A 68,820-nucleotide genomic window follows, 5' to 3' on the forward strand; every position below is an offset into this window, starting at 1 on the left:
GTCACCTCCCAATCAAGTATTTCCTCGGACTACTCTCCCTTTTATTAGCGGAGGAAAAGGAGGCATCGCACGGGATCTGAACCCAGACTGCCTGGCTCGAGAGTCTGTGTTCACAGCCTCGCAGGCGCTCCGCGGCACCTCTATTTCCAGCCACGCTGTGACACGCAGTTCCCCACCGGCTTCCTCTCACGATGCGCTGACAGCACCTCGCCTCGTGTGAGCACGGGGCGTTTTCCCTTCCTGCCTCAGGCTTGTGCGGTGCCCGGCACGGGCTGCTGGCGGGAGCAGGCTCTGTGTGAGGACCTGGGGAGGGAAGGTGGGCCAACCTCAATCCGTGGGGCCTGGGAACCGACTGGGGAATGTTCCTGCCAGCCTGCCATCTGGCTGTCAAGTCCGAGGGTCCTTCTATACACAGCTCAGGAGTGACCCGACACCCACAGCAGTGACCTGACGATGCACTGTTGGCTCTTCTGCTCTTCCCCCCACCCACGCTCGTATTGGTCCCTCATTTTTGCTCCCTAGGATCGCCCCCAGAATAATCTCCCTGCACACATGTTCTTGCAATGGTTCTGCTTTGAGGGGCCCCGGGGCTAAGATGGTTGGCACTAGGCTAACCCTGAGAGCAACATGACAGGGTGGCAGACGGAGCTGGGCCACTTGGTGAGAAGCAGCAGGGACCCCCTCCGGCCGCCTCTGGCATGCTGAGCCTCACAGTTATTGACTGTCACCTGTGGTGCGCTGGGATGACATGTGGGTCGAAGGGGAAGCTTGGGGTGATGTGGAACCTCTAGCCTCTGAAGGATTTGGGGCAATGGTCATTGTAAGGATCATGGGGTTGGCTGGCTTCGGTTCACTGGTTCAGAAGCCTTAAACAAAGAAAGAACTCTCTCCTCCCGCAGCCAAACGGTACCCTGTGCTGGGATCCAGGTGCAGGATGGAACTGGGGGGAGGCAGGGCTGCAGAGGGGCCTGAATGCACAGCTCTTCTAGGCGAAGTCGGAGCCCTGCTGGGGACAGGATGGCGCCCCGAGATGGCGCCACTCTGATAGATGATTCTGAGAATCTGGGAGACCCAGATTCCACTGACACTTTGAGCACTGAGCTCCTATAACTCCGCAAAGCACTCCTTGGCCAGGTAGGGCAGGGGCCAAGGCTGGGCTGCCTCCCGGAAAGGCCACCATGTCTTCGCTCACCACCCCACCTGTCCCCGGCTCAGGCTCGGGGCCTGACTGAGAAACCCCAGCCACTGAGGGGCCCGTGTGTGTCCTCGAGCAGAACGCCAGGCCCTGCAGCTTGTCTCATGTCAAATGAGCATGGGATGAATCGAGTCCCGAGCGGAAACACAAGTTGGTGAAGTGGGGGCTCGGCTCGGGCTTGGGCTCAGCCAGACCTGGTTCTAACCCAAACGATCAGTAACAAAGCCACCCTTTGATGTCTCGCTAAGTGCCAGGCTTGTTCCGAGCCCTGCAGATCTGCAGGATCACAAGATCACAAGTGGAAACAGGTGGCAGGGCTGAGACGGCACTCGCGTCCCCGCCCTCGGCACCTGCTTGTTTTGAGACTGTGACGGCCTCCGCAGAAGGATGTCCAAGGTTCAGAGGAGACCGGTTTGGCCTGGTGGGAAGACCCAGGTCAGTTCCCCAGGGTGCTGACCAGGCAATCAAAAGATCGGAACCATCGTGGGTGGTGGTGAGGTCATCATAAGCAGCTATAATGAGGGCTCTGTCTTGGAAGCAAGTTTTCAGAAACGGCTCAAGACAGCACAGCTCAGAGCAAGCATGCGCTCTGGCCACCGCCCCATACTCAGTCAGAGGGCAGTCCTCACGTCCACAGCCCCCACGCTACAGAGCATGGGGCCGACCACTCCGGTCTCAGCCCCTCCTCTTTTTTTTTTTTTTAATTTCTTTATTGATTAAGGTGTCACATATTTGTCCTCATCCCCCCATTCCCATCCCACACCCCTCCCCACGGATGCCCCAACCCCCTGTTGAACTTAACCATTGGTTAGGCTCATATGCATGCACACAAGTCCTTTGGTTGATCTCTCCCCCCTCCCCCCACCCTCCCCTACCCTCCCTCTGAGGCCCGACAGTCTGATCGATGCCTCCTTGTTTCTGGGTCTGTTCTTGTTCCTCAGTCTATGTTGTTCATCATTTCCCCTAGATGAGCGAGATCATGTGTCACTAGAGATATACTTATAAGAACTGAATGTGAGACGAGCAATAATAGTTATGCTGACAGGCAAATGAATCAGTCTGTAGTGAGTTTCTTTCTGGACCAACAGTTCTTTTGAGACCCAATTTCAATGTCCACCAGTTCCTTATGTGTACATGTCGGCACTGACCCCTCAGCTCTGGATGGTGGACAAATGGTGGTAACGGAGGTCCAACTCCCTCTGGTTTGGTCTCGGCTGGACCCAGGGACACGGCTTCACCCGGACTCAGGGGCACGTGGCCTCACCCGGACCCAGGGGGCACGTGGCCTCACCCAGACCCGGGACCCAGCCTCACCCGGATCCAGGGGCACACGGCCTCACCCGGACCCGGGATCCAGCTTCACCCGTACCCAGGGGCGCGAGGCCTCACCCAGACCCAGGGGCGCATGGCCTCTCCCAGACCCAGGGGTGCATGGCCTCACCCGGACCAAGGGGCGCGTGGCCTCTCCCAGATCAGCCCCTCCTCTATGATGCAGGAGCCCTGTAGGGTAGGGGTCCTCCACACAGGGGCGGGGGGCAGGGGGTGGGGGCGGGGTTCTGGCCTGGATGGAGGTAAGGCTGTAGTGCTTGGACTCCAGGTTTTGAGTCATAGACACCCACTCAAGCCGGGTTCAGCAGAGAGGGAGGACTTCTTCGTGAGGCCCGATGGTGTCTTCCAGATTGTTCACCCTGAACTGGCAGGAAGGGCCAGGCCTGGAGAGACTGAGCTGAGCTGGGAGCTGTCAGGGCCATCTCTCGCTCCTCATCGAGGCTCCCCTCTGCCAGCTGGCTTCCTTCCTCTCTCTCTTTGCCAAGCAGAGCCTTCCATTCTTCGGAGGCCGTGGCTACCCTGAGTAACTGTGGCCACTCTTCTGGCTTCAGCCCAGCCACGTGGACAGTCCGACTGACTGGCTGTGTCCTTTCCTCTCCTTTCCTTCCCAAGTCCAACTGTTTGGGAGAGAGAACTGATTGGCCCAGACTGGGTCACGTGTCCAGCCTGCATCTAATCACCCATAGCTAGGGTGCAGTATGCGGTGCAATCTCGCATTCCCCCTCCCAGTGGTGGGGTGCGAGGGGGGGGGTTGCTGCAGATAGAAGGGTCTTTGGCACATAGGCTGTGCAGACCTCCCTGAAAGTGGCCGCAGGTAGGGACCTACCTCTGTATCCACCTCCTGCCTTCTCCTTTCGTCACCCCACTCCGGCCAAATGCCCACAGAGAACATTTTTAACATGTACAACTGGTTCTAGGTCTCAAGCAATCTGTCAGTCATCAGCTAAAGCTTTCTCCCATCAAACTGGAGTTAATGATAGTTGCATCCTTATCGTTATCATTATCGATCACTTACTGAGGGCTTCCTATAGTCTACGCACTGGGCATAGCCCTTTACACATTTATTTTTTTTCCATTTAATGTTCACAACACCGTGAAGCAGATGCCGTTATCACCCTTCCTTTACAGATTGAGAAACTGAGGCACTGACAGGTGAAGCCGCCCGCCGGTGTCACCCTGGAGTGGCAGAGCTGGTACTGGAGCGCTCTTTCGGGGGGTGTAACTCTGGGCTGGAGGCTGCAGGACATGGAGCTCTGGGGGTTCGGTTGAGAGAGAAGCCTCCCACAAACAAGAAACTCAGGGCCAGGACTCAGGCATGGCTGGAAGGGATCACAGGAGAAGGAGGAATCCTGAACAGGCCATTTGGAAAGACAAAACAAGACAGCACGCCCAAGTCCCATCCTAGTGCCTGGCTCAAGACACACATTCCTTCCCCCCACCCCCCATCCCACCCCTTTGCAAGTCTCCCTCGTGTCAAACTAGCGCTTCTAACATAAATGACGCACTGGTCCAAGAAAAGCACCACTTGTGAACTTGAATGCACAGGCGTGAGCTGAGAAAGCATAAAGCATTTTCCCTCTCCCGCCAGTGAGCGAGCACCAAGGCTTCAGGGTAAACCGGTCCAGGGCTGGGTGGGGGTCCTGGGGGGGATCATGCTGGATTCGGCTTCTGAGAGTCTCCTCCCTGGGGTGCAGATCATGGGGCAGAGGCAGCCAGCTCTGGCTATGGAGCTGGGCCGTGGAGCACTTTGCCAAGGAGATCCTTTGGTCTGGTTGACCAAGAACAGGTCAGAATGTTCTGGGTGGCAGGGCAGGGACAGCATTCCTCTCCCAAAGACTGAGCCCCAGACCTGAGCCCCACTCACACTTTTTTTTTTTTTTTTTTTTTTGCTTTTAAACAAACCACCAAGCAATGAGTAGTTATGTTCCAGGCATTGTGCCAAGCAGGTTACATGGATCCCAGCCACTGCCACTTGTACAGCCTTGGGAAAACTAGCTAACCCTCTGAGCTTGTCTCCTCGTCTGTGAAATGGGTTTAATAATATGCCTGGCTCATAGGGTTATATGAGGATTAAATGCGTTAATACAGTAGCCATCTTCGTGAATGCTGGCCAGATTTCAGCATTATTTGCATGTATTCATCCGTTTGACCTTCACAATGACCCTGGAAGGTAGGAACAATTGTCCTCTTCTAGGATGGGCCCACTGATGCGTTTGTAGTGGGTGCAGCAGCCTGGGTGAAGTGGGGAGCTGGGGCAGGTGATTTGCAAAGGCCCCTCAGCCAGGAAGGGGCAGAGGCAGGGTTTGAATGTTGAGGTAGGAACCTAAACCAGCATTATTAGCACAAAGAGCACTTCCCCGGTGGGTGGTCACTGACCCACGCTCTACCGCTCCCTCGGCCTGAGGGGTTCTGGCCTGGCCCTCTGTCCATGCAGAGTGCTGGGGGCTCTCCACCCTGGCTTCCTTTCCCCAAAGCCACCCTGAGCCGAGTCAGCCGGGGGCATGGGACCCATCAGCCCTTGTGGATTCTGGGTGGTCTCACCGACGTCAGGGACACGTTCCCCATTGGCTCCCACAGACTTCCTCTCCAGGGCCCTCTGGTGCCACTGGGCACACAGCGAGCCTCTGGCAAACGTCAGGAGCTGCCGGAGCATTTGGTGACTTTGCTCATTTTATTAATAAATGCGCAGTGATGCCAACTCATGGAAACTGCTGCCTGGGAACAGGAGTGCGAACGTGCTCTGGGGAGTTCTCTGGCTGGATCATAGCAACGGGATCTATGGCGGGGAGGGAGGCAGGCAGCCGGATGGTCCAATTTAGGGCATCCTGGGGCATCCAAGGACCTCTGGGTTTGTGAAGACCTTTTTGGGAAAAGGAGAGTTGGGAGGAACCGGATGGGAAAAGCCTGGTGCCCTGACCCTGCAGCCAGAGGACTTTGAGCTGCTTGGGCTGGAGGCCTTGCTCGGCCCAGCAGCAGGCTGTCCCACAGACACATCTCCCCCCAGGGGCGACTGGACCCTGCGTGCACGGTATGGAGCAGGGGAGGCAGATGGCAGCAGTACAGCTCCTGCTGAGGATCTTAACCCCAAAGCCAGGAGAAAGGCAGGGAGGCATCTGGGCCAGATGCTGGGCTGTGCGGGAAGGAGCCTCCATCACACTCGGGAAGGGCAGGGCCCGAGCCTGGCACACAGCGGACGTCAGTGTGCACGGCTAGCCTTGCAGCCCCTTTCCAGGATGCCGTAAAGAGAAATGCCCAGGAACGATGTGCCCAGTAAGGACAGGCCAGGAAAGTGGGCCGCTGTAGAAGTGGCTGGCAGGAAACCTGGCAGGGGCAGCCTCCAGGCCTCCAGGCCTCCAGGCCTCCAGGCCTCCAGGCTTCAGCGCAGGCACAGAAATGCGCCTCTCCAGACAGGAGGTGTGTTCTCTTCTATTACTGGCCGGTGAATAAATAATCGGGAAGCCTTGCCAGGATCTGCCGTTTACCCTTTAAGGGAATGAACTTGGGGAGTTAAAAAAAAAAAAAAAAAAAAGCCTCCCAGACAAGAGCCTGGGCTGGGAGAAGTGTTTGTCCTAGTCGTTGTCATGGAATGAGCTGGACGCATGGCGTGGTGCGGACAGGAACCTGGGGATTCCCAGGAGAGGGTCTCCGCATCCCCAGTAGGCCGGGCGCCGGGGCCTGGGCACCACCCGGACAGCCACCTCCTGCAGGAAGCCCGCCCATGCGGCCCAATCCTGGGCTCCTCCCGTCACAGCCTGGGGTGCTCCACCGGGTTTGCTCATGCCCTTAACCCAACGAAAAGGTTGATCACACGTATTCAACACAGGCATTCATTTATAAACAGAAATGGTGTGCCACCGCACTAACACATCATGAATGTTAATGGAACACGCACAGAAATTAATGGGAAATTAAATTAGATTACAATAAAACAGTCTTTTCAAAGGTTTTAATAATTGTGAATGGCTTCTTGCCATCATTAGCTAACATCTCAAAGCAAAAAATCTCTACTTATGCTTGGGCTCATTAGCATTAATAGTGGATATAAACTCATTGCAAATCGTCTTCTCACTTCCGTTTGAAATTTGGGGACCACTTTCTTGTTAGAGCCAATGATGTTGTTATTACCTTTTCCTCACCGGGGCTGTGCCGGAGGGAAGGGCCCACACAGTGCCCAGTTCTGGATTCCAGGGCTTGTGTTATGTTCGTTGTTTTTTTACTTGTCTTCCTCCTTTCTTTTTAGGTCCTTTGTCCATCTGGTGAGAAATCAGTTGAAGGGCGTTATTACCTATACATCTGCCGGAGACTAAGCTCACACGGAAAGAAAAATTCTTCAAAATGCTAACAGCAAGGACGAGGGCCGTGCTGCGAGCTTCTCTGTGTGGTCCGAGTCGACCCTTCCCCGAGGGACAACTCACATAAAGACCCAATGGAGACGTCGGTGTCCATCTGTAAATACCAGTAACACTTAATTCTTCTTCTTTTGTGAGGCGACACAGGGGACAGAGAAATAACCCCACGTAGGAGACCCGCCTCAAGCACTTCACCTTCCCCATCACCTCCTGACCAATCTCTATTACAAACAGTTGCAGCAGGAGCTTGTGGGAAAAATGTAGATTTGATCAAGTCACTGCCCCTCCCTTGCATCCATGGATCTTTGGGAAAAAGTAAAACTTCTTTGCAGGTCTTGCTGCTTCTCAAACTTCCTCTGCGCCTGAACCCTCCCTCCTCCTGCCCCACACTGTACCCGCCATGGGGGCCTCTTTGAGTTCCTTGGCCCAGTCTCATACCTCCACCCAGTACGACATGTGGCCGGCTCCCTCTCATCCTTCAGGTTCCAGTTCTAATGTCACGCCTTAGAGAGGCCAGGGTCAGCCTCTTATCTATAGAATATTACTACCCCCCCCCCCCCCATTCTCTCTCTCAAGGCTCCTTTATGACCTTTAAGGCAAGAAGGTCTCTGTATAAATCTATGGACTCTGCTGTCTCCTCCATCAGATGATAAGTTTGGGGACCACCAGGGAGCAGGCACGACTGCTTCTTTCACTGCGGTATGCCAGGGTCCAGATGTTTTGGGGATATAGAGGTTCCCAATAAATAAATGAATAACGGAATGAATGAGTCAGGTTTTAGAGCATCTACAAATGTTTTCCTGCATTGGGCTTGTCTCTTGGCCACAGCTAGAAGCTACTGGTTATGGGGAACTCCCCCCCCGTCCCCGCCCCTGCCCCGGCCTTGAACCTCTCCAGCTTTCCTTACACCAGGGAGGCCCTGTCCCAGGGGTTCAGAGAAGCCTGGAGTGGTTTCCTGGGTGGAAGAGGCGATGAAGAGTGAGGTGCCCAACTCTACTCCTTTGAGAGCTGAGAACCTTGAGTGTTAGAGAAGGGTAGGGATGTACCTAATGACACACACCGCCCGGCTGGTGTGGTTCAGTGGTTGAGCGTCAACCCATGCACCAAGAGGTCGCAGGTTTGATTCCTGGTCAGGGCACATGCCTGGGTTTCGGGCTTGATCCCCAGTAGGAGGCATGCAGGAGGCAGCTGATGGATGTTTCTCTCATGAGTGTTTCTATCTCTCACCCTTCCTCTCTCTCTAAAAAATCAATTAAAAAAAAAAAAAAAGACACACAGCAAGGTCAGGACAGAGCATACTGCCAGGAACACAGGTGAAAAGGAGAATCGGGGTTCTCTTGACTAAGAGAACTGAGGCCTCCTGAGAAATGTGTGGCTGTTGGGGGCAGCAGTGCTGTCGCCTGGGCTGGGCCTCGTGAGGGGCAAGGGCTGAGGCTGACTTCACCCTCTCTGGACACTGGAGCTTGTGCTCATGGGGCCATCTTGGGACCCTCCTGGATGTCCCCACAAGCTGGTCAGGGAGGCCCAGATGAGGCTCAGAGGCCGATCCAAGCTCACACAGGGAGGAAACGGTGGAGCCTGGATTCATACCTGGTGTCGCCTGCACAAGCGGCCACCTCCCCTCCTCCCCCCACTCCCCACCCCTGTCCCCTCAGGCCCCTTCAGGTCAGGCCCAGAAGCAGTTGTGAGGCAATTTGCAGACCTTGATCCCCCGTGATAAGCTGACACCCAGGGGAGGGACAATCACCAGCCTCACCCTGGTGTCAACAGGTGTGGCTGCTCCCCAGCACCAACCACCAGGCACCAACCACCAGGCACCAACCACCAATGGGGCTTTGCTCACTGCCTGCCTCTGAAAGGAGCGGAAAGCTGATCCTCTGGGAAAGCCTGGAGAGAAAGCAGGAGAAAATATCTCCTTTCAAGAGAGGGACCCAAAGGGACCGTTGTCCTACCAGATTCCTTGACAGCCTCAGTGAAATGAACCTCTTTTTTTTTTTTTTTTTAAATGAAGCTCTTTTAATAGCTTTTTAAAGGAAACAGAAGCACAGGGGAATGGCTGGGGTAGGAAGTGCTGGGGGCCATTTCTAATCATCCTTCTCTCTTTGGGTCTCGGCTATCATGAAAGGATTGGCCTTGAGAACAAACAAACGGTGGTGGACGGTGGACTGACGGTGGGCTCCCAGGATGGGCTGGAATGTTCCCAAAGGTGGGGGCAGCCTGGGGCCTGACTGCAGGGGAGGGTAGGAGCGAGGAGGAAGGAGGCTGTTGGAGGGAAGCGGGTGTGGTAGAGAGAGCCTCAAACCAGGAATCAGGACACCTGGGTTCCAGGCCCAGCTGTGCCGCTGACTTGTTGCATGATGTGGCCCCTTCCCAGGCCACAGTTTCCCCATCAGTGAAACTGGTAGGAGAGGGTTAGACCAATAAGCTCTGAGCTCTCCTGGGCCTGATGTGTGGGAGAGCCCCCCTCCCCCACTGAGCCACCTCCTTGCTCTCGCTGAGGACGGAGGTGCCACTCGGATTCTCAGGCCGCTGGCAGCTTGCTGCTGGGCCTGCTAATCCCCCTTCAACCCGCTGCTGCCTGACTACTGTTGCCATGAGTGGCTCATGGGGCCTCCTCTTCCAGGAAGAGAGGACTTTGTGACTTGGCAGGGGAAGGAGGCAGGCCTGGCCTCTGCCTGCCCCCGTCACCCGCCAGCAGCCCCCAGGCCATCTGTTCTTCAAGCTGGATCCCAACAGAGAGGCCATTCAGCGCTGTGCCTGTGTCTGCCCCCCTTCCCGGCCCTTGCCTGAGCAGATGGCCCACCCGCCACCTCTCCACAGAGCTCGGGAGCCCTGAGGCCCAGCTGCACTTGGGGGGGGGGGCGGCGGGGTCTGCCTTTCTCTGGCAGAAGTGCTCAGCCCCCGATTCCAGGCCCTGGGCCCCTGCCTCACTGGGCCTCTGTTGCCAGGCCTGGGGTTCCACCTACCTCCCCACTGCCCAGCCAGCCCCACCCCTGCTGGCCTCAACCTCAGATACCACCAGGCCTGGCCCCTCGGTCCACACAGGAGGCACCAGCATCTGCCTAAGGCCACACAGCTCCTCAGAGGATCAGCCAGCCTGGGACTGAGTCTCTGAGAGTTCACTGCCTCACAGACCGCAGGAGCATCAGGGTCACGGCGGGGGCCGGAGGCGGGGGCGGGCGGGGCAGGGGAGGAGGTAGGAATGCCTCTCCCGGGGCCCCGGCCCCACAGATTCGGACCCAGGAGGCCTGAGGTCTGCAAAGGGCCCTATTAACCTGCGTTCTTGACGAACTCGGGTCCAAGAGATTTCCAGAAGGTCTCATAGGCACTGCCACCCTGCCTGTGGTCTCTGTTTCTTCCTAGCCTGAACGGCAGTGGAACACCTGGTTCAGGGGCGGGACCGGAGCCATCGTCCCCTTTTCAAGAGTGAAGATATTGAAGCCCCAAAAGGCACCGTTTCACAAAGTAGATTTCACACAGCCACGTCCTGCCAACGCCTGGCCTGGACGCTTCTGGCTTCCTAGTGAATGGCTTTTGGGCAACAGTCCTCTGCCAGGTCCCGGGGAAGAGCAGGGCTGGCCCATACACACTCCCACCGCCCACCCCCTCTCCCCTCCCCGTTAAAACACTCCGCAGCCCCAAGGCCTGCAAAGAAGATGGGGTCTCCACGCGCCCCAGTGCACTCCTAAGCAAGACAGCACGGAACTAAAACGAGTGTAAGGAAACCCCAGGATGGCAATAGCACTCTGATGTTTGATGAGGTTTTTTACATTAAATTCCTTATAACCACCTCCTTTCATCATTTTTTTTTTTTTTTTGGTGGCCTGCTATGTGATACCTGAGCAATACCCCCACTTCCTCAAGCTCACTGTCTCAGGTGCCCCTGCCAGTGTGGGGTCTGGGTGAGGGGCTGGCTGTCCATGGAGAGCTGCCCTCTCATCCCTGACCTGGTCCCTCCCCAGCTCCCTCATTTCCACCCAGTTTTCTTCCCCATCAGCTGGGCTGCACCCGCCAGGGGCGCCTGGCATCTCAGAAGGCCCTGGCAGGCAGACTCGGGTTGATGGGGACTGCATGCCTCTGTCTGCGTGATCATCTGCTCCGCTCCCTGCGGGGGCTGTGGGCCAGGCCAGGCTCCCTCCCCATGCCTCGGAGGAAGTGGCCCTCACTAACCTCTTTAGAGAGGAGAGAGACCCCAGAGAAGGGCAGCCCACCCAAGACGCAGCCCAGAGCTGCTCTCTCCACACAACCCACTGGTGCGACAAGATGGGGCTGGAGAATGGAGGAGCTGGGAGGGACTTCAGGGCTAAGAAAGCTGTGCTGTGTGCCCTTGACTAGGTCATTTAACCTCTCTGAACCTCATAAGGTAAAACGGCCAATATTCTAATCTGGCCTAACACCATTATCCAGAGTTGAAAGGAAACAGCACGTGCATGCACACACACACACACACACACACACACACACACACACACAGCGTTTGGCATAGAGACACTGTCCTTACTGTCACTATGACCTAGTTTGACATCAGAAGAGCGAGCCCTGGAACGGAAGTCAGGGCACCTGCGTTCTCATTTGGGCTCTGCCACTAATGGGTGGGGGTTTTGAGCAATTCCCCCGACCCTCTTTGGCCTCAGTTTCCCCATCTGTAAAACAGGAGTGTGGGACCAGATGACTTCTCTAGCTCCTTCCAAGGCTGACTTTCCCTCACTCCCTCACTTTCCACAGCTCCTATTCATCCCCAACCGCCTCCCCCCCAACCCGCTCAGTTAAACGTCACCATTTCTAGGAAGCCTTTCCCACGATCCCTAAGCTGTGAGCCTCTCTGGGCAACCCCCCCCCCCCCGCCCACCGCTACCCCACTCCATTCCTCCCACTGTCCCCCCATCCTTTCCCCCCCCACCCTCTGCAGGAAAAACATGTCCCAGGCTGTGCGCTGTGCTGCTGCCTTAACCTCTGACGGCGGCCCCGGGGAGAAGCAGGGGGTTAAGGTGACACTTTGCCAGCTCCCTTGGGCTGGTATTATTCCCTCCATTTTACAGACAGAGACACGGAGGGCCTGGGCATGAAACACCCCCTGCGACACAACTCGGGGAGCCTGGGAGAGCCAGGGCCCCAGCCTGATTTCTGCAGTGACTCAGCGCTCCGACAATCAGCACGGCCGTGATTACTCCTTAAATTGGTTATTTCTCACTGTTGACTCTGCTGTGTGGGCCTCTTTTCTCTCCCTTTGCTTTTCAGTTTGCATTCACCGGGCTGGGGGAAGGGACTGAGTGTAAAGTGTAAAACAAAGCAGAAGGAGAAGGAAGAAGAGGAGGAGGGTGGGGGTGGGGGCTGGGCAAAGGAGAGGGGCCAGGATGGCTGAGGTTTCTCACTGTCTCTGGGGCTGCTCTGGACCTTGGTGGGGGCTGGGGGCGGGGAAAGTAGGAGTGGGGGCAGAGGTGACAGGAGGTGAGTGGGGGTAATTCCCAGGGTAGATGCACCCACGGGAGGTTCTGATTAGGCTTCTTGTGCTTGGGCCTGGAGCTGTGTGAGTGTAGGAGGGGGCAGCTCTCACAGTCTCCCCGCATCCCCACACTCTTCAGACACCTACGAGGTGCCCGCACTGTGCTAGGCACAAGATACAGCGGGGAACAGACTCAGAACCTAGCTGTCAAATCCACGGCTGAGCTGCTGGGGTCGCTTGGGGGTCTGTGGCACCCACTCTTAGGTGAGGTATGAGGGGTGCAGGTGGGGGTCGGGAAAGGTGTGCAGAGTGAGTGAGCTGAGATCGGAGAAGCATGAGCCAGTGCTGGCAGCTGAAGACCGCGCAGGGCCCCAGCGGAGGGAACAGCACACAGGACGGAGGGATGCGCCAGAGGGCAACTAGGAGTAGCATCTGCTAGACGTGAGTCTCCATCAGCTTCTCTGATGCAACAATGGGTTCCAGCCATCAGTCACTCGTCTCCTACGCGTATATACGTGCGCAGGCAGGCTTTCATTCCTTCATCCCTTTGAGCTGGAACGATATAAAAATCTTGACGGATGAAGTGTAAGAGCTGTGATGGCAAAAAAAACCAAGATGGCGGCATAGGTGAAACACCTAACCTGCAGCCGGGCACAACAATTTCAAAGGCACAACTAGAGGTCAGAACGGACATCGTCCAGAACCACAGGAGAGCTGGCGGACTGAAATGCCCACAGCTGGGGGGAAGGAGAAGGCCACGGGGACAATCGGGGGAGCCGTAAAAGCCTGAGGTATGGAGAAACTGGCGGAGACACGAGCGCGCGCGCCTGCGGGGAGGATGGAGCCGGAGAGGAAGGGGCGGCTGACGGCCTGGCTGGCGTTCACTGGCAGGAAGGAGATAAAGGCTCCGGAGTGCGCTAAGCGCCGGCTCCGACTGCACTGAGCGCCAGTTCCGGGCGAAACCCTGGGAAGCCAGGCGCAGGCTGGGGGAATGAATCTGGGCTGTGGGGCGCAGGCACAGAGGAGCGGGGGAAGGCAGAGCTCCAGAGGCGCGCACGGGAAGGGGCGCAAAGGACGGACTGTTGCCTGCGCCACTGAACTGCCCTAGCGGGAAGGAGACATAAGCTCAGGACCGTGCTGAACCCCAGTTCCGACTGCACTGAACCCCAGTTCCGGGCGAAACCCTGGGAAGCCAGGCGCACGCTGGGGGAATGAATTTGGGCTGTGGTGGCGGAGGCACAGAGAAGCGGCGGCTCCAGACGCGCGCACTGGAAGGTGCGCAGAGGACGGACTTTTGCCTGCGCCACTGGGTGGCCCTGCTGGGAAGGAGACAGGGACGCCAGACTGCGCTGAGACCCAGTTCCAACTACACTGAAACCCAGTTCCAGGCGAGAATCTGGGAGTCCAGATTCATAAGGGGAGGGACTGGACTGTTTGGCAGTGGGCGAAACTCCAGGGCGCGTTTCTCTCAGAGGTGTTTGCAAGGAATACAGAGGGACACAGACACAGGAGCCTCATAGGGCGGGGCTGACAGGAAGCCAAGGTTGTAGGCTCCACCCTGTAGCTCCGCCCCAGCCAAGCTGAGCAGAAGCTTTTTCCTGCTGAGTGCCTCAGGTAGTGGCTGACCCACACCACATTGGAGACCCAGAAACGAGGGCATCTAGTGGTTGGTGGGAGATGACACCAGATTTCAATCACTTGCATAAGGGAGGCATTCTAGAGGCAGACTCAGTGAGCGCCAAGGCATTGCTGCATCAAGACCCGGCCCACAAACATGTCTCCTGCACAGCAACTCTTCCTATATAGACAAAGAGGGTCCTCACGGCCAATTGGCCTGGAGGACAATTCCTCCCAGTGACACCAACAACAATCAAGACTTAACTGAACAAAGGAGGACCAAGATGGAGACATAGGGCGGCAGCCTGATCGTTGCCTACCACAACAATATTGAGACTACGACGGGAGAGCAGAGCAGACACCAGCCAGAAAGACCGGGGGGCTGGCTGAGCAGATGCTCTACAACTAGAATAAAAGAGAGGGGTACGCAGGATGATGCTGATGCCAGTGACCCAAAGTCCACACTTTAAGAACTATGGCTCAGGCGACACAATGGTGGCCTGGAACGTGCTCAGCGCAGTTCCCCCGGCAGTCTCCGGCTGAGGGGACGGCTCCACTCGCTGCCGAGCACGGACAGACGAGCCCCTGGGAGACATGGGGAGGGAGACTCCGTGCTTGCTGACCTCCGAGTCCTTCAAGAATCTCAATGCCCCGAAGTGGCCAGGTGCGCACGCTCAGCGACTGGCCACCGTTGCAGACCCAAGGGCCGACGCAGCGACACCGGACCAGCCCACCGCCGGGCACCGGGCACACCAGAGCCTTGCCGAGCCCGCCGCCCAACGAGTTCTGCGGCAGCCACCCTGGAGCTCTGAGAAAATGACCGAAGGAATTGCTGAGAGGGAATTGACCAACAGGAATTGGGATCAAGAAGACGAAACCCCGCTGAGACCCGAGTCCAGGCGAGCCTGCGAGCCTCTGGGCTCAGATGTGGTCACACGCCTCTGGGTCTAGGTGAGGCCTCACGCCCTTGGGTTTGGGTGAGGCCACGCGCCCCTGGGTCCAGGTGAAGCTGGATTCCAGGTTCGGGTGAGGCCATGTGCCCCTGGGTCCGGGCGAATCTGAACCCTGGGTCCGGGTGAGGCCGTGGGCCCCTGGATCCGGGTAAGGCTGGGTCCCGAGTACGGGTGAGGCCGTGAGCCCCTGGATCCGGGTGAGACCACGCGACCAGGGGTCTGAGAGAGGTAACGCGCCCCTGGGTCCGGGTGGCTTCGTGCACCTAGGTCCAGGTGAGGCCACGTGCCCCTGGGTCTGAGAGAGGCCACGCACCCCTAGGTCTGGGCGAGACCATGTGTCCCTGGATCCGGGTGGGGCCTCGTGCACCTAGGCCCGGGTGGGGCCGCGTGCCCCTGGGTCTGGGGGAGGCCAGGCGTCCCTGGGTCCGGGTGAGACCGTGTGTCCCTGGATCCGGGTGAGGCCTCGTGCGCCTAGGCCCGGGTGAGGCCACGTGCCCCTGGGTCTGGGGGAGGCCAGGTGTCACTGGGTCCGGGTGAGACCGTGTGTCCCTGGATCCGGGTGAGGCCTCGTGCGCCTAGGCCCGGGTGAGGCCACGTGCCCCTGGGTCTGGGGGAGGCCAGGCGTCCCTGGGTCCGGGTGAGACCGTGTGTCCCTGGATCCGGGTGAGACCTCGTGCACCTAGGCATGGGTGAGGTCACGTGCCCCGGGGTCTGAGAGGCCAAGCGTCCCTGGGTCCGGGTGAGACCATGTGTCCCTGGATCCGGGTGAGGACGCGTGCACCTAGACCCGGGTGAGCCCAAGTGGCCCTGGGTCTGGGAGAGGCCTAGCGTCCCTGGGTCCGGGTGCGACCATGTGTCCCTGGATCCGGGTGAGGCCTCGTGCACCTAGGCCCGGGTGAGCCCAAGTGGCCCTGGGTCTGGGTGAGGCCAAGCGTCCCTGGGTCCGGGTGAGACCAAGTGTCCCTGGATCCGGGTGAGGCCTCGTGCACCTAGACCCGGGTGAGCCCAAGTGGCCCTGGGTCTGGGAGAGGCCAAGCATCCCTGGGTCCGGGTGAGACCATGCGTCCCTGGATCCGGGTGAGGCCTCGTGCACCTAGGCCCGGGTGAGGCCACGTGCCCCTGGGTCTGGGAGAGGCTAAGCGTCCCTGGGTCCGGGTGAGACCATGCGTCCCTGGATCCGGGTGAGGCCTCGTGCACCTAGGCCCGGGTGAGCCCAAGTGGCCCTGGGTCTGGGAGAGGCCAAGCGTCCCTGGGTCCGGGTGAGACCATGTGTCCCAGGATCCGGGTGAGGCCTCATGCACCTAGGCCCGGGTGAGCCCAAGTGGCCCTGGGTCTGGGAGAGGCCAAGCGTCCCTGGGTCCGGGTGAGACCATGTGTCCCTGGATCCGGGTGAGGCCTCGTGCACCTAGGCCCGGGTGAGCCCAAGTGGCCCTGGGTCTGGGAGAGGCCAAGCGTCCCTGGGTCCGGGTGAGACCATGTGTCCCTGGATCCGGGTGAGGCCTCGTGCACCTAGGCCCGGGTGAGCCCAAGTGGCCCTGGGTCTGGGAGAGGCCAAGCGTCCCTGGATCCGGGTGAGACCATGTGTCCCTGGATCCGGGAGAGGCCTTGTGCACCTAGGCCCGGGTGAGCCCAAGTGGCCCTGGGTCTGGGAGAGGCCAAGCGTCCCTGGGTCCGGGTGAGACCATGTGTCCCTGGATCCGGGTGAGGCCTCGTGCACCTAGGCCCGGGTGAGGCCACGTGCCCCTGGGTCTGGGAGAGGCCAAGCGTCCCTGGGTCCGGGTGAGACCATGCGTCCCTGGATCTGGATGAGGCCTCGTGCACCTAGGCCCGGGTGAGCCCAAGTGGCCCTGGGTCTGGGAGAGGCCAAGCGTCCCTGGGTCCGGGTGAGACCATGTGTCCCTGGATCCGGGTGAGGCCTCGTACACCTAGGCCCGGGTGAGCCCAAGTGGCCCTGGGTCTGGGAGAGGCCAAGCGTCCCTGGGTCCGGGTGCGACCATGTGTCCCTGGATCCGGATGAGGCCTCGTGCACCTAGGCCCGGGTGAGGCCACGTGCCCCTGGGTCTGGGAGAGGCTAAGCGTCCCTGGGTCCGGGTGAGACCATGCGTCCCTGGATCCGGATGAGGCCTCGTGCACCTACGCCCGGGTGAGCCCAAGTGGCCCTGGGTCTGGGAGAGGCCAAGCGTCCCTGGGTCCGGGAGAGACCATGTGTCCCTGGAACCAGGTGAGGCCTTGTGCAACTAAGCCCGGGTGAGGCCACGTGCCCCTGGGTCTGGGAGAGGCCAAGCGTCCCTGGGTACGGGTGAAGCCAGATCCTGGGTCCGGGTGAGGCCGTGCGCCCCTGGATCCATCCGGGTGAGGCTGGGTCCCAGGCCCGGGTGAGACCACGCGCCCCTTGGGTATGGGTGAGGCCACGTGCCCCTTAGTCCGGGTGACGCCGTGCCCCTGGGTTCGGCCGAGACCAAACCAGAGGGAGTCGGACCTCCATTACCACCATTTGTCCACCATCCAGAGCTGAGGGGTCAGTGCTGACATGTACACATAAGGAACTACTGGACATTGAAATTGGGTCTCAAAAGAACTGTTGGTCCAGGGGGAAGCTCGCTACAGATTGATTCATTTGCCTGTCAGCATAACTATTATTGCTCGTCTCACATTCAGTTCTTATTAGTATATATCTAGTGACATATGATCTCGCTCATCTAGGGGAAATGATGAACAACATAGACTGAGGAACAAGAACAGAACCAGAAGCAAGGAGGCATCGATCGGACTATCGGGCCTCAGAGGGAGGATAGGGGAGGGTAGGGGGAGGGTGGGGGGGAGGGGGAGAGTTCAACCAAAGGACCTGTATGCATGCATATAAGCCTATCCAACGGTTAAGTTCAACAGGGGATTGGGGCATGCGTGGGGAGAGGGGTGGGCTGGGAATGGGGGGATGAGGACAAATATGTGACACCTTAATCAATAAAGAAATTTAAAAAATAAAAAATAAAAAAAATAAATAAAAAAAAAAAAGAAAATGAAAAAAAAAAAAAAAAAATAAGAGCTGTGATGGCCTTTACCCTGGGGCTGTAGTTACTGCCTCACAGGCCACATCCTGTGCCCATCCTCCCATAGTAAGCCCGGGGCTCTGCACTACACTGTCATCCATTAGTAGTAATTATCCCCACCCCCTCCCCCTGTAATACGGGTAGAGTAAGATGCTGGGGATACAATGGTGAGTGAGATCAATGAGGTTCGCATCTTCAAGAAGGGTATATTCCAGAAGAGGCAGGTAAACGGGAACATTTAAACATGTACTAGGAAAGGAAATCTTAGAAGGTGACACATGCTATACAAGGGCAGCGAGGCAGGGTGAAGCAGGTGAGTGACAGGGGTCTACTGTGACGTGTGGTCTGGGAAGGCTCTCCAAGGTGACCTTTCCGTTGACATCAACAGCTAGAGAGAGGCAGTGAGGGCCTGAGGGAGAGCATTCCAGGCAGAGGAAACAGCATGTGCCAAGGGCCCAAGGTGAAAACAAGTTCAGCTGCTGGAACTAGGAAGGCAGACGGGGTGTGGCTGGAAAGAAAGGTCTAAGAGGAAGAAGGGGCCAGGGAATGCAGGGCTATGCTGGCTACGGTAACTATATATATATATATATTTATATTGATTTCAGAGGGCAAGGGAGAGGGAGAGAGAGAGAGAGAAAGGTCAATGATGAGAGAGAATCATTGATCGGCTGCCTCCTGCACACACCTCCCCTCTCCCACTGGGTATCAAGCTCACAACTCTGGCATGTGCCCTGATTGGGAATCAAACCGTGACCTCCTGGTTCATAGGTTGATGTTGACGCTCAACCACTGAGCTACGCCGGCCGGGCAAGGGTGACCATTTATTCTACATTTTATTCTAAGTAGCAGGGAAAGGCATATTTCATAATCTCTGATCAGCCTTTTCAAAGCTCTCTTGGACTGCTGTGTGGAGAGTGACCTGGAGGAGGCAAAGTTGTGAGCGAGGGGACCGTTTAGGAGGGAAGACAGCAAGTCCATGAGAGAGGACAGTGGCTTGGCTTAGCATTAGGTAGCGTGTTAGGGTGGACAGTGGCAGCTGAAGTGAAGGGGCACAGAAGGGACAAGATGGAATCGGGTACGCTTCCTGCTCTCCAGATTAATAACAGTAATAACGTTCATGAGTACAAAGCACCTTTACAGCCACTTTCCTCCCTTCGTGAAATGGGCAGGACACTGGTTACAGGCCCATTTTCAGCTGTGTAAACTGAGGCTGAGAGGGGTGAAGAGTCCTCTGAGGTCCGCAGAGCCCGGAGGAGACTCACAGGAGCTCTCTCCCTGCCGCAGCATCCCCGCCGACACCTGCTCTTTCTGTAGGCCTGGCTGGGGACAGATGTCCTTCCTGACTCCAGGACCCCGTGGGAGCAGCCAGGCAGAGTGGGCTTCGTTTACTGGCAATTTTAGCAATCAGAGAAATGCAGGGGAGCTGCAGCTCCGCGTGCTTAGATCTGCAAGTGCACACCATGCCCTTCCTTTAATGTAAGGCTATGAAATAATAATTTATGTGTACTCAGCAACCAGAACACTTCCTGCAACCCCTTCCTTCAGCCCCACTTCCAAAGAAGGGCTCCCAGAATGCCCCGGGGTCTGTGGGGTCTGGGGAGGCTGAAGGGCAAAAGGAGAGCTGTCCTGGGAGCCTTCCATGTGTCCTTAACTGCTTCTCATCTGATGGTCAAAATAACCCTGGCCTGGCCGGCGTGGCTCAGTGGTTGAGTGTCGACCTATGAACCAGGAAGTCACTGTTCGATTCCTGGTCAGGGCATATGCCCCGGTTGCGGACTCCATCTCCAGTGTGGGGCGTGCAGGAGGCAGCTGATCAATGATTCTCTCTCATCATTGATGTTTCTCTCCCCCTCTCTCTCTCCCTCTCCCCTCCTCTCTGACATCAATAAAAATCTTAAAAAAAAAAATAATCCTGTGAAAGGGAGATTGGAAACACAGGAGACAGAGGGACCAGGGTTTGAATCCAGGCTCTGTCTCTTATCAGCTGGTGAATTGGGAGAGTGTCTTATCTACAAAATGGAGATAACAGTAGCTACCTCATCAGGGCTGGCCTGCAGAGTCCATGAGTCACACAGCATATAGTTGCTGAGCGTCGAGTAAGTGCTCAATAAACACTAACTAGCATATGAGAATGGGTTTGCCATCCTCCCCATTGAATAATGGGGAAACAGAGGCCCAGGGAGGCTACAAAAATTAACAAGGCCTGCCCGGCCGGCGTGGCTCAATGGTTGAACATTGATCTATGAACCAGATCACGGTTTGATTCCCAGTCAGGGCACGTGCCCTGGTTGTGGGCTCCATCCCCAGTGTGGGGCATGTAGGAGGCAGCCAATCAATGAGTCACTCTCATCATTGATGCTTCTATCTCTCCCTTTCCCTTCCTCTCTGAAATAATAACAAAAAAACAAAACATATATATTAGAAAAAAATTAACAAGGCCACACAAGTAGGAGTTGGCAGAGCCGTTGGCAGCTCTGTAGAGTTCAGAAGCCAGGGTCTGAAGATTGTCACCAAGCATGAAATCTCTCTGAGGGTTCCACGCAGTGCTAGAAGAGGCCTACTGTGTGCCAGGCCTTGTGCTAAGCGGTGGGGCAGCTCCGGGAAGATGAGTCAGACCCAGAGCCACCTAATGGAGGCAGACATAACACTAGCTCCCCTGATGCAGTGTGTCAGGTGCTGTCACCAGGTGCTCCCAGGGCCGGAGGAGACAGATTTGAAGGCTTTCTGGTGTGTGTGTGTGTGGGGGGGCGGGGGGGGGGAGAGGGGCGGAGAATGCTGGAAAGACATCCCAGAAATGAGACAGCCTGTGGATGGGAGAAGGGCATTCCCAACACAGGGCATTCCTGGGCCAAGACCTGAGGGCTGGTGTACTGGAGTGTTTGGGGTATGCAGGGGTTGGTTCTCAGAGCCTGGGCACGGTGGGGAGTGTGGGGCAGGGCCTGGTGTGCTGACCCCGCCCTCTACTCTCCAACCCCAACACAAACAGCCATGGCTCTTCTTTGACACCATCTGCTCAGTGGACACATGTCCCATCTGCCCAGTGGACACATGTCCCCCTGTGCCGGGCCCCTCCCCCAGTCCCCTAGTGCAGAGATGCACAGAGTACCCTCCATCTGAGCCCCAATGGGGAAACTGAGGCAGCAACTGATCCATGGTGGTTATAAAACCCCACGGGGGGTCTGAGGTAAAAAGCATGGGCTTTGGATCCCACAGTTTCAGGGACTGGAATGCTTAGTGTGTGGACCCAGCCCTTTCTGGGCTTCAGGTCCCGGCCTATAAAGCGGGCCACCTCACTGAGGCAGCCAGGAGTTGGTCTTTTTCTTTCACTCTCCCCCAAATCAGAGTGAGGGTCCGGCAAGGAGGGGAGGGGGTGAGTGGAGGAGGAGGGGGAGCTCTGGCTCAGCCTCTGGAGCCCCCAGGGACAGCTGCCTTTGGGGACCTCTGTGCTTCTGGGCGTGGGAGGAGGGCGCGGGGTGAGGGAGTGAGGAGTCCTGGGCAGGTGCTCCCTGCACCGGCCGCAGCCCCGTGCCAGGAGCCCCAGCGCCCGGGAGGAGTTCCCTTAGCTCGTGGCCAAGTGCGCTCAGGGCCTCTGGCGCCCGGGCCTCCGCTGCTCTCCGGAGCAATTATGTAATGAAGCCTGGGTGCTTCGCGGCTGGGAGCCGCCTTTGTTATTGCAATCCGCCTCGGCAGCGGCGCCCCCGGGTATTAATAAACCGATCACTCACAGTGCCAGGCTGGGCTTTATTTATGTGGATTTGGATTGGGGTACCTCTGAGGGAATCATAAACAGAGACACCGGCCTCCTCTCCGGGCCTCCTCTCCGGGGAGGGGGGAAGGGAGCCGGCCCCCACCCAGTCCGCAGTCCGATCTTGAGATCGCAAAAAACAAAAATACTCCTGCCCTTGCGGCTCAGTTGGTTGCAGCGTCATCCCTACACCAGTCAGGGCACATTCCCCAGGGACACTCATTCCCCTCACCGCGAGAATGGACAAAATAAAGTGTCCAGTGTCCTTTTACTACTAGGAATCTGCTTCACAAACTCTATTTGGCTCTCAAACCTCAGCTCCCATCAGAATCTCCGGAGGGCTCAGGGAAATGCAGGCTGCTGCCCAGCCCCTCCCCGTCCCTCCTGCGGTTTCCCATTCGGTGGTGCGAAGCGGGACTGAGACGTTGCAGTTCTAACGCAGGCCCGGTGAGCACACTTGGAGAACCACTGCGCCAGGGCGATTTTATGAATTAGAATCTGTTGGCACAGGGGACGCTCAGCACTTTGAATCTGGACCCAGCCCGAGGCTCTTGTTTGCTTGGCAAAAGTGCCAACTGTGCCCACAAGGAATAATCCAAGCTCCATCCTGTCTGAGTGCTGGGAGCTGCCCCCTTCATAGCAGCACAGAGTCACAGGTGTCCTGGGCCAAGGGTTCAAGGTCCTCAGACATGTCCCCCACCCACAGCTGCTGGAGGATGGTGTTCCTGCAGAGAGCCACATGCACTCCCCTCCACCCCACTCACTACCATTTCCACTCCACGTTCATTCCCTGCGTCAATGAACAATTATTGAGCCTTGATGGTGAGCCAGGCCCTAAGCTCAGGACGTACACGTCGAGTCTCACTTAATCCTCCAAGTACCCCGTGAGTCATCACCATTTCCCTCTTTCCGTTTGACAGATGAAGAAACTGAGGCTCAGAGAGGCCGAGAAACTTGCCTGAGGCCACAGAGGAAGTTAGGGAGGACTAGGGCCTTGGCCCTAAATCCCAGAAGGTCTAGCTCCCAAGTCCCGCTCTCACCTGACCCTGTAAGCTTTGATCTGCTGGATGCAGAAAAGGGCTCACTGCGGCCCTCTGGCTCCAGCTGTCACATCCTTCCTTTGGGAAAGCCTGGACCCCATCCTGCTGTCTGTCCCGCAGGTGAGGAGCTGCTTGGCTTTCCATAGCAGCAGCAGCATGGGAGGGATTCACGGGAGGGGGAGTAGCCTGGCAGAAGATGGGGAGGGGGGGGCCTGTCTCAGAGTTCCTGAACTCCCAGCTGCTTCTCCCGGGCCCCAAGGCTTTGCTGAGCCAGGGACCACCGGGGCGGAGAGGAAAGCCCCAGAGGTCTTACCGGGCGGGCGGGCTCCCAAGGAAGGAAGCGCTAGAGGAAGTGAGGGGAACCAGGAAGAGAAACCGGTGGGAATGATGAGTGCCCGGCCCCTCTGCCTCATTCCTTGGGACAGTGGCCTTTTCCTCCTGGGCCAGAATGGTGCTCCTTGTGGCACCCACCCTGGCCTGACAACCCCAGAGCTACCTTTTACAGTTTACAAAGCACCAGCCCTCTCCCTCCCTTCTCCTTCTGGCTGCCTGTCCTATATAATAAGAGAGGAATATGCTAATTATCCCTTAAGCCAGGTAACAACCAGATCACTGATCAGCAGGAGGGTGGGGTGGAGAGCTACAGGAGGGGGCAGGGCAGCAAGCTATGAGGGGGAAGGGGGGGAGGGAGGCTGGGGGGAGCCACAGGAGGGCAAGGCAGCGAGTGGAGAGCTACTGATGAGCTACTGGCTCACGAATTCGTGTGTAGGGCTACTAGTTGATAATATCAGCAACAATAATTTACTACGTGCCTGTTCCTTGCTTTATATGCATCCACGCTGTTAAACTCCCAATAAGCCCTAAGAGGTAGGCACTACTAATATCTCCATTTCACAGAGCAGGAAACTGAGGCTCAGAGAAATGAAAGCACTGGCCCATGGTCCCATAACTAGGATTTGAACCCAGGTCCATCAGCTCCAAAAACCTCTGGGCTCAATCACAAGGACCTCTGCCAACATCCTCGTCCAGTATGTGCGCCCTGCCCCCCCCCCCCCATCTCCATGGAGGGGATCACTCTCTCCAGGCCCTATCCCTAAGACCAGGTCCAACCCCTCCCCCTCGCCTCTCTCCTCCACTGCCCAGGTTCTGAAACTAGGCCCAAAGCCTAGTTAGATATATTTTTTTATTGATTTCAGAAAGGAAGGGAGAGGGAGAGAGATAGAAACATCAATGATGAGAGAGAATCAGTGTTTGGCTACCTCCTGCATGCCCCACGTTAGGAATCGAGCCTGCAACCTGGGCATGTGCTCTGACCAGAATCCAACCATGATCTCCTGGTCGATGCTTAACCACTGAGCCACACCAGCTGTGCAAACCAGCATCTTTAAAATCCAATTGCATTTGTATTCCTCCTGGGGCAATTCACAATCCACAAGTGATTTCTGGTGCGGACAATGACATTCCTTGTGCCCATGCCATCTCCAGCACCCACCTGCACAGGCCCACACAGTCACACAGGCTCACTCACTCACACCCAGGTACAAAAGTGTGCCTGCCCCTGCCCCTGCCCCTGCAGGGCAGAGGGAAGCCCAGCTGCTCCCCGGTGGAGGAAAGTGACCCTCCCCCAGCTGGCCTTCCTGGCTCCATCCCCTTTTTATCTCCCTTTTGAGGGAAAGATTTCCTAATAATGAGAATCACAATAATAACGAGAACCACAACAATAATGAGAATCACAGGAATCAGCCTTTCCAGCTTACAAACCTTTTTCGCCTAATTGCCTCACTTGACTCTCCCAAGCTCTGAGAGGCAGGTGTTTTTATATCTCCATGTTGCAAGTGCAGCAGAGGGCCACATAGCTAGTTAGGAGCAGAGCCAGGGCCCTAACTCCCTTCTCACACCCTCCGTTCCTTCTCCTGCATCATAATGACAGCTCATTGTTACCAGGCACTGAGAACCTATTCTTGCTTAGATGTGGCTGCACTTTATGAATGCCAGTTTTAATCCACACAATAGCCCAGCGAGGTGAACGTTTTAATGCTCAAGGTAAAGATGAGGTAACTCAGAAAGGTTAAGGGCAGAATGGCAGTCTAAGGAATGTTCCCGAGCCAGATGCACATCACTTTAGAAAAGCGTGGGAAGGGAGAGAAGGAGAGCTTCTATGGGAGCTTTAAGGAAAGTGGATGCTGGGGGTGATGGTGGTGGTCATCAATAGTCTCTTCCTTCTACTCCGGCCCCCCAAGCACTTTGCCTGTAATGGTGAGCTGTGCCATTTCCTGCTGTCTGTGTGTGTCTAAAGCCTCAGTCACCAAGAGGCTGAGCCTGGATTTGAACCTGGCAGTCTGGTCCCAGAGCGCACGTGATTAACCTTTAAGGAACTAGTGCAGAAAGAACTCAGACCTGGAGTCTAAATGCCCAGCTAGCTAGACGCCTGGGGCACCACCGCTCACCTCTCTCTGCCCCATTTACTTGTCGTGTGAAATGGAGCATGTCATCAACCTTGCCTTCCTCTTCCCTCGCCCCTCCACCCCCCTTCCCTCCACCCCCCTCCCCTCCACCCCCCTCCCCTCCACCCCCCTCCCACCCATTTGTGACCATCAGACAAGATGAAGAGACGCAGGCTGTTTTCTAAGGAGGAGGGTGCAGGCAGGATGTTGGGAGTTGGTTGAGCACACGACTGGTCACAGTGGGTTGAAATGAGTCCAGAATCTGGGGGGAAGGGTGTTGTTTATAGGAGCCTGGTTCTTTAGGCTGAAAGGCTCCCAAAGAGCCTCCAGGGCCCCCAAACCCCATTTCACCCCCCTGTAGTCTGACAACTGAGCATCCCTACCCCCTCCACATGTCTGGGAGCCCCAGATAAGATCTTAGTCATGACAATGTGTGTGTGTGTGTGTGTGTGTGTGTGTGTGTGTGTGTGTGGTATCATGTTATTTGGTAAAGTCACACCAAGAGTGGGGGGGGGGGGGCGGGGGGAGAGAAGACTGGGCCTAGGCTGAAAGCCAGAAGGCTAAATAAAATCAAACATTCATGACAGCCATCTGTAAAATGGGATTGAACATCTGGATCTCATAGGTGGTTGTGAGAATCAAGTGAGTTGATACCCATAACACCTTGAGCTCAGTGCGTGGCACTGATGGGCTTCGGACAGTGACCCTTATAACTGTGCTACTACACACTCGATACCAACCAGCCCAGCAGTCCTTTCCATTTTAGACACTGGCCCAGGCTGCAGGGAGTGCCCCCAGGATATTTAAGACGGTGTGGTTTGCGACCTAGGGGGCTGTTGGTGGTCTCACAACAAGGGCGCCGTCTTCATAACTTGCCCAAAGTCATCCCGGGCGGCGCGGGGCCTCGGTTTGGATTCCCAGGCGTCTTCTCCCCGGGCGTGAGCGCGCCCCCGAGCGGCGTTTTCCAGGAAAGCCTCCGCTGGGGAGCCCGGAACCCAGTCCCCCCCAACCTCGTTCTCCCCCGCCCGCCCCGGCGGCCACCCTGGGGGCGAGGCAGCCCGGTGCGTGGGAGGGGACGGCGCGCCATTGGCTTCAGCGCGGCACTGAGAGGAGGGACCAGCGCGGGCCTCCAGACTCAGGCAAACCCCAGCCGCGCTGGGTGCCGCTCGCAGTCCAGCCCGGCCCGGCCCTGCCCTGCCCGGCGCGGCGGCGTGATGTGAGCGCCCGAGGTCCCCCTGCACGCCAGTTTCGCGAAGCCGGCCCCGGCGTGCGCTAGGAACGTAAGTTCTGCTCCCCACCGCCGCTCGGAGCCTCGCACTTTCCCCCTCTCGCCGCCAGCCGGCCGGTGCCTGCGCAGCTCAGCGGCGCTCCTGCGGCCGCGGGGACCGCTGGGGACCGTGAGCGGGGCGCCCCAGGACCTCTAGGCACCGGCGGATTCGGCCGGGACCCCAGGGATCCTCTCCCTGGCTCTCCAAGGCGCCATCCCGCAGCCCTCCTGTTCCTTTCCTGTGCGCTCTCGGCTCGCTGCGCTTCCCTCTGATTCGCTTTCCCTCTCCTCAGCTTTGTCCCTCCGCTATCCTCTCTCTTGGACTGTTGATTTCGCCCTCCGCCTCCCCCGTCCCGGGCTCTCGCTCTTGCTTCAGAGCAAGAGGGAAACGGAGCGAAAAAGCAATTTTTCTCTCGCTGGAGTCAGACTCGGTCCTCGCGCTCCGTTCTCCGTCCCCTCCCCCTCCATCTCTGCCCCCATCCCCAACCTGCCATTGTTCCCGGTCCGGGGAGCGCGCGGCAAAAACTTGCGGATCCCCCTCCTCCCCTCTTCGCCTCGGCAGGGCCCCGGAAGGAGGTGGCGGAGTTCCCGCAGCCCTCAAGTCTGGCGCTGTCTTCTGGTTCTGGGGGGGCCGTGGGGGCGGGGATCCTGGGCCCGAGGACCCGGGGGCGCCCACAGCTCGGAGCTCCCCGCCTGGAGTCTTAGAAAGTGGGTGACCGGCTGGAGCTGGGAGATAAAGGACACATTGGAGGGGGCGAAGAGCAAGGCTGTAAACGATCCCAGTCTCCAGACTGGGGTTGGGGGGGGTTAGGGGAAGCTGGCCGAAACTGAACCCCTGCCTCAGCCCCAGTGATATGGGGGGCGGGGTAGAGCAGGCACAGGTGGAGACCAACGCCCCCACTCTCCCCAGAGGCGCGCGCTCAGCTGGAAGGGGGCAGTGTGGGGCCTCGGGCTCGGCGCTGGATGGCTGGGGCCTCGGCTGTCGGCAAAAAACTCGCACCGATGCTGCGGGTCTGGAGAGGAGCCGCCTGGGACGCCGCGCCCATCCCCAGCGCGTCTAGCGGAGCCTGGATTCCGCTTTGGGTCCCCTCACTCCACCCTCCACGCCCCCAACCAGTGCCGGCTCCCGCCGCCTGCCTCCTGGCAGCCCCAGGGAAGCGTATTTCTCGGCTGGATCGGAGCGCTGGGGGCGGGGGCAGGAGCGTGGCGGAGGCCGTCAAGTCCGAGGTTCCTCCGAAGCCCAGGCGGCCTCCCCGCTCCACCGCCCCAGCCCCACCGCTGCGCACTTCCTGGTTGATTTCCTTCAGACAAACTTTTCCTGATGGGGCTGTCTAGCGGCATGAAGGCCCCGGGGTGGCCTCTTGGACCTTCGTCCCTGGAGGTCTGTGGAGGAGGTGGGGGTCCACAACCCTCTCATCCTGCAGCCTTCAAATCCCAGGGACACTGCGGGTGGGGCGGGGTGGTTGTTGGAGAGACAGGAGGAGGCTCCACACGCAGACCAGGAGGAGGAAAGATTTTTCTTGTGGAGTTGTTAGGAGAGAAGGTACTGGGTCTTCTCCAGGCCTCTGTGATCCCGTCTGAGAAATGGGTCCCCGAGGTACCCTCTGCCCCCAATATCCTGGAAGCCAGCTGCCCTGGCTTCTCCTTTTCAGACCACATGCTGTCAGCTTAATCAGTCCTTCCAAATTCAGAGTGAAGGGCTGAGGCCCAAAGCCCTTCACCCAGATCTGGATGTCAACACCAGCTGGGGTCCACTGCTCAAGTCTGTTCTCTGCAGGAGGGGTGCGGGGTGCGGGAGTGTGTGTGTGACCCCCCGCTGCTCTCAGGCCCCCTGCAGCTTCTCCCAGCCCACGCTCAGCTGCTTCCCCTCCCCCCAAGATCTCATGATAGCGATCCCCACATCCTCGCAGTGCAATTCTATTCCACACGTCCCTGGACTGTTCTGTGCTTTCACTCATTGAACAAAACGTGAGCTGTACACCAACAATGATTTAATGAACAAAGCGCGGCACTGGGAGATAGCTGGGAACAAAAGAGAGATTCTTGCCTTCTTGGAACTGACACTGAAGGGGCAAATAACTAACAAAATCAATAAGCAACTTACATACATAGTGTATTGGGAGGCGAAGGGGAAAAGCTGAGTGTTGGGCCAGGGATGGGATTGTTCCTTTAAATAGGGTGGTCAGGGAGGCCCCCCTGAGGAGGTGACTTTGGAGGTAAGGCTTTGAGGGAGTGAGCTGTGGGGTGTCTTTGGGAAGGAAAGATCCTGCGGAGAGCAGCCTGCGCCAGGGTTCTGAGGCTGGCATGTGCCTGCTGCATTGGAGGAGCCGGAGCGGCCAGTGGGGAGGAGATAGGAGGCAAGGCTGGCTGAGAGGGGATGGAGCCTGCCCGTTTCACAGAGGAGGGAAGTGATGCCCCGAAAGAGCATGTAAGTCACCCCGGGACATGCAGTCCAGGAGCAGCGGCAGCTGCGGGGCAGACACAGCTGCACGTGGGGTGCCTGATAGTCTGCCTCTGGGCCCACAATACTTTCCCTTCACCCTGCATCTCAACCGTTCATCTGGCTGTGCCCCTCCCAGGGCCAGACCTGGCCAAGTGCCAGGGACGTGGTGGGGGGCCACCCAGGCTTAGTACCCAAGGGGCTGCATATCTCTGCAACCTGTTGTCAGTTCCCTGCCCACCTGTTGTCAGTGCACGCAGGGCAGCATCTTCCTGCTGACCCCGAGTTCTCCCTCTTCCCCTCTCCTTCCCATGGCCACCCCCCTTTTAGTGCCCCACTCTGTAGTTAATGATGATGGAGTCCCTGTAGGGTGCCTGTCCTGAAGCTGGGAAGGTCCAAGGGGAATCTGAAGCAAGGAACTGAGTCTCCTAGTCTGAAAATAACAGCAGCAACATTATTATTGAGCATTCACTATGAAACAGGGACTGGACTTTTCTAGGTGTTGGGTGTGTGTTTTTTCACTGGGGAGAGGTCTCTTTAACAGATGAGGAAACGGAGGCTCGGAGAGGTGGTGTCACGGGCCCACGGCCATGCAGCCAAGAAGAGATAAGCACAGACCTCTTTAGTTGTGACCCCCTCTTTTCATCACTAAGCCAGAGCCCCAGCCCCCCGGGGGAGATGTCAGCCCTGGACCGTGGTTCCGGCCCCTCAGCGTCCTGGGAGAAGTATAGGGACCCTTCAGCCTGCCTCCTCCAACACACCAGAAGGCATTTGCTTCTGGAAAAGTTGACTCCAAATGGCGCAGCATCTCTTCAAGGAAACTTCCCTCCTCCCCTCCTCCCTCTCTGAGTTCCTGAGCAGCTAGGGGGGTGGGGAGAGGGGTGGAAGGGGTGGGAGGAGAGAAGGATGTGTCCACTGCCTTCTCACAAGGGCTCTGGCTGCAGGGAATCCGGGAACCAGGCTCTCCCAGTGACCTCGGCCCCGTGGGATCCTGAAGCACCAGCCGCCTCTGAGGGTCCTGACATGGTCACTGGGGAGGACAGGAATTCTCCATGTGCTCTGTCTGCCCTTTGGGAGTGACAGCAGGGACAGGGGAAAACCCTCTCAGTGACTTCTGAGTGGTGACCCACAGCGAGACCCCGCCCCGCTGCACACAGCAGCAGCTTCAGACCCCGGGTCAAGGCCCCCCGGGATGTGCCCCCTGGGCCCTCTGCCCCCCCCCCCCCCCCCCCCCCGCCCCAAATGAGAACACAGCAGGCGATGTTTACTTTCTGTCTCCGAAGCTTTGCAGATATTTGTAACGGGGTAACGGATATTTGTAATTGGGCTTTCCGCTGCCTTTTTGGAGCCCAGGCACCTTCAAAGCAAGAGAACTAGTGGCGGGACCTGGAGACTCGGCAGCTTGGAAGCCAGATCCTGAATGTCACAGCCAGGAGGGGCCCCAGGGACCACACTCCCCTGTTTTCAGATGGGGAAACTGAGTCCCAGAGTCTGGCCCGGTGGCCGAATCGGCCGGCGGCCTCGGCTGACTTGTCTCGGCCCAGTGGCTCGGGCTCCCCCACCAGCCCTCCAGCGTCAGTGCGAGCCCTCTGCTGCCAGCTCGCGCTCCTGGCGGCTCGTGGAAATGGAGCGTGGGATCCCTCTCTTGACGACGGAGCTTTGTCGTGGGAACCGGGCTTGTTGCCACGGCAGGATTCGCATCGTGCTCCCTCCTCTCCCTGCCAGTTCTACTCTGTCATCCTCGCCCTTTGCAGCAGCGTGGACCCTGAGCCCGCGGTGACAGAGATGGATGATGCAGCCTGGCTCACCGGCTCCTTGAGAGACCGGGCTGACTGAGGCTGGCCCAGCCTTTAGGATAATGACGCTCTCCGGGGACATGCAGCAAGGGACCCTGCCGCATGGCAGCCTGGCCTCGGCTTCCTCCCTTAGCCAGTGGGCCCTGAGACACCCCCCCCCGCCCCAACCTGCACCCAGAGACCCCTGTGATGATGTCGGGGATGCAGCTGTGTCCATCCGGCCTCCCTTGGGTCCTGTAACTTCCTAGTTTAGCTCTAACCCACCTACAACCTAGTAAGTCAGGCATTATCACCCCCGTTTAGAATAAAGGAATGGAGAGGTTCAAATGCCCAGCCGAGATGTGAACACAGGTCCCTTTGCCCCCCCAAGATTCGCTGCCTGAGGGCCCAGGTCTGGGTTCTGGGCTGGGGGGTGTGTCTTTAAACCCCATCGTGCCCAAAGGAGTGATGGGCTGCCCAGAAAGGGTCCGCAGGGTGGATGGTGTGGGCTCTGTGCCTCCCTTTCTCCCTGGCCAGGGCCTGCATCTCCCTCCCTGCCTCCCGCTGCCCGGTGCTGCCAGTCCCAGGCCCCATTTCCAGGTATTTTGCAGGGATGTGATAACAGAACAATGGGTCTCCCAGGAGCCCTTCCCAGGTCCTGCTCGAGTCCCAGGGCTTAACCCCAGGGAGGCTGGACCCCAGGGAGGCGTGCAGATGCTGGCCACGGGCCAGGGACGCTGAAGGGGAGATGGGACGATAGCTTAGAGCTTAGTTCTTTTTGGAGGCCAGGCTCCCACTCCCACATACAAGCTCCCCAACTCCTCTCAGGAGGCCCAGCTAACGTGGCTTGAATTTCAGCTCTGCCACTTACCCCAGGAGACAGGTTGGCCTTCGTTTCTGTGAAATGGGGGCGATAGTACCCCCAGTCTCATGGGGCGTGGTGGGGGTTACCGGGAACTCCTGGCCTGGCAGTACTTTGGCCCCCTCCGGCCCCAGGGTGGGTGCCCCGGGGGTCGTTCTCCTCACCAGATGGGAGGACAGGTGCGTCCAGCAGGGGCCCTTGTTGGAAAGGAAGCGGTTCTTGGCTGACCCGGCAGCATTGACTGCCCTTGGAGTCACAGGTGGTAGGTGTTCTGGGCCCCAGGCCCCTTCCTCTCCTTCCCCTCCTCCTGGCCAGACAGGTCCCACGATGGGGACAGCTCAGCAGTCCATCCGTTTCTATGGAAACCCAGCTTCCGGGGACGGGGGTTGGGAGAGGTCCTCTGGGACTGGCAGAATGATGCCCCAGCCCATCTGCTCTGCGGCAGGGGCGGGGCCTGGGCGGCCGCCCGGGAGCCTTACTAATTGCCGTCCTTCACTTGGCACACAGCCCGTGCCGGGCCCTCCGCTGCCGGCCCAGTGTGCCTCGGCACGGCCCTGCGAGCGCAGAAGGAGCAGTGTGGTTTCGCGAGGAGGAAATAGAGGCTCAGGGAGGTTAAGAAACTCTCCTGAGGTTACCGCCTAATGAAGATAAAGCATTGAGGTTTGAGCCCAGGTTTCCCAGTCGTTAAGTAGATGTCCCCTCCCTCCCCCGCCCCCCACTCTGTCGTCCGCCTCTGACTCTTTTACCTCTGACACCTTTCCCACCCCTGCGCCCTCCCTTCCGGGGGTTCAGGCTCTGGGGGCTTTGCTTGGCCTCTGCCCAGTCCTGGCCCCTCTCTCTTGCTGCCTCGGGGAGCTCTTTGGGGATGATCTTCCCTGGCCTCGGATGCCAAGCACACGAGGAAGGGGGTGGTGGGGATGGGTTGCCACGAGTCGGACCTTGGCCAGCAGGGGCTCTCAACCCCTCTCCCAGCTCACTAATTTATCACAAATGGATGTTGAGCTCACGTGCCCGGAACTGTCCCAGGCCCCGTTGACACCCCGCCCCTTGGCAATCCCCTTCTTGTGCCGGCTGCAGCTTTCTGAAACAGTGGGGCGAGGTTTCACCCGAATTCTCACCCAGTCCTCTGACCCCACCACGTCCCGGCACCCCATCTGCCAGGCCCTCTGGTGTTTGCACCCTCTCCTGGAGTCCTCAGCACCCTAGGAAGCCCTTGCCCCAGGCCACCTGCCCAGGAATGGGTGCAAATTCAAGCCCAGCCCTGACTGACTGCAAAGCCCCCTTCCTGCCCTCCTCTGCCACCGGCTCCTGTGTGGCCTGGGGCAGGTCCCGTCCCCTCTGCCTCAGCTTTCTGCCCTGTGTGTTTGGAGCTGAGCCCCCCTTGGGCCCTGTGTGATCCTGAGTGTCCGGGGTGGGCAGTGACACCTGCTTCTCTTAGCTTGTCTCATTCGCCTGTGCTGATAAAGTGCCTACTGTGTGCCAAGGCGCAGCAGGGACACTCTCACTCAGATGGGCACAATCCCAGCCCTGCCTTCAGCTCACTAAATCTCAGGAGGCCACCTGCCCATGACATGACTGGGAGTATGGGCTAGAGGTGGCGGTGGCTATTTACACCGAAACCCAAGAGTCCAGAGGAGGGAGGGCAGGGCCCCGGGAGGAGGAACAAGGAAGATGGGGTGGGAGGGGGGTTGGAGGGCAGGAAGGGCCCTCCTGGCTGAGCAGTGGTTCAGAAGTGGAAACAACCATTAAGAGGAGCGGCTTCCCAGCGGCTTCCCAGCTTTATTGAGAATCGAGGTCAAAGCAGCTGGCCAGGGGCAGAATGCAGAGGGTCATGAACTCAGGGCTGGGGGCTGCTAGCCACAGTCTCCCTTCTTGCCTAGCAGGTCCCCCAAGTGAGCGTGTAGATGGAGGGGCAGCCCTCCTCCCCACCTTTTCTCTTGTGCTGGGGAAGTCTGGCACCCGGGGGAGCCCTGGGGCCCTTCAGACTGCAGCTGGATCTGGGAAAGGAAGCGTGGCAGCCCTGCCAGGCAGGCTTTTTCCATCGTGCACGGCCGAATGAACGGAGAGAAGGAAGTGCAGGAGCGCGGGCCTGTCTGTGGCAGGCGGGGTGCTTTGCTGCAGGCACTGCCCACCCGCCCTCTGTGTCGGCCAGCACTTCTGCAGGGTGCGCCTTCCCTTGGCCCCGTTGCTCAGGGCAGACACTGAGGCTGCACGACTTGCCCAAAGCCCTGCACCTGTAGGAGAGCAGAACCGGGATTCAAACCCAGGCCTGGCTGCCCCCAGCCAGCGTCCAGCCCGAGTGCAGGCAGAGGGTCGGAAGGAGGTGCCCTCTGCCCTCTCTTAGGTTAGAATGGGGCTGGCCCTAACATGAACACATAGGATGGCCTTTGATGGGGAGGAAAGTTCAAGGGCAGATGAGGGGTTGCCTTGGGAGTGGGGCACGCTTAAGGCTGATGGGTATATAGGAATGTGGCAGCTGCTCACCTGCCTCCCCAGGCAGGGCCCAGTCCTGCAGGTGAAGATGGAACAGAACTCAGTGCTCGGCACGTTAACTAGAGGCAGGTGCAGGGGATCCACTCCCTGGAGATCAAGTTCAAGATCTCGCTCTCCCTGGGAGGCGCCGGGGCCCTTTCTTTGTTGGTGGTGAGCTCATTGCTGGGGCTGGGCCCTGAGGTGGCTGCAGTGGGTCCCACTAGCCCAGGTCCCTGGTGGCAGTGCCTGTGGATAAAGCTTGCCCCACCTCTGAGTGATGCCAGGGTCAGGTGGAGCCCCTTTCTATACCCAGCCCCCCGCAGGCTGGCACGGCCACACCTCACCGTCTTCGGTTTATGGTTCCAGCCTATGTGGCAGAGGGGAGCTTTGTGTGTTGCTGGGGAGAGGACATTGCGCAGAGGAGCTGGGGTCACTGACACCGCCCAGGCCTGTGGGCTGGGGCTCGAGAGTCAGCCTTAGGTCATGGGACTGAGGTCTGAGGGCTTTGCCCAACGGGTGGAGATGTTAGGAAATGCGAGTTAGGCCCTTCTGATGTTCCCTGGCCTCCATCCCAGAGCCACTGCTGCATGGGGAACCAGGGCAGGGCCCGAGTGTCCAAGTGCCCATCTCCGCCGAGCACTTTCCAGGGGCCAGACACACTGCCCTCCGTACTTCACAGCTATAGCCTGTGTTCTCACAACATCCCTTTAAGGCGGGACCCTTTATTTCCCCAACTACAGGTGTGTGTCTGCGGGGGGGTGGGGGGGGGGGGGGTGGAGTGGCGGGCGGCGGCTGAGGCACAGAGAGATTAAGTGACTTGCCCACAGGCACACGGCTAAGAAGTGGCAGACAGGGTTGGAACTCAGGTATGACTTCAGCAGTTCAGCTCTTAACCGTTAGGTCTTCTGCAGCAAACTGGCCCTTTATGAAGCTTCCTGTCCATCACGTTGTTTCTCCTTAGCCCAGCCCTAGGGGAAAGGTAAGGGTTTCCATTTCACAGACGAGAACACCGGGGCTCAGAGAAGTAACTTTGACTGATGGCTGACAGATCAGCCCCTGCTTCTCCGCCCCCCCCCTCCCCGCCCCCGCCGACCCAAGCAGGGCCCTGGGCCACCATCCTATACCTGCCTCACAGCACATCCTCACTAACTGCAGTTTCTTCATTTAAATGTGCAGGGGCTGCACTGTGTGCTCTGACCGAGCTCTTTTTTGCCGCTAAATCTCTAGGAGGTGGGAAGTAGTATAGGTCCATTTCACAGATGGGGAAAACTGAGGCTCAGGGAAGTGAGGAGACTTGCCCAAGCCACACAACCAGTAAAGACGGAGTCAGGCAGCATGGCCAGCCGGGGAGGGAGGGTTAAATGACAGGGGGACCGGTTGGAAGACGGACCATGCCTGGTGCTGGCAGGATGGGGAGAGAAACCCGAAGGCTCCTGCCTTGTGGGGAATGCAAATGGGCCGCCGCTGTGGATGCCGTTTTGGCGCGATCTCCTAGAGCAAAATGGAGGGGTAGCGTATAACTCAGTATTTACCTTAGAGAAATGAAAACTTATGGTTGCACTAAGCCTGTATATGGATGTTTATAGCAGCTTTGTTCACAGTCATTAAACTCTGGAATCAACCCAGTTGTTCCTTGGTGAGTGACGATAATGACACTGGTACATCCGTCCCATGGAACACATACGACTGTGCCGTGGCTCTCAGGCCCGCCTGGCAGCGGGAGGGGTGCCAAGCTGATTACAGCTTCTATCTGGATTCACAGGCAGGTGGTGGCAAGTGGCTGAGGTGTTGTGACGGCTCCGGGTCCCCGAGGAGCCGTGTGATTAAGCCCTGGCTCCCCCCCCCCCCCCCGTGGGACTGGCCGCCTCCCGCCTACAGGCGCGGGGCACTGAGCCGCCTTCTGGTGCCCCCAGGTGTGTGGGGGGGCGGGGAAAGCATAGCTGCCCCCAGTTGACAGATGAGGGACGGGGCTGGGGCGCTTAGGCGGGCCAGCACCACGGACACCGCACTCACTGGAGACCTCCCATCCTGATGGTGCCCTGACTTCCCAACTCTGGCTGGTGCCTCCTGCCCAGTGTGTCTAAGCCTACAGCCTCCGCATCCACACGCCCCACAGTCTGATTCTCTGATCTGATGTTTATTTGCTGGGTGTTTCATTTTGCTTTAAGACACTGGGGGGCTGGGAAACTGGAGGGGAACCAGAGACATCTCTGCGCTCTGCCTTTGGCGGCCCTGGAGAGCGAGGCCCGCCTGGGGCCACACAGCCCCGAGCCCTGGGTCTGAGGCCCGGTCCGGGAGGTCCGGCAAGTCCAGCCCAGGTTCCCGGTTGAGCCCTTGTCTGTGAACGGGGGGGGGGGGGGGGGTGATGTTCCTGCCTTCCCAGAGGGGGGGCCATGGGTGGGAATGAGAGGTTGGGATGCGGGAGGCACCCACTGCTGGTCTCTGTCGAACCTCGTTGAACTTGGTTGGACTTCATTGCACTTGGGTCTTCTCACCTGAGAAAGGGGTGTAAACAGCACCCCTCTGGCCGGGCGGAGTGGCTGTGATTAGAGGAGCCTCATGCCACCCCAGGCCAGCCTCTGGGAGCCTTTGCTTCACTGTGGTTTTCACTCCTGTCTCCTCTGCGTAGGTGTTGTGCTGACAGGAGGCGAGAGCTGGCACTCCACTCATCTCTGCGTCTCCCTTGCCCAGCGCGGTGCCTGGCACACAGTAGGTGCTTAAGACCTGGCCCAAGGTGGAGCTAGGAGCTGGCCGGGGACTGGGGACTGGGGACTGTGGGAAGTCATGGGCAGACACAGGGGGTAGGGGAGAGGCTGGGGGTGGGTGCTGATGGCAGGGAGGGGAGAGACCTGGCCTGTCCGAAGCCCTGCCCGTGCCCCTGGCCATCCTTCCTCTGGCTCAGCCGGGTCCTGGGTCCTGTGCCAGCTCCTTCCCCTGCCTTCAGTCCGGGGGATTTGAGGCGGAGAGGGCTTGCTGGGCAGCAGGGATTGTCTGGGCAGGAGTTCACTGGGGAGCCTGGACCCCAGCCTCAGCAGGCTCTGGGCTGGGTCCGGCTGCCCTCTGAGGTCTGGAAGCTGGGCGGGACGCGTGGCCTGAGGCCCGTGTCTCCCTGCAGCCCTTCCACAGAGGCCGGGCTCCAGGACAAGATGGCAGCCAAGCAGCCCCCGCCTCTCATGAAGAAGCACAGCCAGACCGACCTCGTGAGCCGCCTGAAGACCCGCAAGATCCTCGGTGTGGGCGGCGAGGATGACGACGGGGAGGTGCACCGCTCTAAGGTGGGGTCTGCCTCTGAGGACCTGTTGGGGGGCAGGTCTGGCCCACCGCTTTGCAAGAAGACTAGCTGAGACCCACAGAGCTGCAGGAGCCCCGGGACTTAGCTCGTCTTTCTGGAAACTTAATGGAGATGTCAGGGGAATAATAACAAAACTGAAAACTGATAATTAGGTTTGCGTGCTTATTATATGCCTGTTAGTGCACCGCTGTTTTATAAGCATTGTTTAATCTTGCTAGTCCTGGAAGATGCAGAGACAGGCATCAGCCCATTGTATAGATGAGGAAACTGAGGCTCAGAGAGGTTAGTGATTTGTCCGAGGCCGCACCAGGAAGTGGCAGAGGAGCCAGGCTTCAAGCCCACGACTGGCAGACCCCCGAGCTTTCATTCATTCCCAGCCACTGTCTTTTCGGCTTCCCTTAATCCCTGGTGTCAGGGAGGCAGTGAGGGGGTGGCCTCAGTGTGACCTTTTCAGCCTGGGTGGCCATTTGGCTAAGTATAGGTACCCGGCTGGGCTCCTGAGCATGCCGGGGGGAGGGGGGTCTGGGGGGTTGAGTGGCCTGGGCATGCTGAGCACTGCCTCCCCCCTGGTTGGCTCTGACCCCTCCCCTCTGTGTTCACAGATCAGCCAGGTCTTGGGCAATGAAATCAAGTTTGCTGTTCGGGAGCCTTTGGGACTGAGGTGAGCATTGCGTGTGTGTTATAGGGAGGAGCTGTGTAAGACCCCGTCTCATCAGCCTTGCCCCTCTGGTCTTGCCCTTGACTTCATCCCAGCTCATTCCCACCCCCCCCAAACCAGCCATCCCTGGGCACCTTGGCTGGAGAGGGGGCATCCGCTGGGGTCTGGGGTGGCGGCAAGGGGCTTGGCTGTGACCTTCCTATTGGTGCCTCCCCAGGGTCTGGCAGTTTGTTTCTGCTGTGCTCTTCTCTGGCATTGCCGTCATGGTGAGCCCCCGCCCCACCCGGAAACCTGGGCCTCTGCTAGGGGCTCCTCCCTGCCCTGGGCCCCGGCTGCCTCTCCTCACCCCATGGCCATCCTGAGGCCCCATCTGTGAAGGCTCGCTGGCTGCCTCCATGTCCTGGCTCCTGACACATCCCACCTGTGCCTGCCTGCCCCGGAGCATCCTGGATCTGTGGCCATGGTCCCAACTCCTTGTCCCTGGCAACCCCTGGCCCCTGGCAGCCCCAGGGCCTCCTGTCCTGGCATGGAGGGGTGGGGGGCAGTTAAGGTCCTGGCCCCAGACTGCCCCAGGGACCCTGGCCTACTTCCAGTGACCCCCCGCCCCCTCCCCTGAGCCTCCCAACTGCTGTCCCCAGGCCCTGGCCTTCCCTGACCAGCTCTATGACGCAGTCTTTGATGGAGCTCAGGTGACCAGCAAGACCCCCATCCGCCTCTATGGGGGTGCACTCCTCAGTGAGTATTGCTGGGGAGGACTCTGGGGGAGGTGATGGGAAGCTGGGGTCCCAGCTGGGATGGAGGGAAACATGGGAGAGTCTTCCTCTGTGCGGAGGCTTCCCTTCCCAGATCCCCCCTCCAGCTGATGTCTGTCTCTGCTGGGTGTATGCTGCCATCTTGCGGCCACTGTTAGAAAATGCACCCAGTGGCTTGGGGCTCTGTCTGCCATCTTCTGGACAAGCACTTACTGAGCGCTTGCTGGTAGTGAGTGTGCCACTGGGCACTGGGGTGCAGAGATGAATGAGGTCAAGGCCCTGCCCTCCAGGGCCTCACGGCCTCGGGAAGCAGGCAAAATAAACACGGTGTCAGTTTGGCCTGGTAGAGGCTAAGTAGGTGGTTCTCCTGAGAATGTGGTCTGCCTACCCCCACCCCCACTCCTGGGAACTCCTTAGCGAGAGTCCTTCATGGGCTCAGGTTTTCTGTCTCCAGCAGTCCATTGGAAAAGAAAACGTGATTGTAGGACCAGGTAGCCTATCAACCCAGAATCATAACAGAACCTGATAGGGGCAGGGTACCTAGAGCTCAGGTCTCCCATTTTACAGATGGAAAGACCGAGTCCCAGTGAGGAGCTGTGGCTTGCCCAGTGTCCCACAGTGTGCTGAGTTTTAATTTGAGGAAATGCCTGAGGGCAGGAGATGTGGATGTGCAGGATCCGGGCTCCCTTGCCATGCAGGGCCAAAGGGACAAGGAGCAGGCCCCTTGCCCCTGCCCCAAATGGGTGGGTGGGTCAGGCTGTCCTGCCCCCAAACCCTCTTTATCCCTGCCCAGGTATCTCTCTGATCATGTGGAACGCTCTCTACACGGCCGAGAAGGTTATCATTCGCTGGACGCTGCTCACCGAAGCCTGCTACTTCGGGGTCCAGTTCTTGGGTGAGTCCTGAGGCGGGCAGTGAGGGGAGGCTGACTGACGGCAGGGTGGGTGGGGCCGCTTTGCCCCCACCTCCCAGCTCTTGCCACTTAGATTTCTAGGAAGTGATGGCAACCTGTCTAAGGAGGAGGCCCCCGTGCAGCTGTGTTTACCTGCACACCTGTGCTCACACAACGTCACCACCTACCTGTATCTTCTGAATACACACTCGGGCCTCTCCACAGCCTCCCGCACCCCGGCGCTGGGGTGACAGCACACACCTCAGTTCTTGCCGCGTGGGGGACATCAGAACAGACGTGCCTGTGGGGTCAGACAGCCGGCAGGACCCCCAGCTCAGGGGGGCACAGCCCTCTGACCTCCGTTCCGTCCCGGCCTTTCTCCCACAGTGGTCACCGCCACGCTCGCCGAGACCGGCCTCATGTCCCTGGGGATTCTGCTGCTCCTGGCCAGCCGCCTCCTTTTCGTCGCCATCAGCGTTTACTACTATTACCAAGTCGGCCGAAAACCCAAGAAAGTCTAGCTGACCACTGGGCGGGGGCCCTTCTGGGGCAAGGAGGCCCTGGTCCTCAGTTTCCCTTTGGTTCATGGAAGGCAGGAAGGACCCTGCCCTGCCCCAGGCAGACAGGAGTGGCCCCCTTCCTTCCTCCCGGGCTCTCCCCGAATGCTGTGATCAGGGCTTTCAGGTTTGAGGAGGGACAGGGCCTCTGCACCCCTGTTCTTTGCCCCACACCAGGACGCCTCTTTTCTTGAGCCTCTTGGTCTCCGGATCCCCTGGACAGACACGGACTGAAGAGCCTGCATCACGGGGTATCGGGCTGAGGCGAGGCCCCGCCCCTCTGCCCGGAGGCCCTTCTTTCTTTGGAGAGAGGCTGTGGGCTGCCTTCTTGTCCTCCCCCTCCACCCCCAGCCAACCTAGTGCCCAGGCAGCTGGAAAACCCAAGAACTTGACCTTGTGCCCCTACTCCTTGTGGGCCCTCCCACATGTGGGGGCCCCTCTCCACCCCTAAACGCAGGCACCTATCCCCCCCACAGCCCAGCCGCAGGCTGACGGGTGGGGGTGGCTGTCTTTGAGCTGGCGTTTGCCCACCTCACAGGAAGGCCGCAAGCAGCAGAGCCCTGTCCCGGCCACCACGGGCTCTCCAGGGCCTCGATCCAGGCTGCTCTGCCTCCACCCCAGCTCCTGGAGGCGCCTAGGAGCCCCCCTCGCCCAACTGGCCTGGGTCCAGAGGCTGCCAGAGGCCTCACCCTCAGGCTGGCCTGACGTGGACACGCAGATCCACCTGACAGTGATGGGGCTTGGAGATGAGAAGAAAAGCCTCGGAACCTGGCATGTTCTCCAGGGTCTGATGCTCACCTGGCTTAGCCCCTCCCCTCCCCTTCCCCCTCCCCAGGGTGCTGCCCTCTGGACCTCCAGCCTGGGCTGCCCCCAGGGTCTGGCAGGATAGGACTGGGTGCCCTTCAAGCTCAGCTGGGGGAAAGATAGAGATATTTCAGTGGGCCACCCCCTCTCCTGTCTCTCCACGCCCCCAGCCCCCCGCCCCGCAGATGCCCTGGAGACGGCGGCCACCTGGCTCCCTCAGAGCTGAACACCCCTGCAGATGCCCCCACCCCCACCCCCGGCCTGTGTGTCCCCCAGTACTCCCTCCTCCCTCCCAGCACTGTCCTTCTCTCCAGCCCTGTGTTCTGGAGACGGGTGTGGAGAGCAGTAGCCCAGGCCCCGTCTCGCTGTCTGTCTTGGAATAGAGAGTGTTCGGGGGCGAGTTGGGGGGTCCTTTAGTGCAGCCCAGCTCTGGCTACTGCCAGGTGGGCCTGTGTCTGGGAACCTGCCCACGGTGGGCCCCACTCTGCTGTCCCTGTGCCCAGCTGTCCCTGCAGCCACATACCTAGTGTCCCCACAGCTGAGGAGAGAGGCCTGGCGGGTCAGGGGCCTAAGGCTCTGCTGCTGGTGACCATGGCCAAGCCGAAGGGACGACAGACCTCAGGAAGGGCCAGCTCTTCCCTGGCGTCCATCTCCTCCCACTGAAGTGCGAGCCTGTCCCCAGGGAGAGCCCTAGGCAGGCTGCCCACTTTGGAGGTGGGCAGGGCCCCAGACCAAGGCCATGTCCTCCATCTGGCCCACGCCTCGGAAGGCCTAGTCCTCCGGCAGGGGGTGGTTTGTCCGAATGACCGCTGGGCCCAGCAGGTAGACCCCTCGGAGGCAGGCAGGGAAGTGGAGGCGTGGGCTCTGGAGTCGGGCTCTGTGTTGGGCATCGGCTAGGGCTGAGCTGGCCAAGCTACTTCACTCTCAGCTGGGGTGCGGGGTGCAGGGCACGGGGTGCGGTGCGGGCCCACCGGGTGGCACTGTCCAGGCTCTGCACAGGGCAGTGTTCCTGTACTACTTCCTGCTGCTTGGTTAAACATTCCAGAGAGGCCTGGAGGGCGGGGCTCTGGCAGGCAGGCATGGCCTTGGGGGGCGGGGGGGCGCAGGAGGATAGGAAGGAGGAGTCCTTGGGGAGGAGACAGTGACAAATGGGAGCGGGACAAGGGGACTCACAAGTGTAGTGAGGAAGGCCCAGCTCCCATCCTAAGGATTTGGGAGGACCCAGAATGCCCCTTCCCAGCTCCCCCAGGTCCCCTCTGCCCCACCCCACCCCACCCCAAATCAAGACCACCTTTCTTCACGGTCACTATTTATTCTTCGTTCCTTTTTCTTTTTGTAAGAAACGGTCACAAAAACCAGTGCAAAACCATCAGTGTGGGTGTTGTTTTATATTACAAAACTCTTGATATATAATATAAAAGGGGGCTCACAGGAGTAAACATGATAAATTAGCTCTGCTATCTACTGCGAGGAACATTTACCATTTTCAAAATAGACTTTCGACAGGGCCCACGAGGGAGGGGAGAGGGGGCTTCTGCAGACACGGGGTGCTGGGGCCTTGGCTCGTTTGGGGGTATCCCGTCAGGCCCCTCAGGCATGGATAGGAGAGGGGCGAGGGAGGCTGAGGATGGGCCCCAGCCCCTAAGCTGTGTCCCTTCTCCCCGAGGCAGTAGTTTTGGAGCAGGGAGGGTGCTGGACTCCCGTGTGAGGTCTTCCCTGACCTGCAGAGGCATTCCTACCTGCTGCACCCCCACCCCACCCCACCCCACCGCAGCCGTCAGCTGCCGCCAGCACCTGTTACATACGGGCTGCGCTGTAACCACCACATCTGGAGCCCAGGAGAGGCTCCTTATATTGAGGCAGAGCTTTCTTCCTTCCAAGCCCCTGCCCCCCGAACGGCCACAGGCAGCCTTGCAAACAGCTACCAGCCCGAGCAGATCCCGGTTTCCCCCCCAGCCTGCGGGGGCCGGTGCCTGGGGAAGTCAGCAGGGTCTGATTCAGGGTTCCTTGGCACCTTTCTGGAAAGTCCTTGGCGGAGTCTCACCTCCACCCATGAGCCTGCCTCAGCCAAATGGTCCTCCATGACCTGCCTCTCAAATCGTATGGGCACTTCTTACCTTCACGGCCCCACATTCTCCTGGGCTGCCCCGGACTGGAGCCACGCAGCTGCCCAATTTGACCTCCAGTCCTGCCTAGCCAGCCTGGAGGTTTTTTTTGTGTGTGTGTGTGTGTCTTTTTTTTTTTTTTATCAACCTCAGACCGGACATTTGCCTTTTCCAGGAAGCTGGGTATAGGTGTGTAGGTGGGTCTGGAGGGGCAGGCCCCAGGCCCTTCTCAGGCTGGGCTGGGGTACCAGCTGTGGGGCCCCCCAATCCTGGGATGCCCAGTTGCCAGGGAGCTCGTGGCATCATGGAATGGTCAGGGCAGGCTGGTACAGTGAAGACCCAGTGGAGAGGACGGGTGGGAGGGGGAAAGGGAGAGTTGGGAGGAAGGTCTAACCAAATGGCTACAGCAGGCACAGAGCTCTGGCTGTAGGTCAGAAGGGGGCAGGGGGCAGGGCAGGGGAGCACTGGGCACCTGGCCGCAGCTCTCTCCCCCAGCAGTGGGAAAGCGGGGGAGGCTGGAAGCTGGCACAGGCCTGGGAGACAGAAAGGGCTTGTCCCAGACCCTGAAGAGACAGTGGAGAGGAGGGGAAGGCAGGCACCATGCTACCCTTCCCATCACCATGCCTGTGGCTGACATCACCCATCGGGATTACACCGCCCTCTCCCACCAAGCCCAGGCCAACCCTCAGATCCTCTGCACAGCCTCCACCAGCCACTCCTGCCTCATCAGGGTCGAGGCATCTTGTAATCCAGTTGCCAGCACTGGTCTAGAACTCGAGGTCTGTGTTCTGAGGGGCTCATTTGTGGGTGCTGTGTGTCAGTGAGACTTTGGGGAAACCTCTTCCTGCCTGAGCCTGGAGGGAGCACTCAGAAAGGTGCTGTGGACGGAGAAGGGGCAGGAAATGATGTCACAGCAGAAATGATGACATGCCCTGGCATTCTTGAGCCTGGTGGTAACGGGGCGCAGGGGGAGACAGTGTGTGGCCTTAACACTCAGGGAAGGAGAGCGAGCCTTGGGCAGAACCACAGGGAAATGGAAGTCTGAAGTCAGCAGTCCAGAGGCAGAATGCTGTCCTGGGAGGTAGTAAGGTCCCCGTCCCTGGAGGTGTGCAAGAAGAGGGTGGCGATGTCGTGGCAGGGATCCTGCAGGAGATATCCAAGCTACAGTTCTGGGTGGGAGAGAAGAACCGGATGATCTTGGGGGCTCCTTCCAGCGCTGGGAGGCAGGGGGTTCATGAAGAACAGGGAAATGATGGGCTTGTGAGCAGAGACAGGCAGCGTGGAAAAGGGACTCTGGTGTGTGTTCCTGGGGCCTTAGAAGGTGGGGAGTTGGGAAGGCAATCGGCGGCGGGGGGCGGGGGGCGGGGGGGAGTCTAGAATCATCTTAGCAGTGGAACTGGGAAGAGGCAGTTCCCGGCCAGCTGCCCTGACTCTTCTGGGGAAACCATGATGCTGGGACCCGGGAGCCACGTGAGCAGCTCTGCTGGACCGAAGCTCTGGAGACCACCCAGTCCTTGTTCAGAATGTCATGCATGTGCTGTGTGACTGTGGGTGATGCTCTGGGCCTCCCAGATATTCGGTCCAACGGCTGGGGAAAGCGAGGACCCCGCCAGCTGGGCCGTTCTCGGCTCCAGTGTCCGCAGCCCACTCTTGGCCTGAGCAGGAGCGGGGACAACGCCATCAACCGGAGCAGGGACTGCGAGGAGGTGCCGCGTTCTCCAGGACGTGGTGACCCAGTGTCCTTGGGCCCCTGGGCTCTGGGGGACCTCTCTCCCGGATTTGCTTTTGCCTCCTTGTTGCCTAAATCCTCACTTTCTTGGCAGCAGGTCCCGAGGCTGTGAGGAGAGGGCCCGGGCCCGGGCCCAGGGCTGCGGGAGTCCGGTGGGGCCGAGGAGGGTCTCTAGTGCAGCCTGCAGCCTGGGTGCAGAGCCCACGGCCCCGCCCCGGAATCCAGGCGGGGCGCATCGGTCCATAGGTTCATCATTGTGTTTTGTTTAAAAAATAGCTATTTCCCCCTGCCCCTTCCTTCTCCTGGCCACTCATGATGGCCTCACCTCCTAACCCTGGACCCTGGAGCAGGGGTGTGGGGGGAGAGGAGGGCACTGGGTGCTGAGCAGTGGTGGGCAGGGTGACTCCTCAGGCTTCGGGCCGCGCCCCCTACTGGATGCCCCGGAAGAGGCACATGGCGAAGATCATGGCGAAAAGCTGCACAGAAAGTAGGAGTTGGCTAGTTAGGCCGGGCCCCCAGCCTCCCACGGGGCTGCCCACCCTGAGCGGAAGGGGCTAACCCATGGCGGGGGGGGGGGGGTCTGCCCCAAACCCCGTGTGTGCCTTGCTTCTGGGGCGGAGTCACAGAAGTGGGCCTTCACTTACCTCGATGGCCAGCACCCCTATGGCGAGGGCTCCGGCCAGGTAGACGTAGGTTTCGAAGGCGTTGAGGATCACTGTGTAACAGCCCTGGGGGAAAGGACCAGAGGTGAATCCACAGCCCGAGGGAGAGTCAGGGGTCAGGGGTCAGGGACCAGGGCCGTGAAGCCAGGAAACTGGCATGTGGCCCCAAAGCTCAGGCAGTGCTGTTGGCATGGAGCAAGGCCACCATCCCTAAAGGCTGCCCCTCCCTCCCTCTGCGCCCCTCTAAGCACATCCTGGCTGGTGGAAAGGGTCTGAGTGCAGAGTTGGGGGTGGGGCGGGTTACCCCCTGCGTCTCTGGGTGTCGTTGCAAGATAATCCTTCCCCCAGTTTCTCCACCGCCCCTCCTCCCCGCATCCGGGGACAGAAGCATAAGTCCTTCCTGTGCATGAAGCTGACTTTGACACGCCTCACCCAGGGGCCTTGTCCAGCAGAGAGGACTCCTGCCCCTCCTCTGCTGTGGGCAGTGCACCGGGGCATTCACTGCGCATCTCCCCTCCACCTGGCTCGGCACCAAGGCCCTTTGGGTCCCTGGACTGAACCAACTGGGCTGGCCGATAGAGGCCCCAGATACTGAGCAGCCGAACGCCCTCATGGCCCCCATTCCCCAGGTAGAACTGGGTGTGGGTTTCCATTGCTCTTCCAGCATCCTCAGCATGAGCCTGCTGGCCCTGCAGAGTGTGGCCCTCCTGAGGCCCTCACCTGGAGCTAGACTTGCCCTATTCACCAGGCTCCACCCCTACAGGCCTTCTCTTGGGTCCTGGGACATACCATGCTCCCTCCCACCCCAGGGCCTTTGCACGCGCTGCTGCTCTTGCTCTCTGGCTGCACTGCATTTCCCTTTCCAAGAGGATGAGGGGGTAGCACTTTGTTTCAAGGACAGTCACAGAGCACCCACCCTCACAGCCCACCACAAAGCAGATGGGGACAGTGGGGATAAAGCAGGGAGACAGCGATGCTGTGGGGAGAGAAGACCTAAGATCACCTGGACAAAGGGAGAGTGTGGATGGTTTCCTTTTGGTGGCCACCGCACCGGCCCAGAGTCAAGGTCTAGCAAGGTCGCCACCTATTGGGAGACCCTCCAGCAGAACACACTCGTGACTCTTGGGACGGCTGAGGAATGAGCTGGAGAAGCTGTCACAAGGGTTCGAATCATATCAATGGGGGAGTCCCAAGTATTCATCCTGGAGTACCTTTTTTGAGATTTGCTGATTTCTCTTCACTGGAATTCAACGGTAAACAGGGTTGGTGGACTAGCTCAACACCCATAGGCAAGGGCCCTCTGCCTTGGCTCCTGGTGGCCATGTGACCAAGTCCTAAGCAGAAGTCGCCTGGAGGTTTCCGGAAAAGATGCCGGTGCCACCCTTTCCCCTTCTCCCGCCTTGAACGTGGGTGGATGTCTGGAGCCATGGCAGCCGTTTTGCCATCATGAAGTGGTGAACACAAGAAAAGGCCACAGAAATCAGAGACCAGGCCTTGACGGGCATGACAGAGCCACTGACACAATGTGAGAAGCCGCCGTCTCCTAGAATGCTTTCCATGTGTGAAACACAGAGGGATTCGCTTAGCCCCTTCAGCTGGGATTTCATTGCTTGCAATAGAACATGTTGCTGGCAACTGAACACGGGCTCTCAGGCCAAGTCAGAAATGCACCCTGGGCCTCAGGGAAGTAGGTTTTGGAGGAAAAGACAAGCAGGCAGTCCCTTGGCAGAGGCTTTTAAAAGGGGAGGATGCTCAGGAGGGATGTGAGTGTCCCGGAGAAGGAGTCCCAGGAGTCAATCCCGGTCACCCCCAAGGGCCAGGGGAAGCGTCGCCCTGAAGAACTAAAATAGCTGCTCAGGGCCCTCTGTGGAGCCTCCGACATCAAAGCCAGGCCCAGGAGAGGGATGGAGGCATCATGAGCGTTTGAATCAGAAATGGGAGCATGTCAGGATGAAGCCCTCACGGACCAGGGCCCACGAGAGGCCTCCCGGAACAACTCGCAAGTGGCCTCAGGATACAGGTTTGGCCACGCGCACCCGACATGCCTGACTTAGACGTTGGGTTGTCTTTCTCATTAAATCCTGAGTGGTGGCGGCTTTCCATGGAGCTGTCGGCAGCCCAGGCTCCTTCTCCCTTGATACTCTGACATCCAGACATCGAGGTCAGAGATGTCTGTCACCATAGCTGCATTCCAGGCAGGAGGGAAGGGGGTCGGGGAGGAGCAGGCACAGTGCTTTCTCTTAAGGATGTTACCCAGTTGCACAAATCACATCTGCTTACCTCCCTTTGGCTAGAAGTTGGTCACATGGCCTAGCTGCAAGGGAGGCTGGGAAGGGTAGCCTTTACCTGGTGGTCATGGGGTCTTATAAAGCCCCTCTTTCTAATGAGGAAGGGGTGAGTGGAATGTGGGGGCAGCTAGCTGTCTCTGCCACTGTATAGGGGACCTGAGGTCCAGAGAGTGTGTCCTGGCCATGGTGACATAGGGGTTAACAGCCAGGCCAGCTGACAGCACAGCCTGTAACTGCCCCCATGTCCTGCAGCCTGTCCTCACAGCAGAGACCCAACCCCTGGGTGGCCCACCCTCCCCAATTCGGCAGCGACCTGATCCCAGAGCCCTCGTCTCTCTCTTGCTGTCTCTCTCCCTCAGTGCAGGAGGCAGGACTGCTGGGGGGGTGGGGTGGGGGGAGGAAGGCAGAGGAACTTGCTTTTGGGGCCTTGTGTACCCTTTGACATGACATGGGCAGGTGCAGGAGATGACGGTGCTGAGTTGGTGAGACAAGGCTGAGGCTGGAAAGAGACTCACCAGATGGCCAGTGTCAGGCCTCAGCTCAACTGTCCCATCCCTAGGGACTCTAAGAGGCCTGCCTTGAGCCCTCTCCCCGGTCCCTTCTAGCCCATCATCTGGTTTTACTTCCTTTATAGTAATGGTTGCCACGTGAAACGATCACTTTTGGTTTATTTGCTTCTTGTTTATCATCTGCACCCTCTAACTCAACCATGAGCGCCACAGGAACAGGGGCCTGTCCCCTGTCCCCTGGGGGTCCCGTGCATCTGGAACTCTCCTATAAAATTCCCATTAAAGGGCTCATCCAGGAAGAGGCATGGGTCCACCTCGTTCTCTCCTCTCTCTCTTGTCTCACATACACACCGAGGGGTCGGGGGCTGGTCTTTGGGGAACCTGTGTCACAGGAAGGGGAAGGGATTCTGAAACTGAGATGAAGTTCTGGGGTTGCATGAAGTCTAGGAGCTTCCCTGATCTTGCTCCCTTGGAGCCAGGAGGTGCCCCCACATGGCACATGTGAGCTTCCCCCAAAACAGAGTACATGACCAAGGAGGGGCCCCCACTGTGTGATTCTAGTTCTGGCTCCCAACCTACATTATGAGAAGCTCAAGGAGTGTTCTGCTTGGAACACTGGAAAACTCCTACTCACCCTTTAACCCCAGCCCAAACGCCCACTCCTCTGGCCTGTGCCGTCACCGAGCCATCGGCCGCCTGCATCCTTTCCCCTTTGGTTGGATGTCAGGAGCCTGGATGAAGCTCCATCAGCCTCCATTCAGTCCCGTATCCCGTCACTAGTCCATGGGATCCTGAAGCGCCTCCAGACCCTCTGGGACGACCGCCACCCGCCAGCTCTGGCCCCCACGTCCCCCTGCCTGGGGAGCAGGCCTGTACCTGCTTGTTCAGGAACAAGTCCCTTCCCAGGAGGCAGTCCTCCCTGCTCAGCAGGACCCCGTCGCGAGTCTGCGGCTCTCTCCGGCAGCAGGCCTCGGGTACCTCGTCGCTATCCAAAGTCAGGAGTCGGAAAATGGATGCAAACTTGAAGTCTTCAGGCCCGTTGACCCCACAGCAACCAAACTAGGAGGAGAGCAAAGGAAGGGTCTTGTGGGCGGGAGCTGGCCCTGCAGGGCCCAGGGGGACAGACAGCCTCTCCACAGGCCACAGTGAGGAAGCGTGATGGAACCGAGTCGAGACCCGGGTGCGGGACCCTGGGAAAGTCCCTCAGCCTCTCTGAGCCCCCCATGTCCTCACCCGTAAAGTGGGGGCGGTGGTAACAATCCCTGCCTCACCAGGCGCCTAGTCAGCGCTCAATAAACAGTTGCTGTCTATTGACTGCTATCATTGGTGACAATGACAGTTGCCTGGGGATTCCAGTCAGAGATGGAAGATAGGTCTCATTCAGAGTATGGACTGTGATCGAGGGAGTGGTTGCTGGGAATGCCGTGGGGACACCACTCCGAGGCGGGTCTTGGCGGGGTTGGCGAGGCAGTGCCCTGGCTGATCATTGGCACGAGTAGAGGGGTCTCTGGTGGCCAGACATTTGCAACACTGGGCATCAGGGCCCTGAGAGCTCACAGCGCCCCTGGGCGTTGGGGGGGGGGGGTCACTCACTGTGATCATGACCGAGTTCCAGGTGGCAGAGAAGACGTCTGTGTCGTTGTTGCCCTGGTAATGCTTGGTGAGCTCCTTGGTGAAGAATTCCCGGGTGAGCTGGAGGCAGAGGGAGAGGGTGGGCTGAGACCCCGCCTGGCAGCTTGGTGCAGCTCCACCCCTCCCGGCCTCTCCATCTGTCAGCTTTGGGGGAAGGGAGGGAAGCCAGGGTCCTGGTGCCAGGCTCCTGGCATTCTCCTAAGCTTGGGACGAGTCCCTTAACCCCCACCTCAAGGCCTGTGGCCTCCAGCCATCATGGGATCCCTCACATGAAATGTCTACACACATCCCTCCGTGACCCCGAGGCCAGGGCACCCTGGGAACCGCACTCTGTCCTGCAGCTCTTCTCAGAGGGAGGCTAACACAGGGCAGGGGCTTGCCCTCAACCCCCCGCTCCACCCTGAGCTGTTCCTCAGACAGAGCTAAGCGGATGCCTGGGTCCCAGGCCCGGAAGAAACCACAGCATGGAGCAGGTGGCCTTTGCACATCTAGTTTCCAGGGATGTCCTCAGAAGCCGCTCCTTCCCTCAGAATGCTCTCCAGAGGTCTAACCTAGAGGAGACCCGCTGGGCACCATGCTGGGTACAGGCTGCTGCCTCCTCCCCTCTGGGGTCAGCTCCCCTGCTCACCACCTGGGGCCAGCTTGGGTCTCCTGCCCCCTCCCTTTCCCCTCCCCTCTTCTCTTTGCTTCCAGGCCACCTGTGGTGGGGGCCTGGCTCTTGTAGACTCAGGAGGGAGCTGGTGCCCAGATGCTGGAGCCCCTGGAATAAGATGGCCCGTGGGGCAGGTGGCCCAAACTGGGTCCTGGCCAGGGCCTCAGCGAATGGTGCTCGGCCCCTTCTGTGCGTCACACGTTCCGGGCTCAGGGGACAGCCTCCCTGACCGTCCCCACACTGTCACATGACTACTGCTGTGCCATCACCAGGCAAGGTGTGGATGGAAGATTCCAGAACCAGGTGTGTGATTGCACCAGATGTTTTTGGAAGAGCAAAACCCTGAAGGGTCCCTGATGCTGGAAAAGCCTCGTAAGGAAGAGGCTGGCTGGGTCACAATTTGGGCCGGGAGTGCTGGGTCAGAGGCTGATGTCTCTGTGTGTGCCCCAGGACGGGACAGGCTGGCCGTGACGGCCGCCGACCCCTGGCTGGTAGCAGGGAGCCAGGGCGTGGGGCCCGGTACGTACATTTTCCCTGAAGATGAAGGCCAGGATGGCCGCCGAGAGCTCCGCCAAGAAGATGATCAGGATGAACAAGAAGAACTGCAACGAGAAGGGGAGGCTCGTGAATCCTGAGGGCGGGCGGCCGGGGACCCCGCTCACCGAAGCCCCCTTCCACCTGTTACGCAGCTGGCACAATGCACCGATTTTGTAAAACAAAGCAGACATTTTTCATAATAAACATACCGACCTTTGGAGTCAACAAGGCTGTAATGCAAATACGGAAAAAGTAAACAGACAAGCCTTCCGGGCACATGGCCCCGAGCCGAGGCCCCTTGCCCAGTGTTCAGTCTGAACTACCTGCCTGGCAGCCCTGGCAGGAGGCGGATGCTGAGTCTCCAGGCTCAGGGAACCCTGGCGCTCCCCAGCCCCAGCCCCAGCCCCAGCCCCATTCCCACGGGGAGTGGGGAGATGTTGGTCTTCAGCTGCAGTGAAGGAGTCAAGATTGAGGGAAGGTGGGGGTGTCTATCAAATGTGAAATCCCAGGGGCCAGAGTTTGAAAACGAACAGACCCGCTCCGCTCCACTCACTGCCTTTCCTGATGCTCCCCGAGTCAACCAGGAGGCCTCTCGTCTCGGGGTGCCCTCTGCCAGGAAGGCACGTCCTTCCTCAGTCACCAGCTCCTCGTTTTCCAGCCCAGGCGCAGCCCAGGCGCTCTCCTGCGGCTCCCCCCACCCCATCACAGGGCCCCACAGAGATGTCCCCATCGCAGCCGCTGTGTCCCCACTGGGCCCCCAATGAAGTGCAGAGGCTGTAGCTCAGCATGCTTCCCCAGGCCCGGACATCACGGACCCCGGTTCGTGGCTATCAGATGAAGGAATGAAGCCAGGAGTGACCGACTCGCCATCATGACCTCGCTGTCCACTACCTCCAGGCCCTGGCCCTCCAGGCCCTGCTTTGGGCGGAGAGCTGTCAGCCTAGAAAGGAAGCGGCTGGGCCTTCACTACCTAGCACTGGTGCCGTTGGCACACATGGTCTGTGACCATCCCAGAGTTGTCACCTCACCTGCGACCACCAGCAGAGGACTGAGCCCCTGGTGCACAGCCTCCCGGCCGCTTAGGCCAGCTGCCCCGAGACCTACTCCCCTGGGTCACGGTCCCAGAGCCGCCAGGCCACCCTGGATGTGCCCAGGCTGGAGGGACGCAGAGGGTCCTGGGCTTAGTGTCCGGACACCTCTGCCCGCCCTGCCATGCTGTGTGTGACTTGGGACAATCACTCGAACCCCTTCCAGCCTCAGTTTCCTTGTCAGTGAAATGAGGGCGTGACACCCACTTCGGGGCCCACCTGGGGAACAATGAAGTGATGGACGTGAAGTGTCGTTATGTCATAAGAGAGGCGGAGCCAAGCTTGTGGCCGAGGCTCTCACAGGAGCAGGAGGGAAGCTGCTCCCCAGCGCCCAGCTCCGGGGACACTCGTGGGGGCCACCAGGACACCCTCGGTGTCTCCTGGATCGTGTTCCTTCGGACAGGAGCAGCTTTCGGCCACTTTATCCTCATCCCGGGAAGACCCCAGTCACGTGCCCTCCCTGACTTTTCAGCTTGAACAGGCTGCCCCAGAAGGTCCTGAGGTCCCTCCCAATTGCTCGGGCTTCACACCACCTTTGGGGAGCCACTGGGATGGATTTCAAAATGACCCGCTGAGGACGTGGCCGGGAACACATCCCCTAGACCCGTCAGACGGTCTGGTCTTGTCTCTTAAGCTGCCTCCAGCCCGGGCTCTGTGCCCCGTCTCTTTTCTGTTTAGCCCCCCACTTCCCCAGGGGAGAAAACAAGCCGGGGAAGGGAATGGCTGCCCCCAAGGTGAGCAGCTCAAAAGTTTCAGAGCAAATCCTTCCACTTAACCCAGCTCGTTTCCCAGGGCCACGCCACCTCGCCTCTCTGTGGAGCCTTGGGGGTCTGCTTCCCATGGGTCAGCCTGGCTGGGGTCAGCTCTGCGGGTGACCCTGGGCTGAGCTGGGGGTTGGGCAGAGATCCCCAATCCCAGGGGCCTGTGACAGAGGCCTCCTGTGCCCCTGGCCACAGCACCTGCAGTCCATTCCAGCACCCCGGCCCCGCCCCCACGCACTGGCTGGCCCTCGGGTGAGCGAAGTGATGTGTTCTCCACTTCTGTGGCCTCTCTTCCCCCGACAGTGATGGAGGCCGCTGGCAGGGCTCCTGGCACTTCCATTTTGCTGGTGATGGATGGTCATCCGGTGGTTCCCCACGGCCTCCACGGGAGCCCTTCCCTGCCCGGGCCCTCCCGGTGGAGTTGCTGGCCGTCCGCAGGCTGGCCAAGTGTGGCCTCCACCCTCGGTGACTCAGCTGGCTCTCGCTATCGATCGCCGTGGCTTAGACAGCCATAAACTATGAATGAGACCGAGCTCCAGCCTCGCACTCGGCGAGCGCACCACTCGGGGAGCGTGTGCTGACCAGGATGACTTTGCACAGCTCCAGCGAGACGAGGCAGCGAAGCCCGTGCACAAGGCTGGTGCGACGTGAGGGCTGCTCAGCGGGTGGCTCTGAACCGAGAGGAAGCATGGCCTGCCCGAAGGCGAGTGCCGGCATGGTGCTCTCTGGAAATGTAACGCCAGCTACTGCCTGCCGAGCGCTTACCACCGAGGCACTGGGGACCTCACATGGGTCCCTTCACGGAACCCTCTCGGCAGCCTGGAGAGGCCGCTGCTGTAATCAACAGCCCATTGTACTGATGGGGAAACTGGGACCCGAGAGGGCAGCGGGCTCAGCAGGTAGGCTGCACACCTGGGATAAGCGTGGGTTTCTGATTCCAGAACACGGCCTCTCAACACCAAGTCATCCTGGAACCCACAAGAGCCTCTACGGTTTAAAACTTTCCAACGGCCTGCAGGGTCCCTGGTGGATCAACACCAGTCCCTTTGGCTTCCCATGTATCACGTGTTCACCTGGGCCAGGAGCAGAGCAAAGCCGGAGACGGGAGGAGGGATTACTATCTTCGTTTTAGGGAGAAGGAATCTGAGGCTCGGAAACCAGCCTCAGGTCACCCGAACAGGAAGTGGCAGAGCAGGGTCCAGAGCCAGGCTCTTCCCACATCCCCGGCACAGCCTTCTCTCTGCTCCATTCCAGGGCTGTTGACTCGGTGCCAGGCGCTGTGCTAGGTGCTGGCAAACAAACACATGCAAGGCAGACACAGTCCTCATCCTCATGGAGCTGACCTTGAGCCGAGTTTCCATGATTCAGGAAATGAAGTTCATGAGATGAAATGAAAGGATGAACCTGGTGAGGCACTGACGGGGAAAGTGGGCCTCCGCAGAGGAAGGGGAGCCTGGAGCAGGGCTCCCCAAGTATGGGGACCACGGGGGGCCTTGAGTGTGCGGGAGTGTGAGTCACCTGAAGGAAAGCGCCCGCTGTGCCAACATCACAACAATGCCACTCTGCCAGCTCGCCTCCTCCAGCCTGAGGCCATTTCCTCCTCCTACTGGTCATTTGGAGGGGACCCCCCTTGGCCCAGCCACAGGGCTTATCCTGATACTTCCTGGGGTGCCTTGGGTTCACCGAACCTCAATCCACCTGCCCACGGGCACATCTGCCAGTAGTTCCCAAGCATCGGATTTACAGCACTTGGCCCAGGATGGGAACACTAACAAAGGGGCGGGGACTGCTATTTTGCCTACTGGTGAGCATTTCCAGACGCTTCTAGCCCATCTGCCTACAGGCTCATCTGCTTTCAGTTCTCACTTCTAATAAATATTTACCAAATTTATGTACTTCATGTGCCATTCAGCTCATCTATCTCTTTCACACACACACACATCTCTTTGCTGTTCTCTTTTCCCGTTTAGCATGACTTTGTTATAAAATTAAAAAAAAAAAAAAAAACGGAATCAAATAAATGGGCCAAAAAAATTCCTATTCAGAGGTAAGCCACCAGGAAAAAGGGATGCCACAACGTATCAATAATAGGCTGAAACTGACCTACTGTGTGTGAAAACACTGTAAAACTGATCAACAGGAGTGTTTAAAAAATGTACCTTTAGAAAAACTGACCATTAGGTGATGTGGTCATTGGGCGCACTGGCCTGGGCTCAGGGTCACTGGACCTGTGGTTCCAGTCTCAGAGGAGGCGGGGATGCTCAGCTAAGCCCCCCAACCCCGTCTCTTTTCTTACAGGCCTTTGAGCCTGGGTTTTGGAGGAGCCTCGAGTGCTCCTTCTTGGCCCCTCTCAAGACAAGTCTTCCCTCCCTCCCAGCAGCCTGAGGGAGGGGTCTCAGGCTTCCCTGAGGGGTGGACCCCACATGGACGGGTCCAGGTTAAAAGAGGAAGTGGTCCTTCTTACTTTTTATAGGTCATGAGTCTTTTTGAAAACCTTCTAGAAGCTGTGGTGTCTCGCCCCAGAACATGCATGTGCACACCATATACACACACATGCACAACACACATGCACAGGTACACACACACAGGCCCTGACATAATATTTTACACATAATTTCAGGTGAGTTTTTAGCCACTTGAGTCCATGCCAAGGTAGGAGCCCCTCAGCCCTGGTCTGAGAGAAGGAGACCTGGGCCCGAGGCTCCCCTGGCTTTGACCTGCCCTGTGAGCTCCAGCTTGTGTGTGCTGGGCATCAGAAGGGGGCAAGGAGAAGAGGGGATGGGAGGGAGGAGAGAGGAGAGGAGAGGAGGGGAGGAGAGGGAACCCAGGGGAAGTAAAGAGAAAGGGGGAGGGAGACAGGACAGAGGCAAGGAGCACGCAGGAGAGGGGTAGGAAAGGCAGCAGGAATAGAAACCAAGAGAGGGAGGGAGGGAGGGAGGGGGGAGAGAGAGAGAGAGAGAGAGAGAGAGAGAGAGAGAGAGAGAGAGAGAGAGAGATATGGAGAAAGAGCGAGCAAAGAAAGGGAGCAACAGAGATGAGACAGAAGAGAGACAAAAGGGAGGAATAAAGTCAGTAAAAGAAAGGAGTGGGAAGGGGCTACTTTGAGGGTCGGTGGGCTGGACCCAGCCACGCCAGGACTTCATTCTCTCTCAGGGCAAACCTCATCCTGGGCCTCGGTCTCCTAAGCCCTGAGAGAGCCGGTCCAGATGGCAGGCTCAGAGGGAGCCACTGAGCTCGCTGCCTCCCCAGCCCCGAGCCCCAGCCCCTTCCTAGCTTGGCTTCAGAGATGAGCCCATGAACAACGATGTGCCCTGGGGGCCGAGGTGCGGGGGGACTGGAGGGGCGGTTCAGTGTGTCCTGGGACCCGTACCCAGCTCCCTTTCAAGTCCTGGGGGCTCCCCAAGCCCAGATTTCCCCTGCACCATCTGACACTGCAGAGAGGTTTCCACCAGGGGGCGCCCACGGGTTTCTTTGTTTCTCTCCCGGTGAAAAGTTTGCAGTGTGTAGGTGACTGCAGGCCAAGGGACCCAAGGCTTCAGCGTCACGCATTTCACAGCTGATTTCACTTTGTCTCCGAGATGCGGGGCCTCTCACTGTGACAGTGGGGGCCAGAGAGTGTGTCCTCACCTGGGGAGGAGGCACTGTGCCAGGTCTCTGCCGCTCAGGGCGCCGGCAGGAGCAGCCAGAGCTTTACAAGGAAGTCCTCCTGAGGACCCGCCCGGACCTTCCTATGGCTTCACTCCCCACCACCCACTCGCCAGCCACAGGGCTGCTTTTCACTGAACCCACAGCAGGGCTGGGCTCAACCCACAAGTTCTCCTAGCCCGGGGGGCTCACAGGACCCCGCAGGGGGAGAGGACCCATCCACCAAGGCCAGGAAGGTGAGCAGAAGTCCAAAGAACCACAGCTCACGGGACTACCACAGACAGAGGAACAACATCTACCCCTTCTCTTGTTTGGCTCCCACTGACAGCTGAGCTGGTCGGCTCCTTGCTCACTTAACAAGCAAAGCTCACTTAGGCTCAGAGAGGCTAAGGAACTAGACGAGAGCCACATCGTTAGTTAGGGGACAGAGCAGGGAGCACACTCCAATGAGGTCTGCCTGCTGCCCAGCCCATCCTTATGGGATCAACACCTCCCCGTGCCCACGAGGGAGGGACAGCCACTCTTGGCCCTGATGCATCGTCACACCTAGTGAACTATGGGGCCCATAGGAACAGTCCAAGGACTATTTACTTAATAAATAAAGAACCTTCAGAGGTCATATCAGTTCTGTCTTAGGACTGGAAATGCAAACGGTGATTTACCCCATGGCTGTCTTAGCTCTTGTACCAAGGAAGGAATTACCTACTTAAGTTCTTAAAAGCAAGCAAGTAGATAAGCATCCTGGTCCACAGTCCCCGTTGACAATGCCACGGAGGAGCCTGGCTGTTTGGACCTGGAGGCCGAGGCCACGCTCCACCTGGGGGCAGCTTGCCCACACGGCCCGCGTGGCCCAGCACAGAGCGAGCTCTGGAAGCTGGGGCTGCAAGTCCACAGGGGAAAGGCTGGCGGCCCCCCGACTCCAGGAGGATGGCCTGCTTGGCCCAGACCTCAGGGCGAGTCCCTGCAGTGGAGGCACAGGGCCCCCGTGGTGGGGCGGGCAGGGCGGTACTCACAAACAGCAGCAGACACTTGTTCTCCCGGATGGCCCCGCAGCAGCCCAGGAAGCCGAGCAGGAACAGCAGGCCCCCCATCGCCAGGAGGATGTAGACGCCCGTGATGAGCAAGGGGTTGGCAGCCACGATCTCTCGGAAGCCGGTGGGATCCACCATGACCCAGATGCCGATGCCCAGCAGGCAGGCCCCACCCAGCTGCTCGCAGGTCAGTCAGGACGGAGGGGAAGAAACAGAAGAACAGAGCTCGTTTGCTGCAGGAGCAGGTGTCCCAGCACCGCTGGTCACTGCTCCGCGTCTTCCTGCTTACTCTGACCTGGTCTAAGCCCAGCCTCTGCCCCAGCCCCACCTCGGCCTGCTGGGAACCATGTATGTGGAGTTTATTTGCTACTTTTAAATTCCCCTTAAATGTCAGAGCTGCAGGATAAGGAGGTCACCTAGTCCAACCCTCAGACTCCACACTGAGCCCCAGAGGGGGCCAACGACTTGTTGAAGGTAACACACGGTTTTGAGAATGCTGGCCTCCCTGACTCCAGCCCCAAGGACACTCACCAAACTCCCGGAACACGCACTGACACCTACACTGTGCCTGCACCCTGCCAGGGACAGGCAAACACAGACAGAAGCCATCCCTTCTGTCCCCCACTCTCAGGTTGGGCTCCCCACTCTCAAATCTGCACCCGGAAAGCCTTCGTGTCTATGTCTTCAGCTGCACGGCCCATCTCTCCATGCCTTACTCACCTTTGGAGAGAGGCAGCATAGCTCAGAGAAAGGGCTGTGGTACTTCTTAGCTGTGTGACCTTGGGTAAGTGGCTTAACCTCTCTGAGCGTCAGCTTCCTCGTGGTTAAGAAAAAAAGATAGCCATTCCCATCTCCCAAGGAAGAAAGGACAGAATGGATGTAAATCTATTTAGCAGGTTTCAATAAATATCCTTTCCATTTGTCCTGGGCACGGAGTATTGGAAACAGATCAGCTGCCGGAGAGCCAGTTTGGCATTGTTGGCTTTTGAAGGCTGTCAAGTGTCTGAAATCCCTGTGTGGTGCGGGGGCCTGAAGAATGAATGACAGATGGTGGTAGGAGCAAACTGCCGAGCTCTGGCTTGGCTGAGCGGGGTCTGCAAGCTGCGGGGAAGCGCTGCACAGTTTGGGGCAAGAGAGGATATTTTAGGTACAGTTAGGGCAGGGGGGCGGGGGGTGGAGAGGCTCGAGGCACCGGGCAGTGGGAAGAGAGAGGAAGGCAAAACCGACAATTTTGCCTCTGTCACTGGTCCTGACCAGCCTCCAGTACGACCTGCGTCCCTCCTCATGGCTGGTGGAGGGGTGGGGTCTGCCATCTGTGTGCGGAGGTCTGCTGCGAGGGCTTGATCACAGACTGAGCTGCCCAGGTGACTCCGCCCACGTCAGCTGGAGACACTGGGGCTGGCCCGAGGTCACCCGGCTTAGAAATTGGGTCTAGAATTCAAGTCTGTCGGGCTTCCTGCTCTTCAGAATGATGGGGCAGGGGAAGGACTCTAGGACAGTTGCTGAGATGTATAAAAAAATGGATGGAGAGAGACAGACAGAGTCAGCCTTACCAGAAAGGGGCCTCTTTTTCATAGTGGCCCTCCCCTGGAGGACATTGGTGGACCTTTCATCATCCAGGTCTTGGCTGCACTAAGATCAAAGGTTCAGGTGGGTCAGGAAAGCAGGGGCCCAGGACGCCGGGACCGTGGCTCTCTCCTGGGAAAGGCCAGGGGCCTGAGCAGAGCCTTGGGGGCTGCCAGCAGGTGGGCAGTGCTGCGGCCACCTGAGCACTCGGGGCTCTGTCCGTCATAGGTGGGATGGGATGGGGCTCAGCTACTGAGTGCTGACGCATGGCAGGCACTTCCTCATCTTGCTTAATTTTTTAAAATACCCGTTGAGGTAGGTAATGAAGGGATGAAGATACTGAGGTTCAGAGAGGTGAAGTGTGTTTCAAACCACATAGCTGATACGATGCTAAGCTTGGCTTGGAATCTCAGTCTCCCAGTTCTAGAGAGGTTTCTAATTCCATCAGGTTCCCCTCCAGCTGGCAGTCTGTAATGCTCTGGGGGTCGGGGCTAGGTGGGGCTCCCTCTGCTGTCCTCTGATCACCTCACCTCCTCCTTTCCCCAAACCCATCAGGGCTCAGATCCCAAGACAGTGGCCAGGACTGAGGCCCTCACTCTTTGTCAGAGGAGCCGGACCATCCCGGGCCCACGAACAATATCCCTCCTAGGACGGCGGGCTTTCTGGAGTGGGGTGGGCACTGCCGGGGCCTCCCATCCAGGAAGTCCTGGCTGGGCAGGCAGACCTGCTTCTTGCGCTGGCCCCTGTGCCCGCCCTGGGACTCAGCCCGTTGTGACTGTTTCCCAGCAGCAGTCGGTTCTGCCCACTCAGCTGAGGCCTAGGGAGACCCCAGGCATGTCCCAGGAATACTTACAAATATGAAGAAATTGAAAACAAACATCAGGTACTTCATGCAGCTCAGACAGTCACCTTCCATGGCTCCACCTGCAAAACAGCAAGGCTCCTCAGGCCTCCCACGGAGGCTCTGTTCCTCCTTCCTCCCTGCTGCCCAGCCACCAGGCGGCCCCTCTACCTGCCCTTCTAGACCCCAACCGGCTGCATTAGCTGTTGTTCCCTGTCAGGAGCGGTAAGGACTCTGACGTGGAGAATTTCTGAGCGGGAAGATGAGGGTGTGCAGTGGTTCTCAAACTGGGTTCCCTGCAACTAACCATATCCTAAAGCTATTTTTAAAAATATATATATTTTATTGATTTTTTTTACAGAGAGGAAGGGAGAAGGATAGAGAGTTAGAAACATCGATGAGAGAGAAACATGGATCAGCTGCCTCCTGCACACCCCCTACTGGGGATGTGCCCGCAACCAAGGTACATGCCCTTGACCGGAATCGAACCTGGGACCCTTGAGTCCGCAGGCCGACGCTCTATCCACTGAGCCAAACCGGTCAGGGCTCCTAAAGCTATTTTTAGGACATCAAATAACATCTCAGAAATCAACCCCTCACCACTGGCCAGGCAAGTGTCTTGGGTTTTAGAGCAAGTAAACCACCCCAGGGTAGGGGACCCTGTTTCTTGGGTGATTCAGAAGCTCTGGCCACTAGGTATGGATGACTTTACAGTACAAACACTAAGGTGACACTTTAACATAGACTTAACCAATGACCTAGGGAAGGCAACTCTGTTTGGTAGATAAAATCCTTTTTTTTTTTTTTAATATATTTTATTGATTTTTTACAGAGAGGAAGGGAGAGGGATAGAGAGCTAGAAACATCGATGAGAGAGAAACATCGACCAGCTGCCTCTTGCACACCCCCTACCTGGGATGTGCCCGCAACCAATGTACATGCCCTTGACCGGAATCGAACCTGAGACCTTTCAGTCCGCAGACCGACGCTCAATCCACTGAGCCAAACCGGTTTCGGCTGTTTGGTAGATAAAATCCTTTAAATCTTGGGGCTCCGAGGGATGAAATGTGGGAGTCAGCATCACGGGCGAACTTGACTTCGTGTGAATTCAATGTCCACTGGGAAAGCGAGCAGGAGAGCAGCTTGGGTGCTGAGTTCTGGGGCATCTGCCCACGGGAAGCACCGGAGGGGAGCCCTGGACCTGCCTTGGGTCTCGTGGTCTCCAGGCTCCTGAGCCTGCCACGGTGTCCCCGCACCTGGCCAAGTGAGGGTCCCGGGCTTACAGGTGGGTGTGCTTTCCTCCAGATGCAACTGATGGTTTCTTGTATAACAAAACCAGGTGTTTAAGAGCTTTGAGGGGACTTAAGGGAAGCTTTCATTGGACACTACTGTTTGTGTAAGTGCTGGTTCGAGCTTAGTCCTGGTATAACTGGTGTCCCCAGCATTTCCATCAAAGAAGTTCTTGGTCATAAAAAGTCAGGGCAGCGCTGATCCGTTCCAACACCCTCACACTGGAAGTGAGAAAACTGAGGCTGAGAAAGGGAAAGGGGGGTTTGGCCAAGTTCCAAAACCAACGATTGGAGGATCTGGAACTGAAGCCCAGGCCAGTGCCCATGGACACACTACAGCCTCGAAGTTTTACTTGTTGATTTTGGTAGCACACACCCCCCGCTGTTAGAATGCACGCGCCATAAAGGCACGGACCTGTTACTGCCACGTTCCCAGTGCCCTGAGCAGCGCCTGGCACATGGCAGGTCCCCGGTTAATATGTCTGAATGAATGAATGAATGGTGGGAAGAGAGAACAGAGGTAGAGGACAATGGTCAGCAAATCAAAGAAATAGATCAAGACAAGTCAGAAAGAGAGAGGAAGATGGAGAAAGACAGAGAAAGAGCGAGAGAGCAGGAAGTGATACAGGGAGAGACAGACGGACCGAAAGAATGGAGAGGGAGAGGGAGAAGGGAGAGGGGCACAGAGTGGAGGGGGAGGCAACTGCTGACTTACCGCCTGGGCAGTTCTTTCGGCGTCAGCAGAACAGCGTCTCCTGGTCAGAGGGGCTGCTGTATAATTCTGTTATTGGCCCAGCTTGGCCTAGAAGAGAAAATATTCAATTACTATAGGAAGTCATTAAGGAACAGCCATGTTCAAGGCGCCGTTTATGAAAACCCGCCCTCCGGACACACACTCAGGCAAGTGCCTCGCTCCTGCAGGCCCATTAGGGCTAATGAAAAGCCCTCAGCACCTGGGCCCCTGCAGCTGCAGAGGCCGGCAGGGATGCCCGCCTTCTGCCCCGATGGCAGCTCTAGGTGCCCCTGCTGGGGCTGCGTGGGGAACATCTTCAGAAGGCTTGCGATTTCTGGCCCAGCCTCATCGACGCTGCCACACTGCATGTGGCTGATGAGCTAGGAGGAGACAATGGGCAGGGGTGGCCCATGTACCTGGATGCCACCTGGCTGCTCCCTGGGCATCTGCAATGATACCTCAGTACAGAGGGCCAGCGGGGCCCTGTTCATCAAAGCCCCTCCCCAGGAACCCCGTCCCCCCTGAGAGAGAAATCTGGTGTTAGAAAGGGCTCTGCAGCTTCACATAAGGACATGCCAGAAGGGTCCTTCAGAACGTCAGCTCCCAGCAGTGGAAATGAAGGTCTGGTTTCAGCAGGCAAATGGGCCCAGGTGGAAAGTCCAGTTCTACCAGACTCGTGGGGAGCTCCACAGCCGGGGCCTGCTCAGACACTGGGCTGGAGGACAAGTTTCAGGGGCGACCTGAGGCCTGGGAGCTTGGGCTATGGGGGGGAGGGGGGCGACGAGGGAGATAGGAAGGATTTCTGGGTCTCAGGTGCCCGTTCAGATTCCTTCTTCCCATTCAGGACAGTCCATGCTCACTCCATCGCCGCCGCTTCTGCACAGCCTGGCACACCTCGCTGGGCACACCTGCCTGGGCACACCTGCCTGGGCCAGCTCCCTGAGACCTTTCCAAAGTCACTTCCCTCCCTGAGGTGTTCAACTCCCCTCTGAAAACTGGGATTCTCCATTTTGAAGCCAAAGGTGGTTGTAGGAATTCATGATATGAGACGTAAAATGAACCGATGTGAGAGGAAAACACTTGGAAACCAGTAAAGCACAGTTGCCGGGGGGCAGCATCGTCACAGATGGGAAATAAGTGGATGCCCGAACCACATCCACCAGCTACCAACGGAGGTGAGCGCGGGAGAGAACCGTGGGCATATGGCTCACTCAGGATATCTTTCCCCTAAAGGCCCCAAATTCGAATGAATGTTTATAGTGTTGTGATAACTGAACCGAGTAATAACTAATAATATTGAGCAATTACCACGTACCAGACTATGCTAACTAAGCCTTTCTCCTTCTTCTCTTATTTAATCCTCACCGAGGAAGTGGGTGCATTTTGTCATTTACAGATGAGGAAACTGAGGCTCAGAGAATGTAATGAACTGGCCTGGCTTTAGTCACATGGTTAGTAAGGCATGGCCATGATTCAGGCCCAAGTGTGCGGGACTCCAAACCAGAGCTCCTGCCAAAACACCAGTCCATGGACCTGGTACCAGAGAGAGGACACCAGAAAGAGCAAGCGCTATGCCTCGGTCCCCAAGTCTCCAACCCAGTGCTGCTCTGCCCTGAATCAGGCAACAAAGGCAGAATCCCAGGGACCAGCTAGCCTCCCTCCTGTGCCAGCTAGAGGCCTCTGGGGGGTAACCCAAAACTGCCACCCCTTGACAGATGGGGGCCCTGAGGCCCAGAGAGGGGCAGAGGCAGGGCGAGGTCACGCAGCGCCTCAGGGGTCTCCTCTGCAGGCCCCCGCCAAGGCCAGACAGCTTTATTAATCTTGCCCCTCCCACTGCCCCAGATGGCGCCTCGGTCCCATCTGCACAGAGCGGGGTCCTCTGATTAAGAAGGACAGCTCAGTTCATAAATCACTCCTTTCACTTTCACTGCTCCCAGCCCCCGGGCACGCTTTCTGGAGAGAGAGACAAGAAGACAAGTGGACATAAGCGATGGAGAAGCCCCCATCAGAGGAAGCAAATGTTAAGTCTGGGCTGCTGGAGAGCGAGAAACGTCCTGAACGCGCCCCTGCCAGGTGAGGGCGCTGTGGTGCAGGAGCGGCCTCCCCTCCAAACCCTGGGTTCCAACCAGCAGGGTCTCTGCCCTGACAAGCTGAGACCTGGGCCACCCGCCTCAGCTCCTTGAGCCTGTTTCCTCATCTGTGCCATGGGGTTCCTCAATCTCACTCCCAGGGTCCTTGAGAGAAGTGAAGGAGATGATGTCGGTGAAAGCACTTTAGCGGCTACACATCCAGTTCCTTCCTTTCTGTGTGTGCCAGACACCTACTAATGCCAGCCCTGGGCTTGATCCAAGGCACAGAGACCAAGGACTTGCTCAAGTCTAGTGAGAGGCAATAACCCGGTACTTGGAGAGGAGTGTTTACAGCCATCAACCTAGTGCTCTGGGCATGCCCAGCAGGAGAGAGAAAGGGCTGGAGGGGATCCTAGAAGCTGGGGAGGCCCGTGTGTGTGGGGAGGACCAACCTTCATTGGGCTCAATGATAATGCGCTGTGCCAGCGGCCGTTACCAACAACTATCTCACTTGATCCTTGAAAAAACTCTGCAAAATAGATATTATCATCATTCCCTTCTACAGAAGAGGGAAGAAAGTCTCCAACAGGCCAGAAAGGTCTTAGAGCCGGAACTGACACCAGGTTTTAAGAGCCACGTTTCCCTTCATCAGGATGGAGGAGGCCGGTCAGAATAACAATGATTCCAGCCGTCAGGCTCAAAGCTGAGGGGGGAGGGCGTATTTGCGCTCTGGCTGTGCCTGCTGGGCCTCATCCCGGAGACAGACGGTCTGATAAACAAGCAATTGGCCCTAAATCCTGGAGTGCCTGGCAGTGGCACGAACATGGGGACACGGACACAGCTGAGTGGGGGATAAAATCTCATTAGGCTCCTGGGAGTGGTGCCTTGAGGGTTAACGGTACCAGGCAACCTGCCTTGGATGCAATGGGATCCTAAATGACAGCTCCCCCAGACCCACTGAACCGTGAATGTTCAGAGGGCAAAGCAGAGAGCATCCATGGCATCTGGGAAGGACATGTCTCTGGTCTAGGAGTTGAGGCAGTACGTGGGCGCTCAGCCCGTGCCACAAACCCTTCCCTCTGTCCCACCCAGAACTCGCATACGCTGTTTCCATCAGAGAATCTCCAAAGGAGAAAGCGCCTTAGTGAGGGGTAACTTGAATGCCGGCTTTTCACACTGGGGATGCCGAGGCCCAGAGAGTGGCAGGGTCTTGCCTAAAGTCACACAGCAGGGCTGGAACCGGGAGCTGCTGGCTTTACGCCTGCTGCTTTCCCCGACTCAGCCAGCCACCTGAGACTGACATCTTACTTTATCTTGACTTCCAGAAGCAATTTCCTATATCACCTCACTGAATGGTCCCAACCACCCAGGAGACGGGCGCTCCTGCTTTACAAGAGAGGAAACCGAGGCTCAGAGATGCGCAATCACTGGCCCACGGTATCACAGGAGGTTGGAGAAATTGCTGGGACAAAGCAGGATTCCTCATGCTTCCCTGGCTGTCCTCCAAAGGTGTGGCCTCCGGGACTTGGGCCTGCTGATGCCCAGAGTGACCGCAATCCAGGGCACCCACGTGGACCTGGGCTGGACTCAAGCCACAGGAGGTGCTCATCCCAGACCCAGGCAGTGGGTCTGTGTTCCTGCCTTTGAATGGAGACGGCCCTATTGCAAAGGCCTCTGGGAACAAAGGTTCTGCTTCCTCTTGCAGAGACTTTTACTTGCCACGGTCCAGGCGCTGAAGGCAAGGCAACCTGGGCAATCTGAACTTGGTCATGAGCAGGAATGGCGGAGGTCACTCTGTGTATCAGGAGCAGGATCTGGCCTCAGAACACGAGTCCAAGTTCAGGGTGGTGCCCACCAGCGGAGTGTAGCTGAGGCAGCATTGGGGGGCTGAGTTGCAGGGCTGGGAGGGACAAGGGAGGGTAGAGGGAGGAGGGAGGACACCCTCCGCCTCCTGAGGCCGATCCTGCCCTGTCCTTCGCCCCTGCTGAGCCCTCCAGGAAAGTTCCCCTGACTGCCATCCTGGTGATCTGGGGAAAGGCGGGTGTAAGAAGGACACGAGCAGACATTCCCAGGGTCCAGGGAGGACAGGTGCAGTCGGGCACACCTGGGAAATGCTGCTGGGCTGTGCGGGCACACTCAGGGTCTGGGTGATGGCATGGGCATCGAGGGGACGGGAAAGGAGGCCAGCTCAGCCGCCCAGGATGGGAGGGGCAGGAGTGTGCCCTCTGGTTGTGTCATTGCTGTCAGACCTTCCCCACCAGATAGAAGCCTTCCATGGCCGGCGCAGTGCTCCCACTTCCTCTGAGTCCCCTCAGGACACAAGGGGGTACTGGACAGAACGCTATCAATATAATAACTGCTCCTGCTTCACGTGTGCCAGGAGCCAGGCTGAGCAGGGTTCCAATATCATCTACACAGGGCGAATTATCCTCGCGTTACTGAGGCTCAGAGGACGCGAGTGAGCCCCCCGTGCTGGCCCAGCTGGCAAGGGGCAGGACTGGGAGTCAGACCCCAGAAGGCACACTGCTGCTAAGAGCTAGGAACCCTGCTGGTGGACGGGCTATTAGACCACATGCTCACAGCAAAAGCAAGTGGTGAAGAGAGGGGACTGGCTGACACGAGTCCTGGGTTCGAGTCCAGATTCTGAGAACTGGGCGAAGTCTGCCCTCCCTCTGACCTTCGAGTCCTGTGGCCGTGTCCCATGGACAACTGCATCTCTATGCCTCGAATGAGGAGCATGAACCTCAGCCTCCCCTCCCAGCAAGCAAGCATGGTCTCCCAGCCCACATTTCATCCTCCCGCAGGGCCTGGAGCTGCAAGAAACCCTTTGAAAAACTTGGTAATCCCACCCAAAATATGCAGGGCTGTTGCTAGAGCAACCTGGCTACTACATGGCCTGGATTTAAACATTGAATGGCTTCATGGGCATTAAGGGGGCCTGGGAACTAGGTGGGAAAGGGCACAGGTCTGAGCAGGGGTGAGGGGGGCCTGAGCAGCCCCCTTCTCCCATGCCCATCCTGTAGAGAAGGGTGCCAAGGCTCCTGGCTTCTGTTGCTGTACTTATCCTGTCAGATCAGATCACACAGGGGAAAGCAGATGCTGACTGGAACCCAGGGAGTGGGTGAGATACAGAATCCCACTGTTGGGGGTAATGGGAGGTGTGTCCCAGGGGAATTTCTCTTTTGCAGGTAGACAAAGAAAACCTACCTTCTTCTTACGTGCCTACTGTGTGCAGTTCTCATATTAATTCCTCAGAACCTCTATAATTCTGAGGCAGGCCTATTATTATTTCCAATTGACAGCTGAGATAACGAGGATCAGAGACATGCAGTGACTTGCCCAAGGTCACACAGCCACTGACTGGCAAACTTAAACCTAAGGTGTTGTGGCTTCAAAGTGAGTGCTCTTTCTGTTCCATCTATCAGGAGTCAGGGCCAGAAACACTGCTGATAGCTGATAACGGTAATGGCTAGCATGTATGAATTCCTTTCTACAGGCCGGACACTGTGCTGAGGGCTAACCCACTGAACCCTCACAATGACCTTGTGAGGTAGGCTCTGTTACCCCCATGTTACAGATGTGACAACTGAGGCCCAGAGAGAGGAAGCAACAGACTGAGATCACAGGTAAGCCGGGGCGCTGGGATTCAGGCCTCAGCAGTCCGCGCTCCATGGACTCACCTCCCTCCTGCCTGTGTGCAGCGTGGAGGGCTGGCCTCTCAGAGCCGGGGGATCCCGGGCTACCCTGAAGAGCTATCTTCTTTTAGAAAGGTGTTAACAACAATAACAAACCAACCAATCAATCTAATTTAAAATCCCTTTTCACCTGGTGCTATGTCCACGCCCTCCCACGTTGGATAGGACAGCAAGAGGAAATGCTCCAGCACTTAGCAATAAGGATGAGTCAACTCAAGGCCTGGCTTCAGTGACTTGCTCTATGCATAAGACACATGCACACAAACTCATGCAATACAGACAGAGCCACACAGACACACAGACACAGACACAGACAGACAGACAGACAGACAGATAAAGAGATGCATGCCCATAGACAATGGACAGATATATACATAGACACACAGACAGAGCTAGCCACGCACATAGGTACAACCTCATTCTGACGCGTGCTCCTTAAGTAGCGCAGTTCCTCCTGGCATCTAACCAAATTCCCTCCTACGTTACGTTACTCACAACGCAACTCCTTGCATCAATACTCTGTTCCAGCTCCCTAAGCCCTTCTATTTTTATGCTCTTGCTTGATCCTCAAAGCCATCCACTGAGGCAAGCAGGGCAGAGATGATCTTTATGGGAGTGCGGCCCAGGGACGTGAAGGAGCTTGCTGAGTTGAAACAGCCTCTGTTTGAGGTGGGCTTTAATCAGCTGTTGTGCCTTGTTTTTGAGCAGATTTCAAGGCTTCTTCCATGACACCAGCTTGCTGTCAGTTTCACTTTGTGGGCTCCTCTCTGCAATGAACTTCCTTGGACCTCAGCCTGTCAGTGTTTAGTGAGGGGACGTCACTGGTCCTGGCTCACCTCCCTCCTGCCTGTGTGCAGCGTGGAGGGCTGGCCTCTCAGAGCCGGGGGATCCCGGGCTACCCTGAAGCTTCCCCACCAGAGCAGGGTTCCTCTCTGAGGACAGACTGGCAAGGCTTCCCCCCCGAATCCCCAGGGCCCAGGAACTGTCACGGAGCAGGTACCCCCCCCCCCCCGCCTCACGTCCACGGTTACACTTGCTTGGCAATAAATATT

At 58.2% G+C, this 68,820-nt stretch overlaps 2 protein-coding genes across 3 annotated transcripts; one reads left to right on the forward strand and one right to left on the reverse strand.

Moving 5' to 3' along the window:
* Positions 1–26,322: 26,322 nt before the first annotated feature.
* TP53I11 (tumor protein p53 inducible protein 11) lies at positions 26,323–41,633 on the forward strand. The gene is made up of 8 exons (XM_008146780.3): positions 26,323–26,445; positions 36,611–36,690; positions 37,097–37,256; positions 37,876–37,934; positions 38,149–38,197; positions 38,570–38,666; positions 39,477–39,578; positions 39,963–41,633. Exons 3-8 carry the CDS (start codon positions 37,128–37,130, stop codon positions 40,094–40,096), a joined length of 570 nt encoding a protein of 189 aa, XP_008145002.1. The 5' UTR covers positions 26,323–26,445; positions 36,611–36,690; positions 37,097–37,127; the 3' UTR covers positions 40,097–41,633.
* A 3,080-nt stretch (positions 41,634–44,713) lies between these two features.
* On the reverse strand, positions 44,714–62,025 carry TSPAN18 (tetraspanin 18). Of its 2 annotated transcripts, XM_054725585.1 has the most exons (8): positions 61,987–62,025; positions 59,995–60,065; positions 57,558–57,752; positions 51,041–51,115; positions 49,823–49,921; positions 49,106–49,288; positions 45,415–45,498; positions 44,714–45,246 (listed from the first exon to the last, which is right to left on the reverse strand). In XM_054725585.1, exons 2-8 carry the CDS (start codon positions 60,055–60,057, stop codon positions 45,199–45,201), a joined length of 747 nt encoding a protein of 248 aa, XP_054581560.1. In that variant the 5' UTR covers positions 60,058–60,065; positions 61,987–62,025; the 3' UTR covers positions 44,714–45,198. The 2 variants fall into 2 exon arrangements, with proteins under 2 accessions (XP_054581560.1, XP_054581559.1); XM_054725584.1 differs by lacking the exons at positions 44,714–45,246; positions 45,415–45,498 and having other exon boundaries at positions 48,400–49,288.
* Positions 62,026–68,820: the final 6,795 nt, after the last annotated feature.

This window comes from Eptesicus fuscus, chromosome 13 (genome assembly GCF_027574615.1).
Source record: "Eptesicus fuscus isolate TK198812 chromosome 13, DD_ASM_mEF_20220401, whole genome shotgun sequence".
In the NCBI taxonomy this organism is placed as follows: domain Eukaryota; kingdom Metazoa; phylum Chordata; class Mammalia; order Chiroptera; family Vespertilionidae; genus Eptesicus; species Eptesicus fuscus.

Coding starts and splice junctions, on each gene's coding strand:
- TP53I11 (XM_008146780.3), top strand. CDS start 37,128: ATGGCAGCCAAGCAGCCCCCGCCTCTCATGAAGAAGCACAGCCAGACC. Junction 37,935..38,148: donor CGGGAGCCTTTGGGACTGAG/GTGAGCATTGCG, acceptor GTGCCTCCCCAG/GGTCTGGCAGTTTGTTTCTG. Junction 38,198..38,569: donor TCTCTGGCATTGCCGTCATG/GTGAGCCCCCGC, acceptor TGCTGTCCCCAG/GCCCTGGCCTTCCCTGACCA.
- TSPAN18 (XM_054725584.1), bottom strand. CDS start 60,057: ATGGAAGGTGACTGTCTGAGCTGCATGAAGTACCTGATGTTTGTTTTC. Junction 49,922..51,040: donor CCTTCATCTTCAGGGAAAAT/GTACGTACCGGG, acceptor CTCTGCCTCCAG/CTCACCCGGGAATTCTTCAC. Junction 49,289..49,822: donor GGAACTCGGTCATGATCACA/GTGAGTGACCCC, acceptor CTCTCCTCCTAG/TTTGGTTGCTGTGGGGTCAA.